The sequence below is a fragment of the Chelmon rostratus genome, chromosome 11 (genome assembly GCF_017976325.1).
Source record: "Chelmon rostratus isolate fCheRos1 chromosome 11, fCheRos1.pri, whole genome shotgun sequence".
NCBI classification, from domain to species: Eukaryota; Metazoa; Chordata; class Actinopteri; order Chaetodontiformes; family Chaetodontidae; genus Chelmon; species Chelmon rostratus.
In genome coordinates, this window is record NC_055668.1 from 22,791,748 (window position 1) to 22,863,836 (window position 72,089).

At 39.4% G+C, this 72,089-nt stretch overlaps 3 protein-coding genes across 5 annotated transcripts; 1 reads left to right on the forward strand and 2 right to left on the reverse strand.

The window, feature by feature from the left end:
- Nucleotides 1-5,315: 5,315 nt before the first annotated feature.
- Nucleotides 5,316-8,341, reverse strand: LOC121614301 (homeobox protein Hox-D11b-like). Its single transcript, XM_041948115.1, has 3 exons — nt 7,708-8,341; nt 6,590-6,731; nt 5,316-5,415 (listed from the first exon to the last, which is right to left on the reverse strand). The coding sequence occupies exons 1-3, from the start codon at nt 8,339-8,341 to the stop codon at nt 5,316-5,318; spliced, it is 876 nt and encodes a 291-aa protein (XP_041804049.1).
- A 6,467-nt stretch (nt 8,342-14,808) lies between these two features.
- On the forward strand, nt 14,809-28,794 carry lnpk (lunapark, ER junction formation factor). Of its 3 annotated transcripts, none has more exons than XM_041947653.1 (16): nt 14,809-14,936; nt 16,215-16,284; nt 17,068-17,109; nt 17,490-17,540; nt 17,632-17,768; nt 19,173-19,231; nt 19,682-19,722; nt 19,874-19,957; nt 20,089-20,140; nt 20,325-20,438; nt 21,586-21,696; nt 21,973-22,078; nt 22,702-22,772; nt 22,895-23,065; nt 24,175-24,264; nt 25,784-28,794. In XM_041947653.1, exons 2-16 carry the CDS (start codon nt 16,258-16,260, stop codon nt 25,969-25,971), a joined length of 1,344 nt encoding a protein of 447 aa, XP_041803587.1. In that variant the 5' UTR covers nt 14,809-14,936; nt 16,215-16,257; the 3' UTR covers nt 25,972-28,794. The 3 variants fall into 3 exon arrangements, with proteins under 3 accessions (XP_041803587.1, XP_041803588.1, XP_041803589.1); XM_041947654.1 differs by having other exon boundaries at nt 21,604-21,696; XM_041947655.1 differs by lacking the exon at nt 24,175-24,264.
- Nucleotides 28,795-31,072: 2,278 nt separating this feature from the next.
- LOC121613596 (acetylcholine receptor subunit alpha-like) lies at nt 31,073-43,518 on the reverse strand. Its single transcript, XM_041947074.1, has 10 exons — nt 43,384-43,518; nt 37,443-37,585; nt 34,887-34,931; nt 34,179-34,288; nt 33,881-34,076; nt 33,552-33,789; nt 32,794-33,017; nt 32,558-32,672; nt 32,135-32,349; nt 31,073-31,286 (listed from the first exon to the last, which is right to left on the reverse strand). The coding sequence occupies exons 1-10, from the start codon at nt 43,436-43,438 to the stop codon at nt 31,158-31,160; spliced, it is 1,470 nt and encodes a 489-aa protein (XP_041803008.1). The 5' UTR covers nt 43,439-43,518; the 3' UTR covers nt 31,073-31,157.
- Between the last annotated feature and the right edge of the window lie 28,571 nt (nt 43,519-72,089).

Genomic DNA, 72,089 nt, shown 5'->3' on the forward strand with positions numbered 1-72,089 from the left:
AAGTGTTACGAGATTAACAAGGAAAAAATTTGGTTTTCTTTGTCTGGACAAGTGATTTGCTTGATCTTGAGCTTTCAATGAAAATATTGTGCATTTCTTGGAAAACTGGGACGCAGCCTCGTTCTGTTGGCTTTTTCTTTCGTTCCTTTTGCGCACGCAGTAACCAGGCCACTACCCAAAATCACAGATGTTGTCTTAAATTAGATTTGTGTCAGCGGACTGGTTTGTTTGGTTTCAGCTGTTCTGTTTCAGTTATCTAATTTTTAAAGCAGTCTTTTGTTTTTATGTATCTATTGACGTGCTTAGTGACGTTTCCCCCTTATTAATTCATTGAATAGTACGTTAAATTCTGTTGCTTGCTTGCACTCTCAGCATGGATTTTATATTGTTAAAAAGTGTTTGTTTGTTTGTTTTGTTTTCTTGTCTTTGGATATTTTGTTGTTGACACCGTCTCTGTCCAATGAACACCACATATCTCCAATCGGATGAGTTTAATTCTCTCAGAAAAAAACGGAAGGATTATGTGTGCCTTAAACTAAATAAAACATTTAAGTCCTCACTGGTTTATGTGAAAATATGCATGATCACAAAGAAAGAAAACAGTGCTGTTTTCTGCATGAATAATTGGAGACACATCTGTCCATCTATCATTTCTCAACCAATGGTTAAGGCCTACTCGAGCTGTATGTACAATTTAACGAGATTATTCTAAGATGCTGAAAATTTTGTAATTTAGAAACCATGATTGTCCTCCTGGCAATTAACCTTAAGACTTTCTCCACTCTCTGTCATTGTCCCATGTTTGTGTGAGAAAGTGGAATGTCATTGGCTGGATAAGAGAGTGACGTAGACGATGGGGCGTAGCTTAAATGCAAACACGAACTGTGCAGCCTTTGGCAAGTTTTCTAACAACCCTCTAACATAGACCTTGATCGCTGTTTCTGGTGCACTCTTAGCGCCATCTGCTGGCTGGACGAGTTGAAACAGGAGAGAGTCCCACACGAGGAAACAAATGTGTCCACAGTGTGGCAGAGGCTGCATTCAATAAGATCTGTTCCTGCATAACATCATTCATTCATTAAATACAATTCCAGACACACTGTGACTGAGTTCATTTCAACAGAATAAAGGATAAAATCTGAGAAATAAGAAATGCAGATTTTCTTGCAGTGTACATGAAAACACGTGCACGTGGAACTCTCAGCCTGTGCTAAAGAATATCCAGCGATTGCACAAAAGAAGTTTAACAGCAATATTTAGGCCGCCGACCCAGATGATCTCTGGTCTGTTTCAACAAGCAGGGCACTTAAATGCATCTTCCTCATTTAGAACATCATCAAGTTAGTATGAACTGTCAACTGTTCTCAGCAATAAAAGGACGGAACAGTTTATAATTTAATTAAGCAGAACCCATGAGGACTCAGGCCGGATGGGTGTTATTGCAGTAACTTCCTATAGGTGGCATCATAAGTGCTGCGGTGGTGGAGGTGGAGGGTCGAGCTCAACCTGCTTGTCACACCGCGGTGAGGTCTGTCTTGTCATTGGGGTTTTGTCTTGTCTTTTCCTGTTTTATTTTGAAGGTCTAACTCTCCTCTCGTTTCAGAGCACCTGCCCTCCCTCGTGTGTCCTGTGCGTCCGCCCTGATTACCCATTGTTTCCACCTGTTCCTGATTACCCTCCATGTGTTAAATAGTCTGCGTCTCCCTTGTCTTGTGCCAGTGTGTCTTTGTCCGTCGGCGATTCACCCGAGCCTGTCTTCCCCGTCCGTCCTTGTCACAGCCATAGATCTCGTTTGTTAGTAACTCCTGTTTCCTCCTCGTGAGTGTCTTTTGTTTGTAAGTTTGATAACTTAGTTTTTGGTTTATTTTCACAGTTTATTCCGTAGCCGATTTGTTTTCCTCTAGCGTGAGTGATTTTCTGTTGTTTCCTTTTTAGCATAGATATACCTGTTATTTCGTATTTAGGATAGTACTTTTGATTTCATAGTTTTTCTTATTCGGCCTCGTTTTCCTAGCCATCATAGTCCATTGTGTTTTCCTCCCTTTGGAGCGTTTTCTGTTCATTGTCTTTTTAGTATTTAGTGATATCTAGATTATCCTCTCAGTGAGCGTTTTCTGTTTCTAGTGATTTTCATTTCTTAGTGTTCTTGTTTATCCTCTTAGTGAGCGTTTTCTGTTATTATTTTGATAGTCATAGTTATAGCCATAGGCCTAGGATAATTATATAGCCTATTCCTTTGACACTCGTTGAAGTGGACCTTGAGTGCTTATTCTCAATAAAGATCTGGATGTTCAATACTCTGCATCTGAGTCCTGATCTGAGTCCCGGCCTGACACTGCTGTTCTGAACTCTGGAGTGTTTGCTGTGCAGAGCTCATACAGACTGACACATGAATTTATACTGTAAGAAGTAATGGAAAGATTCTGACAGCGCTGCCCACAGTGCATGACTATAAGCTGATGTCATCTGTTTTAGAGATGATGTTCATATTTCTATTACTTTACTTTTACATTACTATGTCTGTGACTGTTACTGGCACAACTACATAGCTAATGCTGTTGCTGCAAATATTACTTTCACTGGTCACACCTTACTTTAAGTTCGCTGAGCATTTATAGGCATACAAACATAAAATAAATAGTGTATAACACACTATGATATAATTGTAACCATATATACTCGACTATATGATGCTATCATATAGATACAGTGTTATATAATCAACAATTATAACTTCTATTTATATTTTTTACATACCATCATTCATTTTTATACACGAGCGTCGCCTCATTAGTGGCTGCAACAGCAGTTATGGTTGTTGACATACAGTAATAAAAACTTGTATCTGCTTACAACCGAATGCTGAATGGGTGTTTATAATAATACTGGTTGCACTTTTACTGTTATAACTATTCCTATCACAGACACTGTAATTATTGCAACTACTAAGACAGCTGCTGTTACTGCTACTAATTGTTCCAACTACTTTCACTTCCGCTACAAATCTCAATGCAATTACTAACAGTGCTGCAATATAATACTGCTATTGTTACGTTTTCTCCAAGTAATAATACTGCTGCTGCTGCTTAATGTAACTCTTCTCTTGTAACTGCTGCTGCTACAGATACTGTTACTATTACTGCTGCTGATACCTGCCTCTATTATTTGCACAATAATAACTACACATATGCCACTGTTACTGCTTCTACTGCTAGTTTTATTACCAGGACCACTTTCTACACTTACTCTGACAATATCATCATTTTCTTTGACACTGTAAATAAAATAAAATAAATAAAATTAAAACAGCACACTGCTTAGTAAAAATTAAAAAATCTAATTAAATCAGTTGAAAACATGTCTGTGATGGTAAAAAAAAAAAAAAAAAAAGGCTCAGTAGTCTTGTGGTTTATTGTGGGTCATTAGGGTGAATGCCTTTAGTTCCAACCAGAAATACAATCTCTCCTTTCATCTCCTTCTTTTTGCATCCCACACAAATGCACACTCATGCACAGTCCCACTCACACAGAGACTGGGTGAGTGTGTGAGACAAAGACAGACAGAGACAGCAGACGGCCTGTATTGCCCCAATAAAAGTCACTGGGTGGAGGAAATGGCGGTTGTGATGGTGTGGTGTGTTTGCGGTTCAAGGTTCATTTGCAGCCTTGGACTCACTGTGTGTTTCAGCTGTCTGCTGCAGTGTTGTTCAAAGTCTGGGTCAGAACTCAGAGTGAAGACAGAATACTTGACAGAGAAGCTATTTACCACTTTAACTAATTGTCTTTTATAGTTTGACACTTCCACCCTTCACTTACTGATGTAACATTGTATATTTGTGTAATCTGGTTATGCAATTACCTGCTCAATATCCAATGTCCTGCTTTTGAGTAAGTATGGCAGTGATATGATTTAGGCATCGTCCAACTAAAGTGTGACTAATTTGTTCTGAGAATACTTCACACATGACATTTATTATATGAAAACATTCTGACAACAGCCTGTGAATGGCCCCAGACGACACTGTAACAAACTTGCTTTTAAAATTAAAAAGGCAATATTTGTGTCGTTGTTTCAGTGTTGTCTTATCGTAAAGAAATTTTATCAGACACATTTTAATTGTTTAAACTGGTTTGAGCAACCAGTAAGAGGCTGCAAACTTGTGTGTGTGTGTGTGTGTGCTTGTGTGTAAATTTTAGAGTGAAATAGAAAGGAATTTAAAAATACAAACTTGTGTCATAAAACCTCCAATTTCAAATCAAATGCATCAAATTAAGGATTACACACTCCTCCATCAAAGCCCCTTCAAAACACACAATAAACAGTTCCCCATCATATTGTATGAGGTTGTCAGGTATTCTAATACATCGCCTTCAAGTGTACATGTACTGACGCATAATAGATGACACACTTAGAAGATGAGACATGAAATAACTGACTCATTGATGATGGTATTCAATATTTAATCACATGTAATATGTCTTTCTTATGCAGCCAGTCTTATTGGCTAAAAACACAGAAGAAAAATGGTAACAACTCAATACTCAACATCACAAATATCTGAATAATACATGTAGATTGTCTTTGCTTGCTTTTCTCCATTTATGTGCTTAATAAATGGTTAAATTTGATGTTATGAGGTTTATATACACTATATTGTCACTACTTATTAAGCTAATGCACGAATGACAAGAATGAACAAAGTCACATGAACAGAGACCGATGGAAGTGTTCAGTTGTTCGCTGTAAAAGCTTTCGACCACACTCATTTACACACACACACAATTAGATTGCCAGCTGTTCAAGTCAACATCAAAACACTGGGGGAGGAAAAAAAAAAAGCCAAATTGAATATTCTCTGTGAAGTCCAAAACACAAGGCTGCACAGACAAGCATACAAAGAGCTGCATCTGTATTTGATGCTTCCCTATTTAGTTATTTGAGATGAAAAGCATAAAGAATGTATGTTCTCATTCCTTGTTGATAGGACATGAAGGCCTGAGGCGGAGAGACGGGTAATTTCCTCAGTAAGCCACATGACTTCAGAGAGAAGTTCAGATGAAGCAAGAGGAGCGTTTGAAAGTTTTCTTGATGAATTCAAGAGACAACTTGCTGGTTTTGACTGTACAGAGGGTGTTGTCGAGAAAAACATGGGGCCTAAACCTGAGCCTGGGGGTTCTCCTTTCACGGCAGGAATTTATTTATTTATTTTAGCCTTTTAGTTATGTCTGTATTACCTTGCCTTCATGGAGTGATACAGTGCTATGACAAGGTTTGCGGAGTTGTCACTGAAAGAAAGACTGTCTTGTCTTTCTCTTTCACATGTTGATGGGAACATGTGGAACGTAGTATTGCAGTCGCTCTCTGTTCAGTTTCTTCTCTTTCATTCTTCTGTTCTGGAACCAGATTTTGACCTGTCTGGATCAGCAAATAAGAGAATAGAAACATGCATTTAACATGTGATATGTCTGTGCTGTTCTCACTGAGATAGCGTCTACTTCACATTAAGGTTTCTTCAGACAAAATATTTGTGGAGAATATAATTGCACGATGGTAATCACCAACATTTTTAGCTTGGTTATGGTTGGTTATGCCAACAACACATGTACATGCTAGATAGATGTGCATTGTGGTGAACTAAACTAAAAAGACTTGGTTATAGAAACATCATCCGTTCTCCAAAACTATCCAGTTTATTTAGTTTCAAAGCCAGGAGTGTTTTATTCCCAGGGGGTGGAATAATGTCAAGTGGACTTTGTGTGATGCACCAGTCACCACCCTCTCACTGCACCATGTGAATTTCTCTTTAGTTACTGTTACTGAACATTAATTGTTATCATTAACCATGACTAACGATCATTGTCAATGAATCTGCCAATTATTTTTTGGGATTAATTTGTGACAAATGGCTGTCAAAATTTCCCAGAGGCAAAGGTGACATCTTGAAAAGTCTGATCAATTGTTCAAAATCTAAAGATCTTCATTCTATAATGATATGAAACAGAAGAAGCAGAAGAATAATCTTAAAATCCCCACAATGGAGAAGCTGGAACCACAGAATGACTAAACAATTGACCAGTTATTGAAATAGTTGCTGATCAATTTTCTGTAAATATATGATTAAACAATTAATTGTTAATAACATTTTTCAATGTTAACTATGAGATTATTTTAGCATACAAACAATGCTTTCTTCTTCCAGATTCAAAAACATGTAGGCTCACCTTTTATGGTCATAAGCTATCATTAAATATTCAAATCATATAGGTTCCACACAACCGGACACCAGTATGGAAACTGCATTGCAGGGATGGAGTATTTAATGACAGTGCTTTTCTAAAGCCTGAGGATCAGGCTTAATAACACCTGGTGAGTAGAGGACTAGCACTAATTTGCCCTGATGTAACCCCAACTGGAGCAAAGTTGTTCCTTTGTGACTGCTCCCAGGAAGCAGCAGTTTGTATCTTACAGCTCTTTCATGTGTGAACCAGAACCTGGGTCTAGTCCTGCCTGGCCTCATTATTTTACAATGCAATCTATAACTTTTACTCCATGTTCATTTCGTTAAAGAAGTGCTGGAACATGCACGCACCGTTCGGTCAGGCGCAGAAGGCGGGACAGCTGCATTCGTCTGTCCTTGTTGATGTAAATGTTGAATAGAAACTCTCTCTCCAGCTCTCTGATCTGCGGCTTGGAGTAAGGACAACGCTTCTTTCTGCGCACACAGGGCTCTGCTGGAGGGAGAGGGAAAAGATTCAACATGATGATACACAGTCACTGCGTTGATAGATCCACAGATAGATCGATAGATTGATAAGCCTAGAGAAAAGGGAAAACAGGTAGTCTGACAATCCTGAACTCCACCCCAGCAGAGCTGAGCAACAGTGTTTAAATTAACTTACAAAAACTAAAGCTCATGTGAATCAGCCTGTCTTATTTTAATGGAGATTAATTTTAATTTTTCACTTCAGGTGAATGTCAAGGTCTGAGTCAAAACAGTTGAAGACGTCGACATGACCTTCAAGCTGTGAGCCCAGAGTCTAATTCATGCTCTCATCGGGTTGCATCCGTAGATCTGGGATTTGCACACTGTTTCTTATTTAGGCCAACGTGTGTAGTTAACACCATGTGACTGCTAACCTCCATCACAGCGTGCAAGTGAAACAGCCAACAAACAGAAAACTGGAAAATTAACGAGATGTATCGTGTAAATTCACACTTACAGGCGCTGCTCACCAACGCTAGCTTTTAGTATAAATCCAGCTCAAGGCTTCACTGACATAAGTAACATTTTTAAACTTATAAACACGAGTCTGTCCGCTGTGTTCGATTAAAAGTAGGCTACAATGTTTCTGTTCATGGTGACGTTATATTCACTCATCCATTCGCTTTACTTTGAAAAGATACAATTATTACACGGAATAAACACGGAGAAACAGGCCACACAACACATAAACAAAAACATAAATGACAGAATGTATTTTTAACTAAGACAAAGGTTTATGACTATTCTTGGGCCCATTCTGGCTCCTCTGGCAGCATTTTACCAAAATGTTCAGTCAATTTATATTTCACACCATGGAAAGAGTCTCTGGAAGACATAGAAATGATGACATCTAATAGACTAATATTTCTATTGACACAGGATCAGTTATCAACATCTGCTGACTTCAACAATTTAGCTACATTGTCAAAATGAAATGAACTTACTTGGTGCATGGCGGTGGTCTCCTCCACAGCCGCTGGATGACGGCGCAGCGTCCTCGTCGTCTCTCCCAGCCTGCTGTGACGCAGACCCCGCCCTCACCTCGCTGCTCTCCCCGCTCTGACAGCTCGACCACTCGGCCTGATTCGTCTCTTTCTCCTGTTGGCTATAGTGTGTCGTCTTCGCTTTCGGATCCACCCCCTCTTCTGCACGGTGGTCGAAACCCGGCGGCAGGAGTCTGTTCCGGCCTACCGGGAAGAGGAGCGGTGAGTCCGGGCTGAACGCCGCGTATCTGCCGGAAAAACTCCGCGGGGCTCCGGCAAACGCATGTGCGTGAAAAGCACCAGAGGCGCCGTACAGAAAGCAGTCATTAGTGGTGCTGAATCCCGCCTCCGACTGGACCCCATGGTACTCGTGGTTAACAGCTTCACCCGGTAAGCTGAAGCAGGATGGCGGCGGGGAGGTGATGGGTCGCCTCGCCTGGTAGACGGTCCATCTCCAGGGCGGAGGACGCTGCTGTCGGGGCTCACAGCGGCTGTCCCGGAACTCCAGCAGAGCGGCGCCGCTCTCCGCGAAAAACGGCGAAGTGATGCGACCAAAGTCAGACTTTGTCGGATAGGTGCAGCTTGGAGAATACATGGATAGTTAAAATACTTTCAGTTTGAACAGAGTGTGGTTTGGCCGTTCATCTAACAAAACTTAGAAATTGTCATAAGCAGGGTAAGATGTCCATGTCAATGTAAACTTCATATAAATCTAGAAAACCTGCAGCGTGACCTAAGACCCCAAAGTTAAAGCAAGAAACGTAAGTATTTAAGTAATAAACCACATCTCTTCTTTACCCCAAAGACCCCAATGAAACCACTTCTCGTGTCCTGTGGAAATGGAGGAAAACAAACTGTAGTGTTTGACCTTGAGCCTGCCCAAACTCTGTCTGCTGAGTACAATTAACTTAACCTACAGTCCAGGCTGGGCTGCACATTTTTCAGTCAGGCCATGTCAGATCCGGGCTTGGCCAGCCCCAAACACACACACACCACACACACACAGCTACACATAAAATGGTCCTGTAATGAAGCCTTTCTGGCAGTCACTATGTAAAATAAATTGACAGGAGGTGAAATTGAAATTTACACCGGTCTTATGTTGTATGTAGCCCATAAAAAAATCCCATACAAAGAAAAACATTCCTTCTCCATTGATTATCTATGCATGTGTGCAGGTCATAAGACTTGTGGATATTCTTGCCTTGTGCTGCAAAACCACTCCAGATGTTTAATGCAAATTTCCTTGAATTTTCACGGAAAAGGAAGAAGCACAAGCAAGTTTTGCGGGATTCTGGACTTCAAAGCTCTTTGTGAGGGAGGTGTAGTTGGGCCTAAATGTGATTAAAGCACAGACAGAGCCTTTTCAGAGGTTGTTATCCTCTGCAAATATCCATTGTGTCCTCTGTGTCCAGACCAAGTCCAGTTTAAGGGAAACAGTTGAGATGAGCAAACGAAAGCTGCTTTGTGCCTGTTTCGCTTCTTTAAATCTTTTTTTTTTTACTAAAATATTGTGCTGATGATTAACTTGTTGGAACTTGAACCCCAATTTTATTTCAATAGTAGAGACACAATTCTATTTTAATAGTATTATTCTTCTAATATTGTACAAAACTTTGTTCAAAATGACATTAAGGTACAGTATATAGTCTCAAATTTGCATGAAATATGATGACTAAAATGTTTTTTTTTTTTTGTCTTTTTCACACCAAAACATTGAAAAGATTGCTTGGATTTCCTGCTGAATTTTATCCATAGCATCGTGCATTTTTTTTTACATTTCTGTAAAATATACATATATTTGTCTATATCTATTGTCAGCCACACTTTTATGCAATCAGCAGTGTCTATAGGCTGATCAACGGGCATGTCAGAGCTGAACACATTTTATGGTCAATATACAAGATTTACATCAAGAACATAACTTTGAGCATTAAGTGTCAATGACCTTTCCATCAGCACAACATCTAGATGTGTGATCTCATGTTGCATTCATGAGATGTCCTCATGATGACTGAATGCATGAAATAGAAAATGTCTCTTGATCTGACACATACAGTATATTTATTAAGCAATAAATGTGGAAATCTCCTTAGGTTATATTTTTATCGAGCTCCTACACACTGCACTTCATAAGGAAATGACCAATACTGTTCTGACTACTACTTATCTGCTACCAGGACTGGCTCTGCTAGTACTCGCACTTCTAGAGGAGCCAAGTACTAAGCCATTTATTTTATTTATCTGTGGAGAGTGATGGGCCACCAGCTGTAGGGAAACTTATCTGTTCTGCTATACTACTACTGTGTGACTATACTGTCTCTACTGCTACTACAATGAACTACAACTATTATGCCACTGTTTCTTTAGGTTGTATTACTAGTTGTAATACTGACAATCAGCAAACAGGATATACTGACTACATCTCCCTTGACTTATGTGGGCTGAAAAGTTTGTCCTCTATACAGGGGGCATTGTGTCTATTAAGAGGAAGCTTAAAAATAAACTAGTTAGTGATTATCATAACGCAAAAATACACCAACAAGGTATAAACTAATTAGATATAAGGAAAAAAAACAACTACTTTTAGGGTTAAAGAGATAAATTAGTTTGCAAAATACTGAGCTGATAATGGATTTTCGTAAAATATTGCAGCACAGAATGAGAACAGGGACAGTCGACAGAGGATGAGGGAATGGGACCAGACGGATGGCTTGTTGGCCGACGTCCATTCTGCTGGAGGCCTTAAGTATGAAGGAGATGTCAACCATGGCCTGGAATGGCTTTTTAATGTAATAGGACCACACAATTGCCACAAAATAAAATACAAATTATCCACATGTATGTCAGTTTTGTATGTTGTTGTACGGTATAAATATCTAATGGTAGGCCTTTTTCACTGAAGAAAACTACAGGTGTAGTAGCTGAATTTCCTTCAGCTGCCTCAGTGTCACAGTCCTGCTGTTGATGGCTCTCTGTCACACTGCTGGAACCCTTTAGAACCGGGCCATTATTAACACCTAAACACCTGTTTTTCCTCCCATGAAGAGTCTGCAGTCAAAAATACAAATAGTTCTTGTTTGCTAAGCAGTGTGTTGCATGTATGGCTGCTGTTTAATTTTCATACGACATACAGTGTGTTGGGTGCCTCAGCAGGTGCCTGGTGGGCTCACATATCCGACATTGTTAGAACTATGATTGGACTTTTTCTCTCTCTCTAACTGCACAGGTGTTAAAAGCTCCTTCTCAGACCAAACAATAGTGAATGCAATGACATCTTTTAGAGGTTCACATGCATACTCACAGATCAACAACGACTCCAGGTCTTCAGACTGAACACAGGGCTGTTGCAACCACAGTGAACTCAATGAACAAACCAGATGTAGACCTAAAATGTTCTATATTTAGGCCATCACAGATCATTGGCAGATGGAAGTCCTTAAAGGAGCTGAGGCAGGCAACAGCAAAAAAAAAAACCCTTAGGCCTTAGTGGTGTATTGGGATTTTTCTATTTATTGCATAATAAATATTTATGTCTAATTAAAAGACTTTAGGCTATTTAATGCTCTGCACCAGGACATCTGACTGAAACATATCAGGACATTGTCCTAATGGAAGGTCATCTACTTCAGCCTATTCTACAACTCCTTCTCACAGGTCTCATTTTATAACCATACATTCATTTATATGGTTAATTACTGGAGCACATCGCTATTGCTCTGATGTTTAACATCCCAGAACACACGTGATATTCTCCAGCAAACATGATGTTAGCTGTTTATGTCACGGATTGTGTCTCCATCTGTGGTGTGTGTGTTGCAGGTTATGTCAGGATATGTATGTTTGAATAAAGAGGCTGAAGCTCAAAGTCTGAAGTAAAATCACATATGTTTCCTGCATTGCTGTTGCATTTTTGTATTGGATCGAAATCCATAGTCGGCTTTGTGGAAGTGGTTTTACTTCAGGCTAGTACCATTAGAGACATCGAGCCAGTCGAGGGATGAGAGTCCTTTGTTTGAAAAATAAATGAAATGAAACACAAGACTCGGCAGCTCGGGGAAAATCACGAAACGTGAGTCGACCATAATAATAATAATAATAATAATAATAATAATAATAATAATAATAATAATAATAATAATAATAATAATAATGAATGTTATTGTTATTATTATTATTTTTAGTCGTAGTAGTAGATTTCAGATTTCTTAGGGACACCACCCTCTCTCTCATCTCACAGCAGCATTAACGCTACTTTAGTGTGAAGTTCCGATCCAAAAACCAAATTGTTTATTAACATCCATTAACGCCTGTCTGCGCGCTAATAAACACACAATGTGCAAATAGTTTGAATATATATCTCGAAAAATAAGGCCTAACATGCCATAAATTTAATGTATGGTTGTTTTCTGTTTTCTGCTTTTTTCGTATCATAGGTCCCTGCTGATGATAATAACTTCAGACGTTCGTAGTCCATAGTTTTGTTTTTGTTCATTTAAAGTAAACGAATCAACCTTTTCTATGTTTTAGCCTGAGGCCTTGTGTGCATTAAAACATCCCGTTCAGTGAGGTCAAAGCGCAGGCTATTATTTGAATCTATCATTAGAAGAAACTAATGAAAGGTTGATCTTTGATTAGAAGTTAATGAAAATTGTCGACCTGCGGCGCGTTTGGAGGGAACGTTTGACGCGCTGAAAAGGGAGCATAGCCGACACAAACTGTAGACCAAAGGAAGACAAGGATGTGTATAATAAAAGATCACACATTTTCGACTGAATGCGCATAACTGAATTGAGACAACCGAATTCAGCAGAACGGAGGCTTACCTGAGCTGGATGGAAGGCCGAGCACCAGCAAATCAGACCAGCTTCACCGGCTGTGCGTCGGCATCTGTCCGAGGGCAGGTGTCTCCTGTTTGGACAGACACACACTGACTGCCAAGTCCAATAAACGGTCTAACCCCCCAAATGAAAAAAAAGTGTCTTTGAACCATGTGCCGTCCACTTGAAATGTACCGTCAACAAAAGAGGCACAGACAGCAAATGTTGGCATGCAGGAGGCCCTTCATGCTGAAAGGCCTGTGTGGAAGACGGTATCATGGTTTTTAAAATCATTTCTGTAAAACATTTTACCACGGCTTTAATAACATGAATGCATGTTTTATATTCGTAATTAAGAAAAAATAAGGCAGCAAGGAAAATGACAAATAGCGGTTAGACCTCAACTAAGATATTATGCTATTTTTTTTGCAAATTGTATCCCGTTTTTCTTAGATTCTGTGAATGTTTTAATGGATAAACTCAAACTTTACTTTTGCTTTTGCCTCACTGTGGAACAAAACATACGAGAATTACAGTATGTACATGTATTTTATACATATGCTTAGTCTGAGTGCCATGCGAAATGCGAGTTATCAGGTCAAAGAAGTGAAAGATTCAAATACACAAACAAAGTCTGTCCGTCTTTTCGTTTCATTGACTAAAAGGTAAAATAATCCTTCTTTATGTGCACATTTTGTGTTGCTGTATTTTATTTTGTAAGGCACACCGTGCGCTCACATGATAGTGTGGACTGCAACATCCATTTGTCCCGCTACACACACACACACACAAACACACACACCGTGGGCCTGTGTGTGTACTTTGTGTAAGCGGTGTGCAGGAGGATTGTGAAAGAGGTCCCCGCTGTTCATTTTTATTCACTGTTTAATTTATTAAGGGTTAATGAAACGGAAATAACATCAGCATCAGGATTATTAATCAGCTGTAATATTCATCAACAACATATCGGGTGTGAGTGCACGCGCGTGGGTGTTTGTGCTTGTGTGTATGTATATGTGTGTGTGCGCGCGCGCGAGTGTGTAAGGGAGAAAGAGGGAGGGGAGGGAGAGAGAGAGAGAGTTTTATTAGGCCCATAACTCTTCAGACTCCAGAGGAAGCTGTAAGCATTAAAGCTGAAGGCCAAATCTCTGCACACTGCAGCCTAATCTGAAACAGCTCAGCTGGGAGTTGAGAAAATGCAGCTGAATATTAGAGAGATTCCGCGGCTTCACAACGTTTTCTACAGTGTCATAACAGCGGAAACAGTATGGGAACACATGTGTGTGTGTGTGTGTGAGTTGCTGAGCTGGACCCCAATTTGTTTTGGTGTGTGACATTCAAGGAAGTCTATGAAATTATTCACTTGCATTGTAAATGTGAGGTTCTGCTACCGAAAACATATTCAGGTACCACGTGGTCTGAAAAAGCTGCAAAGTGACTCACCAGCTGTTGTTACCTGCAGAGAGGAGGACAGGGCAGTACTACCAGAATACTTTGAGTACTATCTAAGGCTGCAGCTGGGAAGGAAATTAATACATTGCAGATATTCGTGTTGTTTGTATTAGAATAAAAGTACATGGTGACAAACATAATGGCAAGCTTATCATTTTTAATGAAATACATGATATCATCACAGCTTAGTTACAATCCAATAAAAATATAGAATTCTCTGTCCCACTCAGCTCACGAGAATGCTGCATTATTGAATGAATGAAATAATGAAGTTGCGACATCTAGTGGTGAAAAGTTGAGTTACATCTTAAAGTGACAGTTAAAAAAGAATGAAGCTATATTTGATTTATCTTTTCTTTTTTGATGACTGGCTTTACATTACTGTATCTCCCTATCTCCCTACCTATTACTGTATTTTTATATTGTGGCCTATTGTAAAAGCCCATCAAGTAAAATAAACGTATTACTGAGGTGCGTGTGGGTCCAGTTTTTGAGGTAAGTTTGGGGCTGTGACGTTTAGGGAAATATGAGTACTTGACATATAATGTTCCAAACAGTACCAGTCAATTAATAAACATATGCTTTTTGGACAAATAAGTAAGTTTATTTTATTGAGAAGATTTGTCAAGTTGTTTCTGAATGCAGTCCTTTGCCTAATCCTGATGCCTAAACACTTCCAACATGATGAAAATGTTAAAAATTTAAAAAGACTACAGCGCAAAGCACTCTGGGAAATAAATCAACCGTTGCTGACGGATAACGTCATCCGGGTACGTCTGTTACGTTTGCACGCCGCGCCAAGTGCTGCTTGGCAGTTGAGATGTCAGTTCAGGTAACAGCAGAAGTCTGATGTGTGCTCGCTTCTACGTTGAGCTCACCAAATGACGGGTTAATAGTTCTAATTCAACACCGCCTAACGTAAGTACTTATTAAACGGCCAATGAAGATGATTGACTGTAACGATTGCGTTGCTGTGTGTTTCTTGTAATGTCTCTTCTTGATGCAATAACGTTAGCTAACGTTAAGTTAGCTGGGTACAGCAGTGAACATACAGTTTAGGCATAATTTTGTTTAATTCACACTAAAGATGTAACGTTATAGTTAAAGCGTAGGCAACTAACGGCCACTCTGTCCGGTTATTGACGTCATTGTTGCTTGCTAGCAAATATCCAGCGTGTTGATGGAGCAGCTAACGTTAGCTATAACTCCGTTAGCTGGAACCGTGAAATTACAAGACTGTTTATTTGTGTCACCTGAAAAGGACATTGCAGAACAGAAAATTGACGTGATGGGAGGTCTGACAGAAAAGCCAGTTAACGTTGTTGTAACGTTACTAGCGTTTATGTCTGGTGACCACTTTAACTTCAGATCTTCTATAATCATAACCTACAAAGGTTACAAATGTAGAGGTCTGCACCTCTTTACTTCAAGTAATGTGTTGAAAACGTTGTGCCGAGAGTGCACCCGAGACAATCTTTATGGTAAGTTATAGACCATTTAATTATTAGTACATGCTGTCCAGGATGTATGCTGTTGTCTCTTTCTGCCTACTGGCAAACTCATATTATGAGAAACACTGCACATTTCATTTTACTTTCACATTGTCACATCCATAAAATGCACAGCTGGAATGACAGCTGTGATATCATAACAGCAGCCACATCTGGACTTACATCATGTGTAAAAAAATGTCTGAGTCATGCTCTCATATCTTTGTGAAAAGGTAAAGCACTTCATGGTGTCATCATAACTTCTGAGGACACGCTAACCTTTGTCCAGAGACATAAGACTGCTGTTCATAGTACGTTTAGTGACCATGTAGGCTGAACAGTTTTCAGTGTTGAATAAATGACATAATATGCTGTTCGACATGAACTATGGCACAGACATTTTCAGCAAAAGACTTACCTTGTAATGTGGTATTTGTCAGTACTGTGCAGCCCTGTGTTTGTTATATACTTTAAGTTATACAGGCATCCATAAGCAGAGATTTTCTTAGCAAAGGCACAATAACAATGGCAGCCATTGTGTCCATTTATTCTACAGGCAGCTTGTGAAATCCTATAATGCTGTAAGTGGTGAATGCCATAGCAGGGCTTAAATTTGGTTTAACATCAGCAGCATAAATTGTGTATCCAACAGCAAGGAGTATGTGCAATGTTAACCTGAAACATGTTGAGTTTTTTTGTTCCATAGTGAACCAAAGGAATCAAAGAGAAGACTGCTCTGATTTACAGATATGGGGGCCCTGATATCCCGATGGAAGGTGAGTGGAGAGAGAAATCCATTACTGAACCTTTACTCTGACCAGTCAAGTTTCAAAAACAGTAGTATTCATACAGTTTGGTTTTATTCAGTGTTTGGTCTCATCTAACTTCTCAAAGTCTTAAATTCTAATGCACCTCATTAAAGTTTTGTTGTTGTGTGTATATAATGTAAATAGCTGCATTTAAATACTATACCTGACTTTTAGATTTTAGGTGAGGTGACCTATTTCTATATATATTTCAAATAATTTTGACAACTCACAACTGACAACTGATGAAGCTTGCTCGAATGAGAGGCGAAATGTCTTCCAGGACAAACTGATCAAGTTGCGAAGGATTGAATGCCCTGAAGCTTACAATGACCTGGATGAATGAGAATATTCACAGACAGACAACTGAATTGTTTGACTTCACAAGCCTCTGAACACTGATTCATATTAGATTTTTTCTTGCATTCTACTTATGTGAGTATTTGAGGCCATTTGAGTGTGTTAACCATCGACACACTGAACCCTGCACCTGAGCTAGATGGAGTTCGTATTTTTAGACATACTATTTTTAGTATGGCACATCACATTTGCTTTTACTTACATATAGCGAAGATGTTTTGTTTTTTAACCCCGAACTAACCTCCTCAGGAAGTCACACGTAAGCATTAGTTTACAGGATTAGGGTTGATTGCTCACTGACAGACCAGTCAGTTCTGAATCTGTTGTCGATGAGTGACACTGAGAAGCAGAGTGTTAATTGTTCTGATAATCTGATCTTTATCCTCATTTTAGACAAAGCCAACCACAGTTGAGCAGCTGGAGAGCCTTGACAAGGTACTGACTAAATATAGTATCAGATTGCATGTACTCTTTCAATACTTGTAACACTGGGCTTTTATGTCTTTCTTTCTGAGTCACAGTTTGTATTTTAGTTTTTAGTTTTTCATAATGAAAATGTATAGTATATAGTATATTATTGGATAATGGGATGATCACATTAAACATGGGGCAGGATTTCCATTTTTAATGTCATTAACTCTGTCATCAGAAAGGTTACTATTTCATTTAAGATGAGATGTGGCGTTTACTCATATCAACCTGAGAGTAACTGGCTTTCCTGGAAACTTACAGTTGGTGAACTCTAGACTTAACGTGATCATTTGAGAGTCTTTGCATTGTTTAAATAACCTTTAACCTCAATTTTTCCCTTGTAGGAGATTAAAGAGCTGGAGGAGTTTAGAGCCAAAAACCAACGGCTGCAAAAGGTAAAACTCAGAATATAACTGAGGCGTGCAGCAATTTTTGAACTGTGGTTGCTTTTACCTCATCCATGTATTTGTGTATATCTGTCTGCAGCTGTGGGTCGGTCGGTTGCTTCTCTACTCGTCAGTCCTGTATCTGCTGACCTCTCTGATTGTGTACTGTCTCTACCTACCTGAACAATGGTTGCAGAGACTAGCCATGGCTCTACCTTTCTTCATATACCCTGTGCTGTGAGTGCTAACGTTGTTTGACAGTATTCTGTGATTTATTTTTTTTAAATCAGGTACACAACACCTTAGATATGTCATCTTAAGATATTTTGATACTTGTTCCTGTGCTTTGCATTTTATTACGATTGGAGGAGATGATGTGCTTGATCGTATGTGTCCGTGTGTGTGTGTCTGTATGTGCGTGCGTGTGTGTATCTGCAGTTAATCTTGCATATTATTGAGCCAACTTATGAAGGTATTCTCAAGGTCCTCTTGTGGTTGTGGTGAATCACAATTTTGGGAAAAACCTGTTGTGTTACTTGTTCTGTTTAGGGATGGTCATTCGATTCTCCTTATCTGTTTGATTCTTTCTAGATTCCTGTATTGATTCCTTTTGAATTTTCTGTTTGGGATAAGAAATGTTAAGCTTGAATGCGTGGTGCTAATGTTATCACAACATCGGATATTTACCCTTGGTAACGGACGTGCTGATTTGCTGAGTACTAGTAGCTCTCAGGGTGTCAAATACTTGGCATCCCTGGAGTTTAAGCACATGTTGCAATGAAAACGGTTTCAGCATGTTGCTGGTGTTTTCACCCCAACATGAAATTATCATTTTACAGACCTTACAACTACCACTATTGTCATCTTTCTTTCTGAAATGAAGCCACACTTTGGACTCTTTCTTCCTCTCATCATGACTCCTGCTTGTTGCTAGTTTCCAGCAACTTAGATGCATGAGTTTGACATCCTTGTTTTGCAATGTCCAACTGTAAAAAAAAACATGCCATCATCGATAAAAGGAACTGATAAGCTTGGAGGCATAAGGTTATGATGGATCAGACAATTAGGAAACAGTTCTCAACTGGAACCAGTTCTCAATTACCAATAATTATATAAACATCAACTGCTGACTCCTCACTCTTCTTAACCAGCCGGTGGGAGCCATAGATAATCAGCAATTATTCTGTGTGGAACCTTGTTTCCACTGGGGACAATGGAGCAAAAGTTTTATGCTTTAGGTGGATATATTGGCAGAAAATGCCAGAAGTGGAATATGATATTCACAAGTATGTTTTCATTAGTGAATAATCACCTGAAAATAAGAGTTATTGTGTTTTAAGATCTTTGTTTCTACAGAGAGAGTGGGTCCTCTTTCACAGAGTCCACCATGTAGCCCAGAACAAACAAACCAAACACTGGCTCCAGAGAGGGCCTGCAAGTTTGTCAGCCACTGTAGGTTCAGGGGTACTTGCAATCTGCAAGCTCACTGCTAGATGCCACTAAACCCTACATTCTAGACCTTATATCAGCACATTTTTGGTTTGTTATTTATTGTTGTTGTTTTTTTTTTCATCAAAGTGAAGTAAAAAAATGAGGAACATAAAAGAACAGCGGGCTTTTCTTTTTCTTTCCTGTCATCAGGGTGTGGTTCATCAGGAAGTTCTTGGTCTTCCTTTTTTCCAAGCGCACTGAGAGAAACAGTAAGTCTACTGGTCCCTCTCTACCTGTCTATCCCTCCAGCTTGCACGTATCTTTTTCAGGCTTTTGTTGATTCTAGGACAGTTATTGTTGTCATGCTTAACTATCACCCATATTAACAGTAGTAAACTATTCTGCCATCTCATATATGGAATATTAATATATGAAACTGAATTGATTATATAGCCTGTCCTATAGAGGCAAAAAGCGAAGACTTTTGTGTTCTAAAAATCAGAAATGTCTATATCATTATGTGGTATTTTAAACTGCACAACTAAATCAACAAATATAGCTTAATAATATTGTAATAATTGTGTTAATAATATAATAATAAAACATAAAACAAAGTAAACCACTTCCACCTTTGACATAGTATATTTTTTTGAATGGAAACAAAAATGATGAAAAATAAAGTGAAATAAATGAACTGTTATTTCTGCTTCTTTTTTTAGATGATAAACTAGAAGATTTAAAGGCTGCCAAAAAAAAGATTGTAAGTGTCCAATTCTTCACAGTTCACATTTCATTTATGCGCCTTCCACTGACTTGTTTTAAAGAGAGTTTGGATCTGATGGTATGAGAGAGTGGGGGCCACACTTCAGTCTGCATGTTCAAACAGAAGTTTCCCTGTTTTGTGTTTCCAGCTGGAGGAAGTGATGGAGACAGAAACATACAAAAATGCCAAACTCATCCTGGAACGCTTCGATCCTGAAGCTAAGAAGAAAGCTGTGAGTGCTGTTGTCTGTTTTTTTTTGTTTTGTTCTTTTTTCTTTATCTCTGTGTGTTTGTTTAATTTGAGCCATTATTGTATCTTTACTTTGTTTGACTTTTGTTGATTTTGTTTGCTGCAATGTTGTAGGAGCTGGAGTCAACTCCAGTGCGTCCTCAGATGACTCCTAGGCCAGGACAAGGTACGGTACATATCAATACACAACAGAACAATAAAGCGTCACATTTCGGTTAGGTTGTTGAACGGTTTTTAGATGGAGCTCAGGTCAGAGTTATGCAGAGACAAGAGCTACAAAACGGCATTCAGTCACCAAGATACTATGTTTAAAGGATAGACAAAGTGATGAATTTCTCTCCTGTCTACAGAGATTCGACAGAGAGGGGTGGCAATGAGACCCATGCCGATGGGAACCCCGACTGCAATGGCAATGACTCCAGTGGGAGCACGGCCCCCGTTGGGACCAGGGGGCACACCTGTGGGTAAGGGGGCCACACAGAGATACTTAACAGTAAAGTAACTACAAAGAACTTTCATTTTGTGTTAATTTTAGTGGCCCCTCTAAACAAAAGTGGTCGTGTTTCCTGGAATGAGGACTACATTTCCCATGAGCACCACTGCCTTGTGAGAGAAGATCTTGATCTGATAGATAAGACTTCATTAATCTCACAATGGAGAAATCTACTGTTACAGAAGCTCTATTGAACACACGGGTGGGGTGGGGTGGGGTGGGGTGGGGGGGGGGGATTGGAAGCATTGGAAGGTGGAAATAAGATCAGTGAGGTTGCAAATAGGCTACAATCAAAAGAATTTAAGACATTTAAAAAAAAAGGTATCCTATGTACAACGAATTCAGAGAAAAAAAGTGTTTTGCTGAGCAATAATAGAATAAAACTATGACAAAAAGTATATAAAAATACCTTCACGTGCAAGAGAAGTGCATTATAGATGTTTACAGTCACAGAGGAGAGATGTACATGTGGTTGATAAAGTGTCATTGATTCCAGGTATTAGCAGATACAGAGGTTATTGCACATTGCTGGAGAGCGTGTACATTTGTTTTGGAAGCAAGTAAAGGAAAGGTGAAACTTGTTTTTGGTACAGTTTTTCCTTTTGATGCATAGTGATGAGGTAATGTATATATTACAGTTCATACATGAAAAAGGCATGAAAAGACTACAATTGCCTTTTTGTGTCACATGTACATATCGTTTTATTGAAATAATGTTGAAATAATGAGGTATCATGTTGAATACAAAGAAGAGCAAAAGTTGAAGCTGATATGTATGTAAATATACTTTATGTGTGTGTGTGTGTGTGTGTTTGTGTGTGTTCATCAGTTCAAGCCAGAATATAATAAGTATAATAATAAGGGTATGTGTGTCAAACTTTGACAGTAGGTTTAATTACCTATCATGGTTTGTAAGTGCTTCAGCTTTGATGCTGTCAGCTCCGTGAGTTGACAGACCGAGCTTGTCTCTCGTCTCTCTGTGCAGACTCTCAGGCATCCAGGCCACGGACAAAGCACTAAGCCAAAGGCAACTAGAATAAACAGCAAGTCCAGTTGCCTTTGACTCAGTTCTTTTAGACGCCTGTCTGTGTCTTTATCCAATGTTGCTCTCCCTACAGAACCTGTTCCTCTCTCAGCTCCAGGAGGACCACCGGAGAGATCGGCTCTGTCTGCCTCTCTACTCCAAGGGGCAGTTCCCAGGACCCCCTGCTCCCCTATACCAGGTGTAGGTAGGTTGTAAAGCCTTTTGAGTGCATCTTGGCATAAATGCTTCTTTGTACGCATGATCAAAAGAAACATTTGCTGTGGCTGGTTTCTGCAACTTAATTAGGCAACACCTGTGTGTGCATATTGTATCGAGGCTGACAGAGCCCAGGTTTTAGTTCTACATTGTAAAACCCTAAATCTATAGAAAACACACCATATTATTATTGAATCTACAAATAGTAATGCATTCTGCTGCATATTTGTTTTTCAGTTTTAGTTTGTATGGACTTTATTTGCAGGAATGCACCCACCAGGTCCTCCATTGGCAAGACCCATTCTACCCAGAGACAGGGGAGCTGTGGACCGAGTCATTGAGTATTTGGTAGGGGATGGACCACAGAACAGGTGAAGACCCTTTTTTAAAAATCTCTTGTGGAAGTAGCCTGTAACTTAATTCCAAACTCACATTCTCACTGCACAGTGGTGTTCAGTCATTGTCACACCACCTATAATAGCACCAGCACTTTAACCCTGTAGATGAAGCCATGTTGATGTTGATATGTAATAGCTGAACAGAAACCGTCCAAACGACAAAACGCTGCTGTTGTAACACTCACTGCCAGCATGTAGCACAGGTGTTATAATGGCAGATGCATTTACTGTCCTTTTCTTTGAAGGAGCACATTAGCATATGTTCATGTGCAGATCTACAGCCTCTGCAACTCTTCCTGCTTACAAGACCCTTGATCATGAATGTGCCCCCAGTTTGTTCGTTAGCTGGACCTATTCAGCCATATGGTTACCCTTGATTGAAAAGTAAAGTGCGTGCACTAGAGCACATGTGTCCTGGTGTTATCACAAGTCCTCTTGAAAACAATCGATAACTGATGTAAAAGTAGACAAGGCAGGTTCATGGAAATGAGCTTTCAAAATAGCAGTTCATGGACTGTACAATAACTATAGCAAAATTATTAAATCAAACAGTATCTCTCCTTCTCCCCCCCTCTGTTTCTCCTTTCTTCCAATAGATATGCTTTGATCTGCCAACAGTGCTTTTCTCATAATGGCATGGCTCTGAAAGAAGAGTTTGAGTATCTCGGTAAGAACAGAAACCCACCGCTGCATTTAATGAGAAGGACCATCACAATGAAGAGAGAACATAACATAAATTGAGTCTTTTTCTTGTTTTCTTTCTCCCTCTTTTTGTCTCCAACCTCCCAGCGTTTCGTTGTGCATATTGCTACTTCCTGAATCCTGCCAGGAAGACACGCCCTCAGGCTCCCAGGCTTCCAGAGTTCAGCTATGAGAGGAGGCTGAGAGCAGAATCACGTTCGCCTGGACCAACACCTCGTTCTGGGACAGAGACAGAGGAGAGTGCGCCCCCTTCTGGAGGTATTGAAAAACACAGATGCCGAGACAAGCAGCAAGCAAGGCCAACCAAGACCAGGTCTTCTCAGGTCTGACATGAGAAAAACAGTGGATGGGCTTTGTGTTAAAGTGGAGAACAAACAAAGTCTTACTTAGAACCACTGCAAAACTGTGACACATCTGTCCTGATTCATACATACTGAAAGAACAGTCAGACACTGTTTGACTGAATGAATATCTGAGATTAGACAGAATCTGAAACAAGACGATAAAACATATGAAACTTCAGGCCAAGATACTAAACATGTGTGCTACGCCTCTGAGACACACACACACACACACACACACACACACACACACACACATTCACTCCCTCACACCGTTCTGTGCATCTCTGTGTTACTTACTCCATGTGCTAACCACCCATGTTAAATGCTTCTTAGTACAGTGCTCCGGTTGACCTCAATTGTTTGTGTTTGATTCTTTTCCCAACTTTAACAAAGTCAGCTTTTGTCCTGTTGTAGTTGTTAGCGGGCAGTGAGCCAGCAGAGGTGAGACACCACCACGTTCAAATATCATCATCAATATTCATCTTCTTTGCTACAGAAAGCACCAGAGTGTTTAAGAAATTCTAATTTTAAAACTGAGAAATACATCCAGCATCATTTTTACCAGGTGAAATAAGATGAAAAATGTAATCCTGACATTGGTTCTTTCTAGGTGCAGACAACCGTCTTTTACCTTCACAATCCAATTTATAACCAAACCAGTTGCAAGAAAAATTGTCATTTATTTGTAATTTGTGTACTCATTTGTTTCCTTTTTGAACTGATGCAGGTTGTATACCTGTTAAACAATGTATGTCTTAGCCAAAATGCTATTTAGTATTTCTAATATTTGAATTCGATTCTGAGCATGTGGCAGAAATCAGCAAGAACAGTACAACAGAAACAACGTTACAGATTGGTCAAAAAAACTTAGTTCAAAGTAGAAGCAGCAAAATAAACCTGTGTTTCAGTTTCCACAACAGCTTGCATCCATCAAATTCTACATTCCTCAGCACGTTTCCTTTGTCAGCCCTGTGAGCACACTGACCGTGACCAGTGGGTTTAACAGTGTGATCTTGCCTCTAGCCAAGGCTCCGGCTCCATGGAATTTGGTCCACAGTTTCCAGATCCAGCAGAGTCCAAAGAACCCTCAGAACCGACCTCTGCAGAGTCCAGGTTCCCCTCCTCTCCCTGCACTGTCTGATCTGGCTGAATTTGAACTGATTTGATTACCCCAGAATGGATCAATTTTCTTCGCTGTAGAATCCATAACATTGTAGAACGCAGACCAGTGCCTATCAGAAATCGCTCCCTCTAATCACACTAAAGCAACAATGGGTTTTAGCAGTTACTGGATGTCTACACCAGACCTGGGTTAAATCGTCTCACAGATACATTTGATCCTATTTAGAGAATTAAAATTTAAAGTTTATAAAATCACAGCCGCTCTTTTGGAAGTTGTGCGCTTTGATTAACAATTTGATCTAGTATTGTCTGGATTGGATTTAATCCTGATGGATTAACCCATAACATTTGGTACCCTATGAATTTAAACAAATGCTGAATAAAGGCATTAATAAAAAACACCCAGATCTGGTTTTCACTGAGTGTACAAAATATTTAGACGAGTATCCGAATTGATTGATTTGCTCTCCAGTCTACATAGTTAATGTCTAAATTGTCTCACAGAACCTAATATTTCTTTAACTTGTGTCATCCACACCTACATTAAGTCAAGACAGACCAGTTTGTGCCTGGTCAGAACACATTCTTCATCACAAAATGATGAGCGTCAGATATTTTGTACATAAAGTGTCATGTTGTGTCTGGTCATTTAACCCCCATTCGGACAAGATGGGTTGGGTGATTTTAATATCGCCTCCTTTTTATGTACATGTTGTTCATCTTGTAATTTTAACCCCTATCTGTACTGGCAAGTGTATATCTGAGCTTTTACACATTCAGACCTGCGTTCCCAGTTGTTTTCGGCTCAGCAGGTGATGGGCGTCATGTGAATATTCTCGTCTATTACAAACCACCTCCTGTAATTAGGCAGCGTGGTCCACAACAAGTTTAGCAACTGAAAAGCAGGTCAACTATTTTCTGACCTCCATCCTGTCCGAACGGGGCTTAAGGCTTCCTTTGTACAGTCTGAATATGATCATGTCTCATGTAATTAATTGAATTTGAAAGTGTTCAGATAATGGTGCCTTTAGATTGTGAATCCTATTTGATTTTTAGATCCACAGACTAACCATTACATTAAGAAGCAATGATTCCGACAATGTAATTATATTATGTTCTAAACAAATGTGGACCTGTAACACCAGAGTGTCTGGCATTGATTTTGAAGATGAAATGGGTTTTATTTGTGAAGAACAGAGACAGTTTTAATGATCCTCTTGAAGCTGTGCTGTTGGATGGTAGCAGGGAGATTTTAAGGGATGTTGGTAAAGCCTTGTATGTTCTCTGTTGCTCAGTCAACTCTTGTTTAACTGATATTAACCTTAACAAAGGGAATGCTGCTAATTTTCTTCAATTTACCACTGATTTTGACACCAACAACCAATCGTTTGTTGTATTGAAAACTATTCACATGATCTCAGATGCTCCCTCTTTCCCTCAGCCTTCCCTATTGTTCTGTCCCTTTGCTAACTGGCTACGTATGTGTCTTAATGACATGTCTTCTCTACAGATGAGAAAGAGTTGGAGGAAGATGAAGGACCCACTCAGGAAGTAGAGAGTGAGACCCAATCAGAGGAGCAGCCACAGCAGCAGCAGGAGGAGGAGGAGGAGGGAGGAGAAGTGGTTCAGGAGGAGGAAGAGGTGGAAACAGAGCAGAGTCACAGCACCCCCTGTGAGACAGAATCTCAACCGTCATAGTTACAGAGTCGAGATGAGGACCGGTGACGTCTGATCATTCTGTCCAAGCAAAAGGTGTTTGTATTAGCCATGATAGAAGGTGGCATTTTGTAGGTACACCAGGATTGTCAGCAACAGTAGTTTGATTATATCTTTCTTCCCTGCAACCAAAGACCTTATCAGTCTCACTTGTGTTGACGGTTGAAGCTTTTATCTTCCATCTTTATCCTTTTTTTTTTTTTTTTTTTTTGGCCTAAATTTTTTTTTACCGTCAAACGAGCATCATAATAAGACAAAGCACATAGAAGAGATTATGTAGATGATGTGCTTGAAATGATGTAGGCTGGCTTCTAAATTGTTATTTTCATCATTTTTAATCGTAAAGTTGTCCACTGACATTGCTTAAAACAGTGCCAACATATCATGGCCTTACCAATTTGATTGGTTGACTGGGAAGTTGTAGGAAGATTGATGATTGGAGTGTTTTTTTTAGTAGTTGGCTGCTGCTGATGCTTGGTACATGGTGACTGACGTAGATCTTGTTTCAGTATTCTATGATTTCAGGTTCTTTTAGGTTTGACATAGTTGATTGCTGTATGATTCTTAAAGGAAAGAGTCATGATTTTAGATAGAACTGCTGGTTCACAAATGGTTTGTCCTCCGATGCAGCAAAGACACTTTTAAATCTAAATTCCCTCAGTGACCGTGACCCAACTCAGAAAATGTTATTCTAATCATTGTTTTTTTCGATAGTGTACAAACTTTTCTCACCTAAGGACTGGGAGGAAACATTAAACTGAATGAAGTGCACCATAAGACAAACCTGTCGTGAACTGGGACATTTTCAGTTGTGTTTGCAATCTTTACAAGAATGGCATAAAGTTTCAGGGTGCTGCTGTGGCTTTCTTCATCTCCTGTTTTTAATCCCCCATATAAACTCTTAGCGTAAAAATGCATCTCGGATAAGTTTGTTATACTCACATTTAACACTGATGCATGTACATGTTTTATTCTGCTGAAAAAGACAAGCTGTATCTGGGACATGAGAGGTTACCCAGAAAACTGCAGCTCGTGCATATGAACAAAGCTAATGTTTTCCTCGTTAGCTGCACTCAGATCTGCAGACAGCAAAGGCTCTGGTGTTGGCCAAAATAAAGGAATGGAGCAAGTTGTACATCAATACTTAATAGTAAATGGATGACACTGACCAGAGAAAGCAGCTGCTGCAAGTCTATACACTGACTCATGCCTTGTTTCCTCTTTGTCAGTTAGAAAATTAAGATGCAGTCTGAGTTTTTGTAGGCCACCTTCTTTCTGCAGCAACTTGTTACTGCAGTTACCCAGAACACTGTGTATAGCACCCAGTAACTGAACTCAGATCAGCCATCAATGGTGCAGCAGAAAATATGTGTTTTGAGGAGCGTCTTGATTTGTAGAGATTTAAAATGTGCAACTCTTTCCACCATTCAGTATAACACTGCAGCTTTGTCTGTTCGCTCCCTGGATAGAAGCAACATGTGGCCTCACCCAGCCTTGAACAGTCAGACTTTGCAGAAATAATTATTTTTCAGAAGAAAGCTTTTTTGCACTATGGGAAAAATGAACCTCTACAATTAATTTTGAGTTGTCGGTCTTATAAAGATCTTCCTTTGAGATGGGGCCTGTCAAGCTAAGCCAACTTACTATCTTGAGGATAGCATTAGTGTTGATGAACAAAATAATGGATTTAAGATAAGACTGAAAATTTTTCTCCATCTGGTCATTGCCAATGTCAATTCTCAATAGGATTATCATTTGCCAAATGCACTGTTGTTTTTTTCTGTATTTCCTGACTCCATTTGCACTGAGTTTCTCTGTATTTATTTGGCCATAATGTTTTTAAATGTGTTGTTCAGGTATCGTTGTGCTGTTTGGTTTTAAAAACTTAGAGGCATAATCTGTACATGCCATTGTACTGTCACAGCTATTTAAAAGTACAGGCCTGAATTGGGCTCGAGTTGCTGCAGATGAGCATTTACTGAAATATTTTATGTGCTTGTTTGAATTAGTTTACAGTGTAATCTGCCTTATGTCTACCTAAAGTGGCAACATTAAAAATTAAGAGGGTTTGTAGTTAATTTTGCCAGCACTACCACCAAGTTCATTCTGTTATTAAATTGAACCAGAATAAATAATGAGTGTCTATGCAGATATGAACATGTTGCATCAACTGTGTTGTACTGGTCTGGTCCTAGAAAGCTAAGTGGGCAAAATATTCTTGATACACAGACTACACAGTACATATTATTTAATGTGTATTTTTTAATGTGTTTAGCCTGGATTTTCACCTTAAGTCTGTGTATGTTTCTGATTAGTTGCTGTCTTGTCAAAATCTCGCCAGAATCCAGAATCATTTGGCAAATGTTGTCCATAAAGTTTCAGGCTAACCTTCTGAATGTGCACATGGCAGCAAAAGTGCTTTTGGAAAATCTGTTGTTCATTGTTTAGGAGAGACCATGTAATGATTTTAAAGTTGCTTAACTCCTTGACCTGAGCTTTGTCCTGTTATTTTCCTCCACCAAAAGCTGAAAGTTGTTGCATCACTCAGCCTTTATCAGCTCACTGACTTCATGTTTGGCTGGATGGGACTAGTGTAAACAAGCTTTGTGTCGCCCAAGATCCTTGTGTGTCACTTTAATACTTAAAAACCTGTCAGATCCTCAGTTTACTCACACTGCCACATGTAACACCTATTTACTTTGTCTTCTAGTTTTGTTTTTCTCTGCTGGATTTATCGGTTACATTTTTGCCAATGCTGGTTGTCATTAAGTGTGTGCATGGCACGCCTAATAAACTTTTTCAACAACAAAGGAAGGCAGTAGTTGATCTGTTTTGGTTGTTACATGGTATCCATGCTTTCCTCACAGATTAGTTTAGTTTTGGTCCTAATTAAACTGTGTGTGAGGCCAGATGCCACTGGGGTAATTGAACAAGTCTGTGCTTACTGTGATTTGGGTGAATTTACTTGGTCTAAGCTTGTGCTCCTTGGTAGCCTCAACACCCACCTGCAACTCATGTGGCTCATCCCTTGCATCTTAATCAGAAGCTTCAGTGTTTTTTACTTGAAAAAAATTGATCAGGGAAATATGACCTACTAACTGCACAATCACAACTAGATTATAGGCTATGAAGACTGACCAATAAGGCAGTTAACATAAATGTAAAATTCAATGAAGCAATGAGAAATCAGTGAAGTCTGAGCTTTAGATAACAATATCACTATAATACAACAATATTAAGAAAGAAAATGGCATTAAGTAAATGATGAACTACTTTTATTTTTCACTCTACACATCTTCACATCTACAAACCTACGAATATAAAAAAAATAAATGATCAATGCAATATGATGGCAAAACTATTATTAAACCAATTTTTTGTCATAAGGAATCACAGCTGCAAAATAAATCAAGTTGCCCTCAGCTACTTGCTGTGAACACAGGCAGCAACATCGCACCTGTGATATTTCAAATTTAAATTTCATGGAATTTGAATCTGTTTCTTAACAATGTTCCTTTGTTATTTTGTTTATTTGTTATTGTCACTGTGTATAGCACAATCAAAGCAGCATAGAACAATTCTAAGTCATCTTTAACCCCATGTTCCCTGAACAAGAAACAATTGATTGAACTAATTTATTCAAATCACTGTACTGATGTCAGCTATGGTCAATCAAAACTGTTATAGGGGAGCAGCACACCAGCTTGATGCAGCTTTGAGGTGGCTGCCTGATAGTGGAGTCCAGTGAAAAAATTCTATGCAAACTTGTCAGGTCTATAGTCAACAGTAACTCTACCCTCCTACAACACATCTGTTTGTGGTTTTTACACATTTTCACTGAAAAATACACAATTTTTAAAGCAGCAGATCAGTCTAAATTGACTGAAAAATAATAAACTAATGAGCAATTGACAAACTAAAACGGAGTTCAGAGGAATTCAGATGTGTCAGTAACAAAGCAAACCTTGCCACTAACCCATGCATGTCTGCACAAATCACAATGTTGACTCATACTGTAACAGTTCAGAAGTCAAATGAGTGTCAGGCAAACAAAACAATAAAACTTCCAGACAGGAAAATATCTTGCCTGCACTCAAAGACCAACGCTGCCTTCCAGCACCCATACTAGTGCACTATTTAGGTTACCAGAAAAGTATTTAGAATGTCCCAATACATAGTTTGTTAAATGCAGTATGCCAAAAATAGCAGGATGTCCTCCAGCATGCTTTTCTGGCTGTTCTGACCCACAATCCTCTACGCACTGGAAAATACATCACATTGACTGAGCTGTGGAGAGCGGGATTCTTACAAAGTCTTTGCTCCATTTCCAAATTACATACAGGATCAAAGTTCAAGGCACAATGTTATGATGAAGCTGTATGTCCCAATTGTATGGATGTTGCATGTAACAAATCAGCTGCAGTACATACTAAAGTTAAATGCATGGGATTTGGAACACAGCCCCAAGAGTATTTTGTCAATGAGACTCCTTCGATGGAACCGATAATTAAACTGGATTGAGATCCAATTAAATGAGTAGGTCTGTTAACAAGCTGAACACATCTTCTTCCCTTACCTGGAACATTCAAGTCAGGTTTCTACATAGAGATTCACTCTAAGCTGAAGCCCTCGACTGACCTACAGGAATGGAATTTTCTGTTCGCTCAAAATGTTAATAAAAAGTACTCGTATTTCCTAATGATGTAGCATCCATTCTCCATTAGTCCTCAGTACAGTGGACATGAAATGTCTCTGACCTTAAATCAAGCTGCCAAAAAAGACAAAACAAATCAATTATTACTGTGCTGGTTTTTAAATAACCATAGTAAAATACACTCACAGAGCCCACCAGAGTGACCTGCAGCAATAAAACACTGTAGACAAACAACTAAAACAGTAGAAAAATTGTTTGTGACAACAATAGCTTCAAGTATGACCCATCTAGATCACGAAACTCATGCCTTTGAGATGCCTGGATTCACCTTTCGCTGCAGTCTCCTCAAATACACAAACTTTACAGCGTTCAACAATCAACTCAGACTGTATGTTTGTGGGTTAGAAGAAAGCAAACACAACCTGAACCAGTCCACTGACAAGCACTTCTCTGGTGGATCTCCAAGTGAGACGTCTATCCTGATAACACACAGTCTCCTTTATGGGTCAGGTCTCTACAGCATGTTGAGCTCGATGAGTCTTCCCGCAAATACAGCAACCGTCCCGATGATGCACACGGCCATGAACACACAGAGCAGGATGTGATCCAAAACCATAGCGACGAACTTCCACTCCTCTGCTGCCTGGAACGAGATGGGACGGGTAGCGAGAAAGTCATGTTTGAGGACCTCTGACTTTGGATTAACGTAATGTGATTATTTACGAATAAGTGAGTGACACTCTGGTGATGGGTCATTTTGCACTGACTCTGTTCACCCTGGTAAAGGCAGTATGGTTGATTTTCAATGAGATTTTGCTGCTTTATATTTCAAAATGTGCTTAACTGACTCTTAGCGATGTGGTAAATCACTAGTTAATTGAACTGCCGCTGCTAAAGATGTACTGTTTTTGGACCCATTTGTTTGTCTAATTAGCAGGATATTTAAACAGATTTGAATGAGGTTTAACGGAAAGTTCAAGGAATAGTTTGACATTTTGGGAAAGATGCTTATTGGCAGAGACATGAGAAGATTGATAGCACTCTCATGGTTACCTTAAATATGAGGCTAAGCCAGCAGGGGGTTGGCTTATGTTTAAAAAACATCTCCCTACCAGCATTTCTAAAACTAATCAACACGTTATATCTTGTTTGTGTAATCAATACAAAACCAAAAGTGCACTACACAAATGACAAATTTTACACAGGGTTACTATTTTTTGGGTGAGCAGACTGAAGTCTCCACTGGTTGACAGTTCACCTCATGACTTAACATCACAGGCAGAAACAGAAGATGCAGAACAAACATTTTAAACATGTTTTAGTTTTTAAATACAATATTTTCTATTATTGTGCAGCCTTGGTAGAGGCTTTTTAGTTACCTAATAAACATATGGATGGCTGACGAGCTGAATTTCCAGCTGTTTTATAAATTTCAGAAAATCTTACAGGTTCATACACTTGCATCCATTATTCACGCAGTTGTTGTCTTACATTGTTCGACTCCTCGTCTGATTTCATGGTCTCTGCGATGTACTTCACCCCTTCAATGGCGCTGCGAACATCAGGGTTTTTAGCAATGGGAGACTGGTAGGTGACACTGGTGGGGGTGGGGTTACCTGCAGAAGAGGGAGCAGGGACAGGTTGTAGTTGTAGGGATAGACAAAGAGCTACGCAGTCCTGGACAACATTAGGATGCACTGTTTTCCCTAATGATTCTGTTATTACTTACTTGTTTAGTGCATGATACCTTTTTAATGGTAAAGCATGTAAGAAAAGCTTGATGTTATAATTAGTGCTTCATCACAGCTGAGATCATTTGGCATTATCTCTGTGAGTGACATACTACTAACAATAAAATCTGCACGTTACACTAACATGGCCACAGTATTAAAAAAAATCTGTCTTTGTTCTTGCCTGAGATGTCAGAGATGTCCATGTCAGTTGGGAACAACCTCTTCTGCCGGATCTCCTGACTGGGACGCTTCATTGTTGAGAAGAACATCATGTTGGGAATGGTTTCGATGAAGACCTGCGAGACAGACAGATGCAGGTTTTGATTACGTTCCTTCCCGAAAATTTTTTTTATCAGTCACACACAACAATGATGCTGTTTGTTAAATTATCACAGGTAATAAAAACTCAATATAAACCTTGCGGATCCAGGGGGGCATGGTGTGCGTGCTGGGAGAGCGGTGATGTGTATTAATGACGATGACAGTGATGATGATGGAGGCGATGACAAACACCATTGTGAAGAGCATGTATTTCCCGATGAGAGGAACAGCGCTGGAGGTGGAGGGGATCAGCTCCACAATAACCAGCAGGAAGACAGTCAGAGACAGCAGGACGGAGATGGAGAGAGTCATCTTTTCACCTACAGAGATGGACACACAAAGACAGACTTGCAGACAAACTGACAAACTTGGAATATTGAGTTAATATTTTAGTGTTTTGTCTATGGTCTAGTGTTGTATAATCACACCAGGGACTTGGAATAAGTTAATATACTAGTACAATCAAATGACTGGAAAATTCCAGTCTTTGATTTAAAATGAAAATCACAGTGATGGCTATGGATTTAATGGATTTTCCACACATGAAAGTGGCCCTAAAGGACCATCTGAAAATATCTTGTGAAGCACTTTGTGTTGCATTTTAAACGGATGAAAAGTGCTATATAAATAAAGTTTGATTTGATTTGACTTTATCTGCTTTTTTTGTAGTTTCTACATTCATAATATATTTTTGATACGTTCCACTTGTGCGCAAATAAATTTGAAATCGGTTACTAATACAACTAGATGAAAATGGTGCATGGTCTTATCTACTTTATTTAATCGCCATCCAGGTTTTAGAATGTTTTTGGACACATTTTGACACACTGCAAAGCCCACCAGGATATACGTACCAGAGTCAGTAGGCAGATAGAAGACAAGTCCGGTGAGAAAAGAGAACAGCATGCAGGGAATGATGACGTTCACGATGAAGTAGAGAGGCAGCCGCAGCATCAGGAAATGGTAGGTTATGTCAAGGTATGGTGTGTCAGGACAGCAGGTGTAGTAAACCCAGTGTTTCCAGCTCCTGTAGTCCTTCAACACCCATTCACCTGACTCCATAAAGTTACTGAGGTCAGGCCGATCACTGTCCTAAAAAACAGAAGAGTGGGAAATCATGCACTACAATACAATGGGTATCACAAAGGGGTTAAAGGTAATGTATTGGATAAATTTCACTCACTGGGTTGATGACAACCAGTAGTCCATCATATGTCCACGTTCCCAGTTTCATGCTACAGTTCTGCAGGTCAAATGGGAAATGGAGGACAATAATCTCACAGTAACTCTTAAAGATGGCTGGAGGGTTCCATGTTATCATCCCATTGTGTTCCAACAGGACTTTAGTTTCATGAATGATGGCAAAGTCACCGTCAGCACTGCCGAGGAGGAGGACAGAGACAGAGGAAGAGTGTGACTAGAGCAGCAAAATGAGGTTTGAAGATGTTTAGCACACCATAGAGACAAAATTGTGTGTTTACTTGTTGTATAGCACCAGGTCAGGTTTCCAAATGTCGGTTGAAGGGACTCTGATCTTCCTGATGCCTCCGTATTCATCTGGATTCCACTTCAGGTTCACATCTAACCATTGCTGGGATGAAAATTGGTGAACACTGGATCATTTCGTCTACTAATGTAGTGATAGAGCTAAGTTCAGCAGCCACCATGTCACAAATCCTACCTTATTTATATATCAAGATCTTATTTCAGTTACCCTCTCCTTATAAGAAAATCATGCAGCAAGTTAAAACAGCAAAGATCGTTCATTTGTGATCTAATTTGTGTGCTATATTCAACAGGTAAATACACACAGTATTTAAGTGTATGATAAGAATAATGATCCAATTGCAGCTAGGTATATAAATTCCACACCGCATTAATTGTTAAAGTCTATAATAAGTAGTTTAAGTTAGCTCAGTAACTGTATTGTTGGTGTCACAGGTTTGTTATGGCAAAAACTTTAAAAGCATTAAAACCGTGTATGTTGATTGACACTTTTTGGCAAAGCTAAGCATTGCTTTAGATCCTAAAAAACAATAACCATGAATGACTAGAAGGGTCTTTCTTGAGAAATACGATTAATTTATCAATTTGCCATGTAGCATACCCACTGAAGTTATTGTTATTGGTATTTCTATATGAATGGTTAGCATATGTTTTGTTGGCATGAATTCAAGAACCACATTTACCTGTCTGAGACGGACATTACTGGTCACAATCTGGTTAACTTCATCCTGAAAGATGAAGAAGAAAAAGAAAACAATCAGATATGTCATAACACAATACAATTCAAATGCTTGCAACTACCTTTTAATGGTTTTAAGGACTCTCTGTAAGGTTTTAAATATTTCAGACCAAACAATAAAAAAGCACAACTTCCAAACTCAAAGCAAACCTTTCCCTCCATTTTTCTTAAAGGCAAGGGGGTGCGCATGCGCAACAGTCAAATTTGAATTGAACGCAGTCAACGGTGAAAACGCGACCGTGACTTTGGCCGAAAGTTGGCTTTTCTACACCAAATTTTTCGAGGAAAAATTAAATCTTTCAAGATGGACACCGTCCGCTTTATCATTAAAACATGCCAGTGAAGTTAAAGATTTGTTTTCAGGTACGCTAGCTAGCTACTAAATTAATGGACGGAAGAATGTTTGGTTTTGCTAGCAGCGGTCATTGAAGTTTTTTTTCGCTAAAACCAGCTTATTGTTGTCTGCTATCGACAGCTTGTGGGAAATACTGGATACTGCGACCCAAAGAAGGGAGGAAACCGTTTAAATTTATGAAATATAAGTGTCATGGAAGGACTTCGAAAGATCGACTGTCAGACATGGTCATCGTTACAGCCCGTTGAAGCTCCGGTACGACGCAGAAGGAGAGCTACGAACAGTAAGAGCAACTTTCTATTAGCGTTGTGCTTGTGTTTAGCTGCTTGTGTTGGGTTGCTTATGTTGTGCTGTATCTATGCTTGCTGTGGCCCGGGGTCTGTAGTACAAGTGGCGGACCTCCCAAAGACATAAGTGGCCGCCCTGCCGGTTCAATTAAGGCCGAGTATTTAGGTGACACCGTAACCTTGTTGCATTTACGTGCCGGTGAACGGGAGTGTGACTGGTTTCAAGTGAGTAATACACGTGCTGTTTACAGTGAGCATAATAAGCCTTAATTCCTGGCTGTTTTGCATTATGTTGGCATAATTTTGGCTGCCATGCTAGTACATGGTTTAAAGCTTGTGAGTCGCCTGTATGCGACAAATGGGAAGGGACCGTTTTAATTTCTAAAATAGTAATTGTTGTCGAAGGACTTCTCAAAGTCGACTGTCAGACATGGTCATCTTTACAGCCCGTTGAAGCTCAGGAACGACGCAGAAGGAGAGCTTCGAACAGTAAGAGCGACTTTTTTTTTATTAGCATTGTGGTTGTGTTGGACTGCTTGTCTCTGTGGCCGCCGTGCCGTCTCTGTGGCCGCCGTGCCGTCTCGTGCCGTCTCGTGCCGTCTCTGTGGCCGCCGTGCCGTCTCTATGGCCGCCGTGCCGTCTCTGCGCCTATATGCTGGTGTTTGTGGCCGCCGTGCCATATCTATGGTTGCTGTGGCCCGGGGTCCGTAGTGCAAGTGGCGGACCCCACACAGGCATACGTGACCGCCCAGTCTGTTCAATTAAGGCATAATCTTTGGGCGACACACAAACCTTGTTGCGTGTTTGTGCACGTTAACGGGAGTATGACTGGATTCGAGTGAGTAATATCCGTGGTGTTTACAGTGAGCCCAAATGGCTCCAATTCCTGGCTGTTTTGCATTGTGGTGGCATCATTTTGGCTGTGTGCCAATACATGGCATCAAAGCTTGTGAGTGGTCTGTATGTGACAGATGCACAGAAGTAAATCTTGTTTCTTGAGTAAATTGCAGAGGTGTTGCAGAATATTTTGTTATTTCACATTGCTTGGCCAGTGCATAACATTTCATTCTTTCTGTATTGACTGCAGGTTTTTACATTTGCTGTGTCTATTTCAGTAACAAAGCACAGTGACATATAAGTAGCTCCAAATATTTGTGATCCACAGGTTGCTGAGACTTTTTCTGTTATGCATGGGGCTGTTTGCTTGTGTTTTGATCATGTCATGTGCTATTAATTAATTTGACAAACCCCTTTGTTTAACGCCAGCCATGTTGGCAGCATGGTTTCACTTCATGACTGTTTTTAACCCAATGAGGCTGTGTGAGTGGTCGAAAAAATCCCTGCCACAGCATGGTATGGAGAGCCATTTTCACAGTCAGTCAGTTTGCTTGTCTGCTGCTGCATCAACTTGATGCCCTGTTTTGGACCTTGTAATGCAATTAGAATGTTACATTACGTGAGAAAATTAATAAGAAATGTCCTCTTTCTAAATAAGCAGTGCTTTAAATTTGTGCACATGTCCCAGGGTTTAAAAATATGGCTTGTCTTTCGTGAAACAGCAGTTTTTGTTTGAGAGTACAATACTTACAAGTCTGCCCATGTGAAACTATAACTGCAGATATCAGTGTATTCTTACAAAAGTACAAGGGCAATAAAAGAGCTGCTAAGTTATTGTAAAAATAGTCTTTAATTTATTTCTTTATTTAAAATGCAGAAATTAAATCACACATGGTCTTCACACTCACAAGTATTTGAAGGAATCCTGAAAGCCTCAAGTGAAAATGTTGTAAGCTTGATATGCCACTTTTCTAAGTTTGATTCTGTCTTTGCCAGTACAAACTCCTTCTCTCTCTCTTACCACACTGATTAGCTGTATTAGCTGCAGTCCCACGGTGACCACTACGGCCTCACTGAAGTGGTTAACAGGACGAACCACCTTGTTGTAACCAGTAAACAGGTCTTTAACCAGACGAGTCTCATCCACTGAGCAGAATACAGGACCTATGATACACAGACATACACAAAAATTCAATCAGGCAGTCAAGCTTTATTTTGATGTACACTCTTTACTCCATGAGTCTCATCTTCTGAATGTATTGCACAGGAAGGTCAGAGGTCAGTCAGATTGAGTGATCAATAAGGAGAGTAAACCACAGACTTGGGCTGTGTAGGTGTTAGTGTTGAGGAAAGAAATGTAAAACAATTTTTTTCTGAACTAATGGATGTAATGTACATCTTATACTGTATACATTCAGAACAAATTTTATTTTGGGCTCACTTTGGCTGAGGTCTGACATGTTGCCATACCCAGCTGACGCCCATGTCCCCACAAATGTTTTCACACCGGAACTGAAATCACAGCTGAAGCAAGAGGCAACTGTGATTCACACACCAAACATTTCCCTGTCTTACAACCAGCAACCCGAAACCCTTCAATGTGACTGGGAGAGTCTGTCAGACAGTTTCTAGGAAGAGAGAAAGACGGGAAGAGAGAGGAATTATCAGATGAGAGAGAAGCAGGGACAGACGGCTACAGACAGCAGTCAAGTGACTGGCATTCCATATTGGTGAAAAGCCTCCACGCTGAATGCCCCCTGAGTTGTCTAAGCGCTGCGATCAAGTCTGTGTCTCTATTGTAGGCTTTGGAGCGAACCTAATCTGAGTGCTAAGAGGGTGTTTGGGAAAGCCACCTCCAGGCCAATCCACTTGACATTAGGTCTGGATCAGTTAAAGTTCATAACAGTTAACCTGCATTTAACACCTCCTTATACAAGAGATGTCTCCAGTTAGCAGACATACAGTTTTTTTAAGCCATGCCTTTATGGGCCCATAAATTATGCCATAGGCAACCATAAAAATGCTTGGATGGTTACTGAAACAGGCCAGTGAATTGATGCCGATCACAATTAAGTTGACTGGGATTTGACCTTTTGTCTCTGGAAATATACCATCAGGTCATTATATCTTTAATCATATTAATCATAATCTAAAAAGTAGTAGTACTTGGCAGTAATTGAAACCTCAGACTAAATTACAACAATAAAATGAGTTTTTTTAAATTCTTTTATTTATTTATTTTACTCCATTTTATTTAATTTTATTCCATTATCTTTATTCTATTTTATTATCTTTCTTATCTATCTTATTATCTTTGTTTCTAACGCAGGGGTTGCAATGCAAATTTGTTGACATGTCCATGCTCAATGACAATAAAGGCAATCTTGAATCTTTCGGACCCAGTGAGGTTTTGAATTCCCATGACCTTAATGTTTCTGTTGTTGTGGCAAGATAAATTAAACTTATGAACATGAAATAAATATACTGTATTAATAGTTCAAACCTTAATCTTAATAGATATTGTTAGATGTTTGAGACTCCCCAATACAAATTCTTTATCTATTGCATGAAGCTGTTTGGCATACTTCACTCAAATTTCGTGCAGATGATCAGTCAGTATCAGCTGTTATTGTTGACCAATCAACAGTTCCCATAGCTTTTCTGAAATGACTGCACATGCCCACATGTCGGGCTATGACGGTATGGATTTTTTCTTACCGTGGTGATAAAGCAACATACCCCTGTGGTCTGGCTGTCACATGTGGTGTAGGCCCAAAGGAGGGGGCTTGGTTAAGTCAGCCTACTCTAAATGCTGACATACGTGCAGTTGTCATCTGTCTATTATGTCTGTGTATAATATATTAAATTGAATTGCTATCGAAAGTATGCAAGCCTTAAAATAAGTCATAATAATCGGACACATTCAAAAGAAATCTCCTATATGTTTAATGAACTGTCCCTCCTTCTTCCAATGGACCTGAAGTATTGTGTTTATTATATTTCCTATCACAAACCATATGGACGCCTGTCACTTTCACCAGCAAAAGAAATGACAGAAAATTTGTGGCGATGACGGTAATGAGCTCAACTGTGATGGGCATCACATGATTGTGCAGTTCTTGTCACATCCCTACCCACATGTAGGCATTATTACTGTAATACGCTTTACTTCGTACTGCAAGTGGACGATTGCATCACCTTTGGTCATGTAATCACAGTTAACACACATAACTTTGTTATAAAATTACCAAATAGATAAGATATTCTGCTTGCCAGGTTGTTACCCGAAGTTGCGTCCTTTGCATGTTATTTCTGGAATCTGCTGGCAATCCACACTCAGCCTGAACTGAGCATGCTAGTGTCTCATTTCATTTAGCCAGGAAGAGCAGAGCAGAGCAGAGCAGAGCAGAGCACACACACACACACACACACACACACACACACACACACACAAACCAGCCACATAGTTTGTGTTTGGTTCCCGTTCAGGACTTCTCTTGGCATCTTTCTCAAATATATGTTGGAATAGGAGTGTGATGTTGTTGTTTATGGTGCAGTTTTACATTTCCTTGGCTGTGAGCCATTGTCTCTGTCTGTCTCCGGCTTCCTGCTCCCTCTCTGTTGTCGTGCTAGCACACTTTGATCTGGGCACATACAAAAATAGAAGGGAGGCGGGACAGAGCAGCCACTTGGAGCTGTCAGTCATTGCCTACTGAACTCTAATTTCCACATGAACCAGCACTGTAAAGTAGTAAACTAAGGCTCTTTCTACTGCGACATTAAAGGCAACAAAAGTGTGGGTGTGGAGTTTATTTAGAGTTGCATTTTAGTCTATGACAATGTGGACCAGCTATTGACCAAATGTCACTGGTTTGACTCACATGACAGGCTGTGAAAATTCTGCTGAGGAAAGGGAATCGGTCCTACTGACTAGGCATTTGAGCAAGGCTTAAAAAGAAAAAGGACGAGGTAGCCACTAACACTCAAATATCCTCATCTGTCTGCTTTCCCAGTAACTTCCTGTAACCTTCAGAGAATGGGCATGAATTTTTGCATTCAGTCAAACATGGTTGAATTAGGGTTGGGTGGCATGACAGCACATACCTGCAACAATAGAAATGCGTCCACCAGTGGAGATTTGGCCTTAAGATGTATTTACAAACTGTCATTCACTGTGTAAACACTATGCTGCCTTTTATCGATATTGTTGATACGTCCAAATACATGTAGTATTGATAGCAATGCATGAACAGTCTTCATTATGGATGAGTTGTCCTCCTCCTCCTGAAAAGGCTACTCTGGACAATGTCCACACCTGATTTTGCAGACACTGTTCACAGTTCATGTTTGAAAACTGCTTTAGTGTCTCTGCTATATATTTGGGGCAGGCTGTGCGATGCTGCAATCAAGCTGCCTCGCAAGGTCATGTGATTTAGGCAGCAGGACTGTATCCCATGTTCTCACGTGACCTGAGAACAACAGTTGGTATTGATATGCACCTTTATTGCATCTCTGTTGTTTGTATATACTGTATTCTGGTTGACACCGAAGGTGAATTTTGTTGTTAATCTTGTACATAGAAGAAACATTTCTGTTGTGTGTTTTCCTTGCTGTGATCTCTTAATGAGACAGATTACTTGTCTTCTTGATGTCTTCTGAGTTTGATCAGCCAGTCATGGTGATGACGCTTAGGTAGCTCTCACTGGATACATACAACCTGGAGTTCAGTGAAATTAATACTGCAAAATCTTTTTATATGCTTTGAGTTGTTTCATTGTGGCCCTTCCAGAGACCACAGGTGATTGGATCTTTATTTTTAAGGTTCAAAATTTGTTACAATTAAGGATTCATCACATATAGCACCTAGCACCTAGCAGCTATTTGTTCCTTCTTTGTGAATCACTTTAAATGGCTTTAGTTATATGACAGGTTGATTCTATACAACCCCAATACAAAAAATGTTTGGATGTTGTGTAAAATGTGAATAATCCTATTGGAATTAATGTACTGGTAATCTCTCTTCTGCAGACACAAAATGCATGATATAGAAAGACCTTAAAGATAAACAGTGAACATTGATCGCAATGAATGCAAGCAAATGAAAGCAATTATGAAGTGTAAAACACTTAAACTGCTGGTCATTTTTGATTAAACCTCATAATACTGTATGTCAGAGAGAATTCATTCAGCTGTTATTAATATTATGTATGTGTGTAGTATCTTTGAAGTGAATATTCTTAGGTTTTACTTAAGTATACTCAAGTGTAATGTATTGGCCTTGTAATCAACACAGAGGACACGACGATATTTCCCTGCTTTTTTTTTCTTCAGCCTGATTTGATTTACAGTTAATCTTAAATCATGTGTTCTCTTTGAGGTACTGCCAAAACCCAAATGCTTCATGAGTAGATCATTTAATTTCATGTTATGTAGACGTTTCCAGTAATTGAAGTCATCGTCTCAGTTTGTTTTTGCTTCTTACCAGATAAACCAATCATGTTAAGTTATAATTACAGTCTTCCTTTCAAAGCAGAGTCTGTAAAATACATCTGCATGAGCCTTTAACTAATGTCTAGTGTGTTAATTTGCAGTAATAAGTGGATAAGGATAAGCAGACAATGCATTTCATGGGCAAATCTTATAGAAAATCATTAAAGAGAAGATTAAGCATAGAACTATAGGTGATTTAAAAGTCTGTAAAGTACTTCTTGTTTTGGGGAGGCAGGGTGGGCCTGGTTGTTAGACTGTCCAGTGCTTGAAAGGTCACATGTTTCATCCCCCCAAAGAGACAGGGTCTGCATCAGCAAGCATGCGTCCTGTCAAAGTGTCCTTGAACAAAGACACTAAACCCATACTTACTCACTGATAAATATAAATCACTCTTGAAGAGGACATCAGCTACAGTAAATGACTCAAATATGAGTCCAGCCAAGAATGCTAACAATGCTGAGCTGCCTTTTTTAGGCTACCTGAAGGACAAATGCTAACACACTCACATTTTTAGAAGCGCTTTGCACAGAAAGTAACAGGCACAATTTCATGTATTGTATGAATTCAGAATCGCAGAATTATGATTATTGATTAAGTTTTTTTCCCCGCCTCCTAATATTTTTTATACCATGTAAGGTATCCCTCGTATCTCTGCTTTTGTTAGGCTGGTATGGGAATGTTGTTAACCAATATGCAGGTCTGTTTTAAGGCTGTATTGAATTATTATGACTTTTACATAAATGTTACAAAGCACTTTGATGTGTCAGGAATTGAATTCACTGGATTATTCAAAACACGATTCCTGTCTGGCTATTTTATCCATAAACCCATTTTACAGGGTTTTTTTTATTCATTTTTTTTTTTAAAGAAAATGTCCTGTATCATGGTATTTTTTAATATCATGAAATAAAATTACATATCCCCTGTCAGGATTTTATCCATATTGCTTATACCGAGTGTACATTGTAGCTTTTTTTTTTTTTTTTACTTCCCGGCCATGTGTCTGGAAGCTGTCTCCTGTTTCTGACTGTGGGCTCTTGGCACGCTTGTACAGTCACTGGAGAGGTCAGTACCTTATCCACAGAGAACATCAATGTAGCAACATGCAGAGTACTTTTACATAACCTTTTTGGAAATTACAGCTTGACTAGATGAGAAGTCCACTTGTATGTACATTATAGTTCAATGTTTAACTAGTTCTATGTTCATCTTTTCTGTCCTTTTAGCTGTATGTTTGCTAAGTTGTTCTCTGAGCTCTGTTTAAGTACATTAGGAATAAATAATAAGATGATAAATAAAGCTGACTATAGCTGAAGGTCATGAGATTTAATTTAGATTTGTAGCAACAACAGGTCAGTCCCTCTTGGAGACTTTTCATGACCTGTGCTTCTACAGCAAGCCCAAAAACAAAACCAAGAAGGTTCAAATATCAATCAAGACCTCCACATGCACACACATTCAGGAAGACTTACCAGCAAATACACCGAGAATCCATGCCAGCAAGATCTGGACCATAGAAAGGTTCATATCTCCACCAGACGGCAAAGAGCCCTGTAATCTACAGCATCCGTTTAATGTGCTGTTAACCAGTTAGCAGGTCGCAAGCTAACTTATGAACTGACTTTACACAGAAGCAGACATATGCATGAAAGCTGTAGCAGTCACTTCGGAGTTAAAGTGAGTAGTGAGTAGTGGGAAGCTGGACTGGCCAGTAAGTGAGCTCTGGTTTCTCCATTCTACCTCCCCCCACCCACCAACATCACAACCTCTCAGCACACTTCAAGGCACAGGAGACAGCTGGGAGTGTCTGTCTGTCTGTGGTTGTGCGTAAGTTAGGTATACACAAATCTACACTTTCATCATTTGTCATACATGTGAAAGTTGTTCTTGACTCCAGTATGGCATCTTAGATCGGTGAGATAGAGAGGCCGAGAACAGTGAGTGGCATAGAGAAAAACAGCAGAGGGGAAAGGAGGAAAGACAAGCATGGGCAGTGCCGGGGACAAGACAGAGAGGGAGACAGGGAGGCAGACAGGAGGACAGCTGAGAGCTGTCACTGATGGAATGAAAAGCATGTTTGCACGCACACCCACACCCACATCCACACACACACACACACACACACACACACACACACACACACACAATCTGTACACATCACCCTGCACACACCACCCTGCCAGCACGCATGCCATGATATGAACCCCACCACTGTGTATGTCAGAGCGAACAACTGACCAGTTATTCATCTTACAAAGACAACAAAGGTTTAAGGTTTCACTGTTTTGAGGCGCCAAAAACATGACTTGTGAATTGGAAAAATGCATGATTTAATTTGTTTCTTAGCTGCGTAGTCAGGCCAACAGCCAAAAAAATCTTCTTTTTTTTCTCAGTTACATGATGACAAATTGAACACTTTTTGGCTGTTGGCCTGACTACGCAGCTAAGAAACAACTTAAATCATGCATTTTCCAATTCACAAGTCATGTTTTTTGCATTACTTTTGCTCTCATAGTTTGCGATGCACATTTGTCATCACTGTTGTTAAATGTTTATGTTGATTGATTGTTTGATCAGTCCAGCGATCAATAACAAATTTGTAGTTTTGTCCAGTCAGCAATAAAACTCAGCAAGCTAAGTAAGGTTAATTTTGTTAAAAATCAGTGGTAATTCTGTAAATAACAACAAGAACAGGGAAACTTTGAACAGGACCTGGCACATGTTGGTAACCAGGCTGAGGTTGTTGTGTTGCTTTTCATCCACTTGATGGCAGGAAGCAGTTGAGAAAGCTCAGCCTAGAGCAGAAGCTTAGAGCATCAAAACAGCAACAAATATTATGACAAAATGGGCCTGTGGGTCAATTTTGTTGTCAGATTAATAGAGTGAAACCCATTGGATCCAGCACTTATGAAACTAAGAAACCACACAGCAAGCAGCTCAAGCATTTCATCCATTGGAGGAGTACTGTAGTCTTATATTCATACTGCGTTCAAAGTGAACTAGAAGTCTTTGTGTATTTCTGCAGATGGACAATGTTTTATGTTGATATTCTTCAAATTTCTGTGAAAACAATCCCAGATTTCAGATGTTTCCCAAATTCATAGTGATGTGCCAAATGTCCGCAGTTTTCACTGTGTTGCTAGCCTCAAGCTGTACTACTAAATGCAATTATATAACCTCTCATTCTTAATGCTTTAGTTTATATGGAGAAGTGTTTTCATGAGTAATGAACTTGGTGTGAGTGAACTTCTTCTGCTTCTCTCCCAGATCCATTGAACTTTTTCTACTTTTTTTTTTGTTCTTGATGCTAAACCGAAAATAGTCTTGACTTCGACCTCTGGTCTTTCTGCTGGTCATACCAGTAATACATTTCCACCATGGGGTGATGTCAGTGTCTTACTGGAAATGTTATTTTTTCCTTGTTTGATGTATTATGTGTAGAGACTTTTGCAGCTCTTAAATGTGTCACTTCTTCTTTACTAGTGTTCGCCTTGTTGCACAAGAGTGTCGATTACTGGACACAGAAATTTTCTGATATGTTTACTTTGTAGGATGTCACTCCTTTAAAACAATTATTTGAATAAAATGGATACAAACTCGAATGACTCACCTGCTGTCCCCACTAGATGGCAGTACAAGACTGAGGAACCACAACACAAGCCACAGGGTTTGAAATCTCATTTTAGAAGGAAACTCAAATTAGTTGTTGAAACTGATACCAAACCAATAACAACCAAATTGCCATTCACTTCATTCAAATTGTGTTTTTGATTTACTGGAGAGACTAGAGTTCAGAGGATACACTTACGGTTTTCTCTCTATTTTCAAAACTGCTAATCCTACTTGTAAATGAACAGACATAACTTAATATGTGAATTGAGGCTTACTGAAATGTACAGAATTAGAGAATCAGACATTGACGTGCTCTAGGAAATGCAAAAACAGGTTTTAGTGTATCACAAGGGATTAATTTTCTCTGATTTTGAGAGGAATGGTCAGATCACAGATATTTTATGATGGCATGCACACTAAAAGCAAGTGAGGGAAAATCTACTAAATGTATTATTTAGATGTATGCCACATGTATACGTACAAGAGTACGTACAAGTATCTTTATTGTTAATGAGATGAACTGATGCTTTGACGAAGGAGATAAAGGCCAAGGAATAAGGAGATTTATTGCTTTTTGATTGTTTGCTTGTTACTTTGTGCTTTACCGAAATCTTCCTGCACGTACACACATATTGCTTCTTAAAAATATCAGGGCCACAAAGGATTTGAAACATACAATTTTCTTGTTCAAGTTATTGTTTTAATGCAACCACAGGGAGGATTAAGGATGGTCTTTGTAGAACAGAATATGGCAATATAAGGCTGCTGTACTCTGAACCGACATTTATCCTTTATAAATACAGCTAACTGTCAAAGAAGAGAAACAGCCAAAGTAAATGAAGGATTTTATTTCAGCTGCACTCAATTTTTGTTTAAATGTAATACACATGTGTCAGACTGTTCCACGGTAACAAAAAATGTAATGTCTGTAATCTAATTATTGCCATCAGATGCCCCCTTTAAGTTTGCAACAAGGGAAAAGAGAGTTAAACTGGAATTTTCCAAACATTTCTTAGTTATTATCTTGGTTGTGGTTGTTTTTGTGTTTTGCCAATGGTTGTGTTTTTTGGGTAACAGTTCTTAGGTACAGTATTTACAGTTGAATCTATAATTCATTCCAATTTAAGGACTGAAAAGATTCCAAGCACTAACTTAAAACTGAATTTTTAATTGGTGTGTTGTTTTGGGGGAATATAATGCAGAGTTATATTTTAGTGTTTATTTAGAGGTGTTGATGATCCCATAGTTGTTGAAAAGACCCAGACTGGAACACTGGAGAGGAGGAGACTGTCATATTTCACCAATGCAGAATGCTTAGAGACCAACTCTATATCACCAGCTGGCTGAAAGATGTCTGGTGACGAGCTCACATTCCAGTGGTTCAATTCAGAAAAAAACAGAAATATGTTCAACATGTGTTGAATGAAAATGTTCACAGTGTGAGTTGCTTGATGAAAATTTAACGTGATGTATATTGACCGTATTGGTCCATGTGAAGGAATTGATTATCACATGGATATGGAAAGTTAATAACACAGAGAGTAGAGAGAGAGGAAGTAAAGGACAAACACATTGTGTCTCTTAAACCAGAACAAGCCTTCAGGGCAAATGGAGCTAAGTTTTTCCAAAAAATGATTTTTCAAGGGGTTTTCCAAAAGGCCTTTGTAGTGAGACACCATCAGGAGAAGTGAGAACTGAAAGTGTCCTTACAAGGAACAAACAAAATCTATTTCATCCCGTTATGGTAGGGTATTTGTAAATTCATCTTTTTGTGACAAGTGGTATTGTGCAATGCTGATGCTGCGCAAAGAGGATAGTTATTTGTAAAAGATAAGAAAGTATGTGGATGTCTTCATGTATTGAATGGAGTTGCATTGAATATTATATAATAGAGCTGCAACATTTTATCAATTATTTCCCAACTACTGAATTCATTTGCAACTATGTACATCATCGATTGATTGGTTTGAGTGTTTTTTTTTAAAAGACAGTCAATTCTCTGATTGCACCTTCTGAAATGCAAATATTTTCTTGTTCTTTACTCCTCTGTGACTAAAAGTGGAATATTTTTAAGTTATGGACAATGCCAGACATTTGAGGATGATAAAATAGAATGGAAGCCAAGAGAAATCGAAGGCAAACAACGTCTTGCTGAAGGACACTTCAGCAGTGTGGATTCATGCTGACAGGAGGAAACTGTGGGCAACAGGGAAGAAAATGAGCTGAGAAAGGCTATTGATGAAATGGAGACCATTCATTGAAATCAGCCATCCTTCTGAAGTGTCTTTGAGCAACACTTTGGATCTCTGTCTGCCTTAAACATTTTGTTGCTGTTTTGGACCTCTGACTTCTATAAAAATCTATAAAAAAGAACATCCAGCCTGGTATGAAAGTACATTTACTTTCATTATTGGCTTTAATGCTTCCAAATGTGTCAAAACTGTTTCCACAAGTTTCCTGCTTGGTTTGTTGAATAAGTTCCTAGCTTTGATTTTTCTGGTTTACTTATGTCATCAGGTCTATCACAAACGCGCAATTTTAAATGCAACGCTGATTCTAAGAAAATTGGGACACTACATTCAATTGAAAACAGTACAAGGACAATATATTTAATGTTTTACCTCATTCTTATTGATTTTTGTAAATATCTGCTCATTCAGTTTTTTGGAACATTAAACAGGTAAACAGGTAAATTGGTAAAAGTTCATGACTGGGTATGAAAAGGGCATCCTCAAAAGGTTCGCTCCTTCATGAGCAAGGATTGACCAAGGTTCACCACTTTGTGAAAAGCTGCATGAACATATAGCCCAACAGTTGAAGAACAATATTTGTTTTTTGCTTTAAGAATTTAGGAATTTCACCATTTATAACCCATGATATCATCAAAAGATTTGGAGAACAAGGAGAAATCTCTGCACATAAGGGGCAAGGCCGAAAAACACATTGGATACCCATGTCCTTCAATCCCTCAAGTGGCACTGCATTGAAACTTGAACACTTCACTTCGGTAAACATAGCTGTTTCTACAAATGCAAGATTAAGAGTCTACCATACAAAACGAAAACCATACAGGATACCTCCAAATTTCAGAAATGCCACTGACTTCTCTGGGCCTAAGATCATCTGACACAAAGTGGAAAAGTGTGCTGTGGTCTGATGAGTCCAGTTGTTTTTGGAAATCATGGACCTTGTTTCCACTGGGCAGGAAAATTACTACCCAGGAAGAATGGAAAATAATTTCCAGTCATCATACATGTTGTGGAACAGCCACTGAAGAGCAAAAATGGCCAAAAATAATCTGTCATAACTGGGTGCATATACCGTACATATCTTGATTTCAACATTGCTGAGATCCATCCAAATGCATTGTTGTTAAAGGTTGGCTCCATTAGGGACGTGAGAATGTGTTTGTTATGTGTCTGTATTCCATGAGACAGTGAACAAAATGGACTTTGTTAGACACGTGTTCAGTAATTTAAGTCTGGTTCCACAGCATGGAGTATTGACTGCGGCACAGTTTGAAAGTGAGCGGATGCAGAAGACAGACAGGAAGAGAAATTTAATTTGTTGCTGTTTCAGGGCATCTCCCCTGTTCTTCCTCTCTTCCCCTTTGTGAGTTCTATGGTGATGATTCTATGAAGTAGGAAAACGTCTGACCTGCTCTTCTGTTTAAGAAAAAAGGGAAGGGAATTCAAAAGACAAATGTCCCCTTGAACATGCCCCAGGTGAGAGATGATTACTAAGTTTAAGTCCCCAAATGATAAGAGTCCTAGTACATTTTAATTAGCCTGGATTCTTGGTTGAGATACTATATTTACTTGCAATAGGTCCTCGTAACATGAGCACACTGATGTGTTTTTAATTTACCTACATTTACGTTTGGTCCCCGATGGACAAAAAGTAATATGACTGGGTCCCAGAAAGCACAGCACACATTTATCTGGTTTGGTGATAGCAAGGTGAAGTTTTTATTTTTTTATTTTTATAAGATTCACACTGTCTGATTAGAAAGGAAGCAGGGCTTGTAAACAAAAGCCACATGAACTGACGAGTGTTATTAGGATGGATTTGTTTCTGCCCAGTGGGGAGGTCAGAAATGAATCACAGTTTACTCTTTGAGACATAAACTAAGTTGAATTGACTTGCATTCTGTACTATAGTTTATTTTGTCTGGTGTTCTTACCAGTTCACATGAGGGCTGCCAACAAATATTATAAGTTTGAATATATCATCGAATTGTAAAAAAAATCCAGACATTTGATTGTGAAAGTATTGTGGAAAAAGAAGCGGCATGGCAACTTTGTCTTTTTTTTTTTTTAACTGGGAAAATCTGTTTAATTCCAACATATTTAAATCTCTCCAGTCATAATGGGCAATGAAAATAGTTCCTGAAGACTCTGGTTTCCCCTGCTCCTTCTCTTAAGTTCGTCCTCTCTCTCACTCTACTCCCGATTCAGTGAATCAAGAGTTTGTTTCGACTAAACCAGAGTTGGTGAGAGCTTTTGTTTTGTTTTTGTTGAGTTGGAATCAAGTGTGTTTTATGATGATAAATTTACTGTTTCTTGAAATGTTGTCTGGTGGCTTTGACAAGAGCAATATAGCACCTTTTTCTGGTTAAACAAAGAGGATCTTCTGCTTCAACAAAAGGGTCTATGTCTGAAGGGATCCTTTCCACGCGTCAGTCGGGCTGAAACAACTAATGGATGAAATCAATTAAAGTCGATTTTGAAAACAGTCACGAGTCAATGAATTTCATCATTGATTCATTGGGTCTATATTGTGTACAGCACATGCAGTGGCAACTTCTCCTGGGGGCAATAAGCCAGCCAATGCTGCACCATATGTAGCTTATGTGATGAATTACAGGAAACAATGCTATCTGCTTTGTCTCTGGGTTAAGCATTTGAAAAATGGCGTTGGCAGAGACTAATTATAGACCAGAGAAAGGCACAATTACAATTACTAATTACTAATTTTAAAACAAACAAAGCTCACATAAATGCCTTGCATCTCTTCTCTGTTTTTCTCTGTCTGTTTTGGACCCATGATAAAGCAGTGTCAAAGGTAACGCTAAACTAATAAATAATAAAGATAGAAGAGACAGATAAAGCTAATAGCCCTGATATAGCTGTTTTAAAGCCAATGCTTGACAAAACAAGCACCCCTGATATAGCTCAATCCATCACAAAATGGAGATAAAACAGATGTAAGCTGTTGCTGTCTGTGACGTTTTCTTTTAAATTAACCTGTGTCGTGTGTTTTTCCATCAAGACTGACAGAGTAGTGAATGGGTTGATACAACAAATGCATCCCAGAATCTCTTTCATGCATATAAATGCGGTGCATTTTCTGGTGTGACTCCACATTAAGACAGTTAAATTTAGAAAGGAGAGGAAAATTAAGACCTTAGAAATTCACTTTTATTTACTTTCTATTTTTATTTTAACGACAATCACACATAGAATTGTCATCCAGCTTTTTGGTTTTGGTTTTGATTTGGTTCAGTCTCAGCGTTCTCATCAACCTGATTTCGAGCAGCAGAGAAGTGCTTTCAGCGACAGGCTCTGATAAATAATAAATAACTCACTACCTTTCCAGTTCAAAATGGTAAAGTTGACAAAGCGGCTAGTTGATGAAGAAGGTCAGTTTCTGTCAGTGGAGGCCAAAATAAAAGCATAGTGAAGATCAGACTTAGATTTATCAGATAGATAGAAACCCAAGTCCATAGGGATGATCATGTTGTGTCTGCTGGCTGTGTAACTGAGAACATGTAAGCCAAAATAATATATCAGAAGTATGTAATTTTGTGCTTGTTGTGGAGTTCTTCAGCCTTAAGAGCTCTTTTTTACTATATCCTGCATCTGTTTTGGATTAAAGACCACATTTCAGTTCACCTGAGAGAAGATGCCTTTTCTGCTGATATATATCAGGTGTAAAACTGTGCCTGAGGACAATGGTGTAGAAATAAATACTCAGTTTGATTCCCCCCAATGACAAGTGCATTAAGAGTTTTAACGTGTCTGGGACCAAGACAAAGAGACTACATTTATTCAATTTGGAAGCAGAATATACCCAGAAAGTGTTTGTCAGCCACTGTTGTTCCCATTTGCTCTTTTACCTTTTATCTGTGTGTTTCATTTTAATTTCAAAGACACAAAAATGTTACATTTACTGGTGCACTTCAAGTTGACTTATGAATGACATGTAATTAATTGTGACTGATGGTCAACCTTATTTGCTACCATCTTTCTTTGCCTCATTTAAACTCACACACACATACAGGCACGCACATACAATATATATAATCCATAAAATACCCAATCAGACCACACCAGGACTTTCACTCCCATAAACTTTCACACTGGGGCTCAGTGAGTGACCTGTATATAATAGGGTTGTGATCCCTCCAGCCGCTGTGGAGAACTCATCAGTGGGCTCTAAGCTAAATATACCTGACACTGCTGGCATTCTCTCTCTCTCTCTCTCACACACACACTATGCCATTTGCAATATTCACACACACACACATCCCTACACACAAATTCACACATGACAGATGATAAAACAATGACACATGATCACTCACAAGTACACACAGTCACAGAGGGTATGGTCCCTATACCAGCAGTCCTCTGGAAATAGGTATCTTGTGTGTGCGTGATTGTGATTATCAGTGTTGCCTGACTTGTAAGATGTGATAGAGAAGGGCAAATCAATCTTAACCCTTCTTTAAGAGAAGCTCACACTCCTACAACTAACCAAGGTTTTACAGCAGACATCTTACAGTATGCTAATGGAAGGACCGTTCAGAAGTGTTGATTTTACTCTGGAATTCATATTAAGGATATAGATACTGATTGATAGGTGTTTGTCATTAATCTTGTGACTGCCTTGTCCAGTTATTACACATTAACATCAACTTTTGGTCTTTGTAATAGTGAGTGAGGCTGTCATATTTTTAAAAGCTCATTCTGAAATGATTGTATTTGTCTCTTTACCCCCCTCTACCTCCCTCTCGCTTTCTCTTTTTTTTTTAATTGCCTTGGCATGACCTCTGTTTTGGTCGAGGCATGAACAAGCCATCGAAGGAGAGGTGGAAGGCATAGGAGACAAGATGAAAGATGTGTTGAACTGTGCTCATGACATGTGTGAGTCATTGTATTCTGCAATTAAACAGCAGCAGCACTTATTCTTCACTTTTTAAAAAGCACTTCACTGCCAGGACTGAGGAATGACTAAGGTCCCCTCTTCTATCTGGACGCAGGACTCAGTTCAGTGAAGTGCAACCAAATAGGTGAATTCATTTCGACAAATTTAAATTGTCCATAAGAATTCTTACATACTGAAATTAGAAGAGTGTGAAAACATAAATGAAACAGCTAGTAGTGAAGTTATAGAGAAGAGGGAAATATGTGTTTGTTGAGCAGATGTTTCTTTTGCTGAAGTGACTTCCATGAATCAATCAGTTGATCTAGTGAGATGTCTGAGGGCTTTGCCTTGTCACAACATTGTTTAACTTTTACTTGCCAATTTTTACATCAGAAATTTTGTCCTGACCTTCTGAAATTTCTACACAGTAACAACACTTCTACTTCAGAATATATAGAAAAGCACTTATCTGTCTCCTTCCACCCCAGATAAAAAGAGAAAGATATGACAGGAAAACAAAAGGTTGCAGTCAAGGAGTGGTTGCAGAAAGATTTGCAGTGACGAAGAGAGACAGATAAAAACGACAGAGAAGACGGAACAGAGTTGCTGTAGAAATCTTCTTGATGTTTGATATGGATGTGTTGTGATGTTCCACATTGTAAAACCTCGCCTAGACACAACATCTCTCTGAGGCTTCACATGTCTGCTCTCCTCTGTCGGTCTGCTGATCTATTTTTGTTCATCCGCCTGCCATCTTCTCTGTCTGTTGTGTCTGGAAGGTGAGATTTACAAAGTCAGAAATCTCAGCATGTGGCTAAAGCACTACCCGATTGATGACCATTGATCAATAACCTCATCAAACCACTATCATTTCTAGTGCAGGAAAAATCTAATACAGGTTAAGCTTGGTTGACATGTAATTGATTTACTAACTTGTATACTTTATATGAAGATAGTGTACGATCAATATTTTATTGTATTGTATTGGGGTACCATGGCCAGAACCAATGGCAACAGCAATAAGTGATAATTGCATAATATGAAGACGAAATGATATCCAGTCAACAATCAGGAGTCAGTGTATTAGAAAACAGTATGGTGTTTATTAAAACTGTATCCTGAAGGTTTGATTTTTCCACATAATGCTGTCTGATTCTTTTTAAATGTGAACAACTCATATTAATTGTTATTGTTGTATTCCAGTGATAAAATAAAGTTGAGAAATGGGCTAGGGGTTATCAATATTAATCTATTATTATTACAAATTATTATAACTTTCATTGTTAATCTTTAAGGTGTGGGAAAAATCTTATATCACTAATGTCAAGTGTGATGACAGAGACATATGTAACGTGAGTTTGTTTATTTGTTGTGTCGCATTTAGTTTTAAATGAGGAAATCCACAACTTCCTTTTCAGGTCACAATGGCCAGTTCAAGACAAAGCACACCAAACTGGCTGTGTGGTAGAAGGTCATTACGGCGACACCCCAGACCATCCACGACACTGGCCGTTTGGCTGGGGTATAATTCCTGCACTAATAAATGTAAATTGCCTTGAAATTTACTCTGTGCTGTGATAGCCCTAAACCAGAGACGTGTCAAGTATGCATTATTCGAATGTGCTTTAGATCTTTTCAGTGTTCAAATCCAAACCCATGTAGATGTCTGTGGCAGTGTTGTTTGGTTAACTGGGTGTCTGCCAACATCATCTTCTATCTTTCCTGAGAGCACTGGAGACCAATGTAGGCCAACAACAGTGATGTTTGCCCTCAGTCAGTCTCATGGCCAGTATAGGCGTAGGACATGTGCATGTCAGTTTGGCTAAACATGCCTCATCTTCTGTAAACAGCTGGAAGCTGTAGGGCTAAATACTGCATAACCTTGAGGAGTTTGATGCCAGTGTTATGTATGTCTTCACCCCCGCAGTGAGCATAATTTAACTGATTCCCCCGGAGCACATTAGCAATGCGCGGTGGGTCAGTTCGTTTGACCCAAGCCGTCAGACTAGCAGCATGTGGCAAAGAATCAGAGGAAAAACTCTTAGAGCGAAGACAACAAACGGCAGACAAGAGTGATCTTTTCATCTTAGCAAAGAAAAACCGAAAGAGTGAGGGAGAGGACAAAGATAGCAAAAAACAGACCAAGAACATGGGAAGGAAAAAGACAAGGAGAAAGACAACTGTATGATGAGCATGGGGATGAAGAGCAGATCCTCCTCATCTGTGTCGAAAAAGAAAAAAGATGAAGTTACAAAGGAGTGAAGAGAGAAAGAAGAGGAAAAGGAGAGACAGATGAGTACTGACAAAACAGTGAGGAATAGAAAAACAACAACATTCGGGCTGGGGCAGAAACCACAGCAATGAAGACAGCAAACAGACAAGCTTCAAAGGAGGAGACAAGAGGAAAAAAAGAGGAAAATGGGAGCAACAAAAACAAGTAGCTATAAGAAGCAGAAACAGTAAAACAACAAACTTGTGTCATCTGTGATTCACTCCTCTGTATTCTGCAAAGGAGGTGCCAATAGGACAGACAGCAGACAAATCAGAAAAATAAGGAAAGAGAAAAATTGAGAAAAGAAGGAAAGAGAGAGCATTGTGAGCATACCAAGGATAATTCAGGTAAATGTCTTACACTGATTTTATGAAGGATGTTACATCGGCAAAACAAATCCAGCTTAGCCAGAAGATGATGGTCAGTCGGAGCCTAATCATATTTATTCCTAAATTCCTGAAAACCAACCTTTTGTGGAGGATTTCATCTTAAAGCTGCCATTTGTGATTTTGTTGTAAGATGTATGGTTCCTTCAAGCTGTCATTTCCTTTGCTGTGGGGAAGAAAGCAATCAAGCCCCAATCACGGTTACAACAGACTTACCCAAGTCAACCCTTGTAGTGTGACTTACTGTAATGCTTGTTCCATCTGTTGCTGTTGAATGATGTCCCAGCAGTAATAGTGTTCACCCTCTAAAGCTCACCAAAGCAATCCCCAGAAAATCCCTATTTTTGTCATGGACTGTTCAGAAAATACCTCCCAGTTGCCATGAGGGGACACCCTGTTGTATCATGATAACTGAAATCAAAACCGGTCATCTTCAAAGGCCACTTGATATGACTGAAACACAACCATATTATTATTGAGATATTAGTTTGCAGTAATTAAAAAGGCGAGGAGGAACTGTGGAGCATGTTTCTTTGTCATCCTCTGTGGTTTTTTTAAACTGTCTGCGATCTGGTTGGGTTTTAGAGTGTGAGGGACCAAGCAGGCAAGCATGAGGAGACATAGGTGGATTTCCAAGAAAAAATTATCTATTTACAAGAAAATTAAGTCAATATATAATGTTCTGGGCCCATAAAAGAGGCCAACTGAACAGAACTTAACTGAATAGAACTGAACAGACCAAACTAACATAATAAAGACAAAAAAGACCTAACTGACCTAACCAACACAAGAACAGACCTGACACACATAATAGACCTCACCAACTGCACACAAAGGGGAACATATATAGTGGCTGATCAGACCATTGTGAAACGAAGGGGATAACAAGAAACAAACATTACCAACTTGACTACAAATAAAACACAACAGGACAACTTGTCTGTCAGTCAGGCTATTCTGATTATTAATCTAAACAAAAACACCAAAGGCTCTACTATAATTTGAAGAAACAAAGAAAATCCTAAACTAATGCTGCAGGCACTTGGTGTAGCCCAATTGGCCACTTCCTGCATTTAACAGGTCTGCTCCCACAGTCGTGCCTTTTGCTCAGGTCTGGCCCGATGTCCCTCCAGCAGCAGCAGGACCCTCAACACTGGTAACTCAAAGAAATAAACCATTAGAACTTAAGACAAACTAAATAGACAAAGTACAATGTGACTGTACAGAAGCTAACTAAATGTGTGCGCTACAAATAGAAACCAGTGTACTGTCAACTTATGCTAAATAAATATGTATGTGTTGTATGAAACCAAAAGGTATGTGTGGTCCTTAATGTATTTGCTGTCTGTATGTGCAATGTGGATGTCATGAGTTCAAAAAGGTAAACTAAATGAATAATTAAATGTAAAGAAAACTAAGGTGAGTGTAGGAGGGTTACCGACATTTATATCAGCTGTGTGGCAGCAGTTGCAGCCATCACATAGAGGATCAGCAAAAAACAGGAAGAGTGCTCTTCTAGCACAACATGAGTTGGACAGATTGAAAATCACTTTTAACATGATCATCAAAAGACGGTGTAGAAAACTGTAATTCTCTGCCACTTAATCTGACAGTAACATCGGTTGAGTCTTCCTCAAACTTGCCTTTTTAGCCTTACTTTTACCTAGAATATGTTATTGATACTCCACTGAGTCTGTAAAATTCAACAGAATTCTTGGCAGTATATTTTTATGGCAATTTTTCTTTCAGTTCTTTGCAGCAATATGTATTTTTTAATATGCATATTTTTTACATACTTTTTTTCTGAATCCCTTTGCAAAATTGAACTTATTTATAGTCCGCTTTTTGTATTTTGTATCTTGTATTTCTCCATTTCTATTGCTGTTTTTTTTATTCCAACTGCCATTACCTGTTGCTTGAAACACCTGAATTTTCCCAGCTGGGGATTAAGAAAATGTATCTTATCTTATCTTAATTGTCCAAATTCTGCCACAACCTCGAAAACTACCTTTGTGTATGCAGGGAGACAGAAAGTACCTATAATCTTCCTACTTGTCTTTCAAGTTGTTGTTCTTCAAGCATGGCTGTGCTTTTAAACTTTTTGAATTTGTCTTCTGGGTATGTAAGTTAAACAATATAGTCTGAACTGCCTGAAGACATATGAACAATGTGTTGAATCTTTGAAGTCAGGGTTGTTCCCCTTGGATGACCTTTCCATGCAAAGGGTTGGATGTTGTCAAGTGATGTAAGAACTTTAATAGCGTTCACCTTCTAAGGCTGAGCAAAACTCTCTAAATGGGATCTAGCTTCTCAGACTGTCAGCTCAGAGGTTAATAAGGAATAAACATTTTTTGCTTAAAGCCTCTTACAAAGGTGAAATGACTGTGTGTTCCAAAGAAGTGTCTCATTAGAGTGGAGAAAATATGAGCCACAGTGAAACTTCTTTTACAGGTAGGATAAGTAGGTGTCAGCAGTAAGGCTCGTTTAAAGCATCAACAATTAAGGTTGTCTCAAGGTGAAAGTCTCTGTCCATATAGAGTTGTTTTTTTTCAGTGGTGGGTAAACACATGAAGTGATTCTGGGCATTCACTTCTTGTATAAAAATGTTTTATAACTCATTATAAGACTCTCAGCCATCAAATCCGTCATGGTCACTTTTTCAAACAGTCCTCTGCTTCACCTCTTAATCTGCAATATTCTGCATCCCTTTATCTGAAACCTTTCAGTGTTACTTTCTTGCATTTTGTCAGGCCTAATGTTGAGGTAGCAACACGCTAAAACATTTTTTTTAACACGTCCTCTCTTGTGAAGGGTAGCACTGCAGCAGACGAAAACGTCTCTGTTCAGCTATCTCTCTTTTACTATTTTTTCCCCATCTCATCCCATTGCAACTCATCTGATCTCATCTCATCTGATCTCATCTTTTGCTCCCTTCTTGATTTTTTGCTGTGTTACTGTCCTGTCTTTTCCTCTTTCATTATCGGTTTGCATACCCTTCTGTCTCTCTTTCTCTCTCTCTCTGTCCCATCCTCCCTCTGTCTGTGCTCTAATCTAGCTGTCAATCATCTTGTCATGGTGGTTCCAAAGTCTCATTTCCTGGGCAGGAATACATTAGCAGAGTGCTGCTCTGCTATTACCTGCTGAATTACCAGGCTGTCCCTGACAATTAGTTGGGAGACAGGGGACAAGGGGCTGCAGTGGACACAGCCATCCTGACAACTGGCACCCAACCAGACACTCACACAGAGGGCCTAGAAATACAGGGGTTTTCCACAAATGTGCTATTATTAGGGGTGCACGATGACTATCAGGCCGATAAGCGGAAATTATGACGCCATTCAGATAAGTCTGATATCATGACGAATAGCCCCGATAACATACATATTTTTGTCAGCACGGCAGTGCCTCGCTCCCACTGTGAGACCTGAATGGCCTGCAGTAAATGCTGCGTTCAAGTGACGTCGGCATAATCAGAAAAACACTTTCTCACTGGGAAAAATCAAGAATACCCCCTTACTGAAATTGATATTCAGTGTTTTTCCACATGTTACACATAAAAAAATAGAAACATATCCTTAAAAAGGCAGAAAGAACGACTAGCAAACGAGGGAACAGGGGAATTTATGTTACACCGTGAAGGCAGCATGCGGCGCAATGTGCTTACGAAAACAGAGTTCAGACTTCTTCAGTTTCCGAAGGAGACAGTCCGCTGGTTATTTGTACAAATGTTTCAAGCAAATTCCACGAGGAGAGAGATATAGCTCATGTCAGTACATTGTTTTTTGTTATTGAGTTTGTTTACATAGAAATGTTGTGTCAGTGCATTAAATTTTTGCACTTTTTCAGTTTGTAATCCTGATGCATGCATTTGCATCAGTTCAAGGGGCCTTTATTTTTATGAGTAAGTAATGCACCTTATTTAAAATGATGTGAGATATCAAATAGGTTTGTTTGATAGCTTTCAGAAAGTGTTTGAGAGGCTTGCCAATAGTTTTTCATTGGAAAAAAAAAATCTCTTAATTTAAAGAGTCAAAACTGTTCTTGGTTTTGTTCATAGTATTGATGTCATGATGTTAGGTGCGTTTGTGTTATCGGTATCGGTTTTAAAAAACGGTTATCGTGCATCCCTCGCTATTATGTTTCCTCTTTCCTGGGGAAGTTTCATGTCTTGATTGTGACCTGTTACCCTTGTTAAAAGCATGATTGCCACATAGCATATCTGTTCTTTTCAGGGAAAATGTTTTATTTCAAGCTATGTCTGGAGAGTTCCCTCTCAGCCCTGCTGTCAGTTAGGCCCACGGATAACAATGTCAGCTGATTGTCAATCAGTTCATATTTCTGACACTTTGCTTTACACTTGCTGATCAGATGAAGTGAAATTTAGCATGGAAGTTCACAGTCCTCCGTTGATAATTCCTACTGATATGGATGATGAAGATTTCATCCACACAAAGTTATCTTGAAAACCCATGGCAATATTTCCTAAAAGTGGTATTGACAATTGATCATTTATAACATTGAAATGCACACAATGTAAACCTGGAGCCAGGAGTGCGGACTTGTGACTTCAGGGCTGGTTCAGTTCTCTGAAACAGAAGAAACGACAAGAAAATATGGATGGTGAAATTAAATGAATGCTGTGGTCTCCCTTTAAGTGAAATTGGTTTTCTGCAGATCATAGAGCCTCACATTGTAAAGCATAGTAAATAATTACACAGTGGTCAGAATACATTATGCATATCAGGGACCTGAAGTTTTTCTTGCATTTTGCTTTTGTATCTGCATAACACATCATATCAGCACAACACTCTACATGGTGGTCCTTAATTAATATTTTAGAAATAACTGAACAACCCTGACTTTGTCTTCTAGGCTTTACCAACATCACTAAAATCAAACTTTCCAAAGGAGGGTTTTGTTTGAAATCACATTGTTGTTATCCCATTACATGACCTTTCAAACTTTTGATTTCCATTCAATCCCGGTCTTGTTCTGCCAGCATTGCCTGTAATTTTTGATATCAAGACTCTCAGAGCCATGTGCTGATTGCTTCTTTTCCTCTAGTGTGAGGTGAGATGTTTCAGGTTTTCTTTTGTTACTTGCATAAAATGTTTCTCATGTTCTTTCTTCTCCCTCATTTTGTTTAGCCATTTTGTGTTTCATCATTTTTCAACATTATTTTGCGTTGATGTAAATTGGCAGCTGAACTGTTTTAAGGTTGTTCTTTGAGATCCATTATAATGTTTCTCTAAATTTCTTGTAGTACTCCAACCAATCCTTAGAAAACAGGTTTCTGTAAAGTCTGAGAAAATGACCCAAATGTCATCATCAGGGTTAACTCAGCCTGGGCTTGGAGACTGCAAATGTTTAACAAAAAGCCTGTTTTACAAACTGCGGCATATAGTTTGAAAGGTGTGTTCATTTACCTGGTTTTAACAAACGATTCTCTTGCATGATTGAAATGTTGGATCCAGTGTTTTTGGAGCTTCACCCATACTCGCCACAATAGTGTAAATCACCATTTCTTAGCGTCTTCAGCATTACTTTAACCGTTTTGTTTCTAATGTGTCTCCTCCAAGTTTCCCAACCTGGATGTAAGTGCAACACTACATCCAGTACCCAGTACCATGCAGTGGAAATGCATTTTTGCAAGCCTCCAGTTACCTTGTAATTTTTTGTCTTGGCCCAGCTTGTGTCTGTCACATCAGCTTGTCATGCGACATGATAAATGTATACTTGGGGAAATGCATCTGCTCATGTGTGCATATTAACCTCAGTGGTTATTAACACAATGATTCCTGACCTTGATTGTCAGTTTCGGACTCGGGCAAAAATCTCTAACCATCTATTCTCTGACCAGCACCATGTTGTACGTATTTTGTCCCGAAGGCATGGCTGTGCATCATCAATGCATCCACCAGCAGTCACTGTTGGCTCAAGCCTTTCCAGCCTCTTCATCTGTCTTTTCTGTTGGAACAGCAGCAGTAGCAGCTTCCTCTGGGCTCCCTCAGTCCAAAAATGAGTGAATGAGGTGTGGCTGTGTTGATATAAATTATTTCATTTTCAGCAGTAGCATTCCTCTTAACCTGCATTCTTTACTTGAAAGAACAGGGAGGCAAGTATATGACATCCCATCCACATACAGTCGTGCAAAAATCTCCAAGGTCGATTTCTACAGCCCACAGCCCATGTTTGCTTTATTGAAGAAGATGTTGTTTTTCAGCGTTCTCGTCCTCTAATATCTGATTAACATTCTAACCCAGCCGTGTTCTGTCAACATGTGACTGTTTGAAGCTGGATCAGACAAAGAGAGCAGGCTGGACATCAGACCTTTGATCTGACTGTCCTGTGTGTGTGTGTGTGTGTGTGTGTGTGTGTGTGTGTGTGTGTGTGTGTGTGTGTGTGTGTGTGTGTGTGTGTGTGTGTGTGTGTGTGTGTGTGTGTGTGTGTGTGTGTGTGTGTGTGTGTGTGTGTGTGTGTGTGTGTGGCTGTTGCACACTAAATAGACACACTTGAGAGAGAAAAATGACAGGTAGAAACAGGCTTTTTGATCCTAACCTTGGATGAAGAAAGAGAAAGAGACTGTGTGTGTTGGCTTGCGTGTGAAGTGGTCATTGAAACTGGAGCCTCAGGTCTGTTCAAGTGGCAGAGGTGCAAATGAGGAAAAACAAACAAAAAAAACAAAACAAACCCACCATACTAACATTGTGTCACAATCCAGAGAAAGTGAATTTTAGGAATCTGGAGCCTGGGAGTGGACAGGTAATCTGAGAAAAATGGGCATAAATCCCACCAATAGAAAAATACAATATTTTGTACATAATTATGTAATTTTGTGTCTCAGGCTTGTCAGCGTATGAACTGTACAAACTACAGAACATGCACAAAAAAGGACATGCCAAACCTGCCTTGTAAATTGCCGTTTTGAATAAATTCAAAGTGTCACTGAATGGAATACAGGTTGGAAATTGACCTGCTCCACTGAAGCAGTTCAGGGCCTTGCTTAAAGGCACTTCAGGGACAACAGTCGGTCTACATTCTTTCAAACCAGCAACCGTGTATCACAGGCTGTCTTTAGTGAGAATTTCAGATCAGAAAGGGAAGGGGAAGTCTTTTTTTGTGATTTGGAGGCACTGCATAGAGCCAGCCAATGGCCAAAAATATAAGACTGCTCAGAGAGAGCTACAGCAGAGGTCATTTTCACCCAGCCATATCCAATTGGCACTCTCAGTCAGTTGGAATCCATTCCCTTAACATCAGCTTTGAAATACATCATAGTGCAGTGTGTACACACATACTGACTGGAAACATTGTTGGGGTGTGTGTGTGTGTGTGTTTGAATGAGTGTGTGTGGGGGACACCATTTGTACTGGTTTTGTTGTCAGCAAGGGAAATAAGCATTTTCATCATGTTGTTGTCCCATTCCGTTTTAAAATGATATCAGGACGTCATTAAGAGCCTACCCATTCTATTCTGTTCTATTGCATTCAATCCCTAGACATCAGAGAGATTGATGGTACAAACGTTCTCTGCCGTCTCTCCCGAATCCAAATTACACTTCAGGTAAAGCAAAGGCAATGGGGTCAGCTTGTAATCTGCTAAAGCATAATCACTCTCATGCATAATAGAACGGTCTTGCGGTGCAATAATAACGCAGACATGGAGATAGCTAGTTGCTTGGGCAATCAGTTATTTTCTGCAGACATTTCCATTTGACGTTTTAGGCATTTAACCGATGCTTTTATCCGGAACTACTTACAGTAAGGGCGCAGGCCAAAAGCAAATTCCAAAGCTGTACTTTTAAGGCTTACTCAGCACCTACCAACCTGATCAGAAAGAAATATAAAAATTCATTTTTGCATGCAGCTGTCTAGCGAAACAGTTGTTGCAAATGAGCCTGTCAGTGAACTGTAGTTGTTGATTTGTTTTTAAGAAGTGACACCTCAGGATGAGTGGTGGCTTTGGATGGCTATTATAGTCCTTAGCAATATAAAAAAGAAAGCTTTCACAGCTTCTGAAAGGAGGACCATTATTTTCCAAGAGCAAAACCAGAAAGAAGTAGGGTTTCCCCGTTGTACATTACTGAAAGTCTTTCTGAGTATTTTCCGAGTTGACCACTTCCACCCTGTTTTTGATTGATGGCTGGCCCCACAGGGAGTTACTGCACAGTAAGAAGAAACAAGCTACACTCTGCTTTGGTTAAAAAAAAAAATTAAGCTCACAGGTCAGCCTTTCTGTTTTTGTTTCTGGTCTCTGATGATTGGAAAGCCCATACTTGTGGTTAAAATGTGATGAACAGCAGCGCTTCATTTAACAGGCCAGACATACAGTAGAAGAGCTTCTTGAATTTGAGTCTACGCATCTCTCTATGTAGCAAGCTATCATTTTTGATGTGCGAGTGAGTTCGTCTGCGTAGAAATGTTTTGCCTTTGCGCTTCTCTTAGATGTTAGTGGTGTCTGTGTGTGTTTGTATATGAAGTCAGTATAGAGTGTTGGCTGACACTTTCCTGTGTGTTGGTCAGCTACTTTGCTTGTGTTCACAGGACTTTTCTTCCCTCTATGTGTGCAAATATTTGTGAATGTGTTGTTCAGATGACAACTTTGTGTATGTGAGCATCTGCCTGTGTGTGTGTGTGTGCCTGTGTGTGCCTGTGTGTGCCTGTGTGTGCCTCTGTGTGCCTGTGTGTGCCTGTGTGTGCCTGTGCGTGCGTGCGTGCGCCTGCGCCTGTGCGTACACAACTTCACTTGTGCGCTTTCCCTCAGTGCCATTTCAGCCTGATAATTGCAACCCTCAGACTCAGACTGATTTCCACTTGTCTGCCCTGAATTTCAATATAGCTGCTCTTTAACGTCAAGGTCCTCCATGTGACTAAGTGAAAGAGATGGAGTGAAGGGCAAAAAGAGAGATGAGCTAAAACTTAAGAAACTATTATCTTGATTGCGTGTCTGTCCTGTCTGTCTGTCATGTCACAATAGACAAGTTAAGTTTAGTTGTTGGACCTGATGAGTTAATTTTTCAAAGCTGGGTAATTTGAAGGAGAATGTTCATTTCCAAAGCTTAGTTCTCATGAGGCACATCTCATAACGATGCATAATCAAGTATGTCTAACAAACACATTGTGTAGTTACATTCCACAGATTGCGGAGAGAAACCAATTTAATGACCAACGTCAAACCAATGTACAAGTTTTTGCTTCCAAATTCTAAAATAATTTAGAATTATTTTAGATTATTAACAAATGTACTGAAGAGAGAGAAAAACACCCATAACAAACAGAACAGTTTCTGACAGTTACTGTCTGTGTTTATACATAGTCTGATAACTTGTGCAAATGAACCATGGCATGCCAATGTTGTCCAGAACTATTTAAGTGTTAAGGAGTCGTATATGTCTTCATAACAATGAACATGACAAGTGTTGTTTATCAGTAGTTTTTTGAACAGTGCCACAATATTTTTTGTTTTCTGGAGAGTAGTTTGAGTTTATGTCACTAGGCATAAACCCAACAAAATGACAAACGCTAAACATTGAAATGTGTCCCCACATTTCAGTGTTTAGAGGTTTTTGTTTTCCTGGAACCTATATCCAGTGGATATAGGGGGCCTCTCAGTTTATCAGGATTCCACCTGCACAGAGGTCTAGAGGTCATCCAGTTAGCTTCCCTTGCAGGCACAGAGTCAGTTGGTCAGCTTTTCTTGTCAGTGGTCACTGTGCTCTGTAATTAGCAAATTGTCATTGTCAGTTTCTCTGCCAGGCTCTTTTCTTGAGTCTGCCAGAGATGGCTTCTAATTTCTGATTCTGTGGCAGCTTCGGTTGGTTCATATGCTGGTGCGTACTGTGCAGCATTAGAAATGTATCCACTGGTAGAGATTAGGCCATACTATTTCCACCGCAAGAGCGACCCCTTAAGCCGCATTTACACACTGTTGTTCACAGTGGTATGCACTGCTACCCGGCTAAACAGCGAGCAATTGGGCGTGTTGATGACATTGCAGAGTGTAACTGCTGTGTCTTTTTTTTTTTTTTTTGCTTATCTGTATATTGCTTTCCACCCCTCAGTTGATATTGTTCAAATGTCCAAATACATCTAGTTTTGGTATCAACGCAATAACAGTCATCTTCCTGCACACTCTTTTCAGGTGCCACCCCTCACCAAAACCAAATGGAGTACTTCCAGTTAGTGAGAATGCATCTGATATAGACAGATGGGCACATGTGTGAAAGGGCAACTCTGGAAATGTTTTGTGTCTCTTATTTTATTATTATTATTATTATTATTTATTATTTTATTCTAACAATGCATGTTGCTATAAAATGCAGCTTTCTCATAATATTGTATTGCAAGCTTAAAATAAATGTCAAATTCCATCCAAAATAATAGTTAATTCAGTCACTTCCAACATGGATAGTGAACAGAGGTCTGCACTTGGTTTATCCATTTTTTTTTCATATTTGTCTGAAAAAGAGACAACAACGGCACAAAAAATAAAGCAAACAAAATTATTACTGTCGTGTTTTCTCCTTTTTGTGAGCGACATACTGAAGATCTAATGTAAATTCTGTTGCAGGGGATGACTAAAATCCATGCAGCATTAGTACCAGTACCAGTGTATGCCCTTGCCAAGAAAAAATGTCCACTAACATCTTTAAGATACTTGAAAGATGCCATCTTATTAGAATAAAATTTACCTCTTGGAATAGCAGAGACGGTAATCACAGCAGAGAATGAAGTGCAGTGTTTCTGAAGGACAAAGGCAAAAGATCATGAACAACCATTAACAACTGCTGCCGAATCAGATAGGCCAAACTTGCATTGGGTTTTGATTAAATGTTGATCATGTTCAAAGACAGCATAGATTTCCTGTGAAAGAATAGTCTCTGAACTGGGTTTTGTTTCTTGTTTTTCTCAGCTGTTTCTTTTCATGCGGATGGGAGAGTGAATCAAAGCTGAGTGCTCTGCTCCCAACATAGTGATCAGTGTTTTCATGGAGACCCTCTTTGATGCTGTAATGAGCCCGGTGTGGTAGGTTATTATTATCCAGAGAGACAGCAAGTGGAGAAAAGATAGATGGAGAGACATAGAGGGAGAGAGGGGGAGGAAGTGAAAGCTAGTCAGTGGGTGGCATGTTTGGAACAGTTTATCTGAACTCTGGCGCAGTTAGTTTGACTCATTTGAGCAGATGAGCAACATGCAATTTGAACGTGTAATCAGTGCTCAGAGACTGCATGAATGTTGGCCCTGTTTCAACCAAGTTGCGGAATGTGTGGTCTTTTATCTGATCTGATAACAAAATAAATAATAACTTATACTTATACTTATACTAACGTTTCGATCATGCCTAAAAAGAAGCTTGGTGATGCTGCCAAATGCAACAGATTGGAGCATGTTAGCAAATCTCTAGAGAAGTTGGGTAAGAATTCTGAAGTACACCGCAGATTCAGTGTTTGGTGTTAGCATGCTAATGAAGTACCTAGCTAGCTGATTTGGCATTTGTGTTTCATATGTCTGGTGACCAAGTTGGTCTACATGGTGAACTTGCCGCATCCAGTCTCTGTGTATTAATGTCAAATATAGAGATTAATATGTACGTTTTTGTTTTCAACATACAGTGATTCTGTTTCATTAGCAACTACCTCATAGTTTGTGCATGGTGTTGACTATATGTTACAATTCATCTGCATGTTACAGCCTTGAGATTTTACAAAACTATCATCTGTGTATTAAAATCGTTAATGCAAGGTGACCACCACCACCACTGGTTGTCTCATTTTACGGGACTATCTGACCAGGTCCTGGTCAGCCTGGCAACCAAGAGCTGGCCTGGGTATCAGGTAAATGCTTTTCCTATTATCTCTTCCCACCTGCACCTGTATTTTTTTACTGTTTGTTTTCATGCTTGACCTTTCTTTGAAACAGTTTCTGTTTGGAAGGATTCAGCAATTACTACATCCGACGATCATTTGTTTCAAATGGAATAACAAATTATCAAATTCTGCTTTATTTATGTTTTACACAGTGTCCCAACATTTGTGGAATCTCAAGAAGAGAAATAGTGGACACAAAGAGCGTTTACACTTGGGAGTGATCGCAAGTGTGAGAGAGAGACAGAAATAGGGATTTAGAGAGAAACAGAGAGAGCGAACGATGAAGATTGCAACAACTGCGTCTCCATATCAGCCCCCGGCAGCTCTGTAATAAATAACTCAGCACTCAGAACTGAGCATAGTTTCTTCACTGCTCATGCTGCGGTGAAGGGCAACCATTGGAGGACCACCACTGCTATCATTAATGCTGAAGTACTCTCAATTTAGCTTCAACTGACACGAAAAAAGATATCAAGGCCGGTTTTTTTGACATGAATTATGGCTTCACAAAAGTCCTACAGTTCTTCACAAAAATGCGTACTGCCATTCTGGGAGACCAGAGTGCAAAGTGTATCTATGATAACCTGCAGTCAGACACAAAACCTTGCAGCAGTGTTTTTGTCAAGTCATCTCCTTTTTGTAGAATATTCAAACATCTATCATGGAAGTGGAAACAAAGCCTGTATTTTGAAATATCTCTCTGTAAGAGATAAATAACAAAATCCTATGGGTCCTTGCTGGTATAGGGTTGCTGTGTCACATTCTGGCCTGCAGAGAACTCAATGATTCAGTGAATATGTAAGCTTTAGGGGGAAAAAACTTTTCACAATTTGACACCTCGTATCTCATTTCTGTTGGAGGTTTTTGTACTTGTTGAGGTGCGCCTGCAAAATCCTGAATATTACACATTAAGAAATTAAAGGAACAACAGTGTAACCTTTTTATAGACTGACAAATCGATGTATTCATGCATAAGACTGTTGTAAGTCAAGAGCTACTCAGTCTAGTAGTCAAAGTAAGTAGTTTGCCCTTTTTCTTGCACTGCAAGGTTGCAGTAATTAGGGGTGGTTTTCACCAAAAAAAAGCAGGCAGTGTTATTATTCCAATTGGAGTGCTGAAAATCACCCAGTAGCACTTTACAACGTATTGCAGATGGGAAAAGGACAGGGAGTGAGAGAGAGGCTTATCTGAATGAAAAGCTCTTATTATTTTGTTTCCGCCTCTCTAAGCCATCACCATATCCCCAAGGTCAACAGCTAAATAAATGTCTTTATGGGGGATGTTTACCAGTTTTATGCAGAAATCTTGTCCACTTGTGCATTTTTAAACTCTGTCAAGTGATATGCCACCCTTATCCCCACCTGCTACATGCACGCACGCACGCACGCACGCACGCACACACACACCTGTATTTGTGTCTTTTTTACTCCAACACCTTGGCAAAATTATTTCTCATACAGGTCATGTTTTCAGTGCATTTCCCATTTTTACAAATACTTTTAAAGACAGACACGAGAATACAGTGCTAGTTGTTTGTCAGTACTGCATAGCAAGAGGGTCAGCAGTTACATTATCATTTCTTTATTGTTTGATTGTAACTCTTTGGTAATATTTCAGCAGTGATAACTTTTTGTCTTAAGTGTTGAGATATGGGATTCTCGAGACTCCTGTCAACACAGCTTTGTTGTGGAGTCCATGGGGCTTCATTTAACCACTTCCTTGACAGGGAAATAAATTGAATACCCCATTCTAACTATTGATTGCATGCATTACAAATGATAGGTCAATGTTGAATCACATTGGACAGTTTTGATAATGATTTGAAGTTCATCTTAGTTCGCACGTCAAAAAGGTCGTGAAAATGAGTGGGTTCGATTGTATTTTTATTTTCAAAGTGTTTGATTAACAAATAGGAATGCTAATCAGAAATATGAAAGAATATGATAGCTATGTCTTTACTTTTCTGGGATTTAGGAAATGCACTTACTGTATTTATACATAGAAGATCAGTTATGGAAAAACATAGAAAAATGAGCACTTGGCTCACGCCATCAATTGATGGCACTGACAGTCCCAGATGACAAAAGAAGAGACATTCATTCATGTGAACTTTTTATGACAACACAGTACCAATCCCTGTCTTTCACTTCCTCTGTCTCCCCAGGATTTGTACTCTTTATTGTCCTCATCAATCTGTCCCTCACTCTTCTCTCATGCTACAGATGTCTTCACAAGAGTACACACACGCATACACATACACATACAAACACAAAAAGAACTACTTGCACACACATAAAAGCCACATAGCTTTCGAGGCTTAGCTAAATCCTGCCTCCATTCCCTCAACATAAACACACATGAACACACTTATGTACACACAGCCGTGCCTGTATATAAACACACACACACACACACACACAATATACACAACCTCTCCTCCTCCTGGTAATCTCTCCTTTTAGCGTCTCCTCTGTCCTATTATGTGGGGATTTTCCTTCTGATGGGAATTCCACCAGCAGCCACACTCAGAGTCCATTTAATTAACCATAGATGGATGACTTCCAATACAAGTAAATGGGCAAAGATCTGCCAGTGGACAAATCATTTTAACCCTTACAAGAAAGGAGACATTTAGGAGTGCTAATCACAGTGTCAGGCAACCACTCACGATAAGAGAGAAAACACATCTGCTTTGAGGCTGCATTTGCATTTGGGTGGGGGAAAAATAGTTTTTTTTCCTCTCTTTGTGGCAGAAATCTGGTCTTTTCATGGCTGTCCAAACAGGTTAGGTGGGCCAGGGAAGATCTGTGGCGATGTGTTTTTTTTTTTCTTCTTTTTTGTTTGCCACCACAGTTCATCGGGAGCAACTTCAGAATTTAGAAATGTAACATGACTTTTGGGGCAGTGTAACACAGCTGAGAGACAGGGGTCCTCTCTCTTAAGTAAACAGCTCGTGGGAAAAGCTGATTGTGAGCTGAACACAGTGGAGCTTTAAAAACTAGTGCTTTCTCTGTCGTCACCAGTGCAGCCACACATGTGTTGAGCCATTTTTCTGTAGTGTGTAACTGCTGCTATGCAGCACTGTCTCCCGAGAAATTCTGTTTATATACAATTAATTTGCAACAGCAAGTACGTTGTGATGGAAACGTAATGCCAAATTGCAATTTATATTCATGAACCAAGGAAATGGTGTTCCTGGCCAGTCACAAAAATGTTGATGCTGAATGTATCTGTAAAATGTTTACAGACATGTTTAATGTATTTTCTGCCAAAATTATCTTGCAATACACAATCCACTGATAGCGATTATAGCATTTTTCTATTTTTTGTTTAGGCACAGACAGCACTTTTTAATACAAAAATATTTAGCAATTTTGACTTGGGACCCAATTTTTTAAATTAGCATTTAACTGAAAGTACAATCTTTGCCTGACCTTAACCAAAGTGCTTTTGTTGCTTAACCACAGACAGGAGAAGGAACATGGACCCTGTCTCGTGTCATGTTCTGCACTTCGTATGTCCACAGTCCACCCAAATCACCCCCTTGTGACTCCTGCCCAGGACATAAATGTAGTGTTTCATTTCATCAAAGAAATGTTGTCTCTCATCATAATCCGGGAAGTGATTACACTGTCACCACATTGTAATTATAAAAACAATCTTGGATTATACAAATGTAATTTCTAGAAGGTAGGGTTGCGATGTATGAGCTCAACAACCAAAACGGAAGCAGCACTGCATGCCGTGCATCCCTGCCAAAAGAGAGCCACAGACGTACTGAGTGAGCTTGTACAAAAGGACGTAACTCAACATTGTAACAGCATTTTGGATTTTGTGCATTAATGACTTTGATGTGTAAAATGCGGTAAATCTAGAAGTGTTCAGTGCTCATTTCCAGTAAAAATTGAATTTGGCAAATCTTGCTACACCCCCTGGATAGTCATTTTGGCTCAGTACCACTTCATCAACCAAAAAAATGAAATATTCCAATATTGCAGCTTCTCGAAACACTTTTCACATATTTTTATCTTGTTTTGAACAGACAGTACCCAATGCCTTGGCAGTCATTCTGAATGGGACCTAAGGAATGTACCGGCATGACTTTTGTTAGCTTTCAAATAAACAGTAAACTAAGATAATGGGTTCTCACAGGAAATCAGCATTGCAGCATCGTCACTCATGCTTTCTTAGGTGCTAAAAATCCTTATAGAAAAGTTGAATTTAAGCAGAATTAACAAACTGTGATCCATCAGAGTGATCCCCAAAGAGAACCAAAAGCTGTTAGTGGTCTTTTGGCCCCCTATCCACTTCTGTAAAGCACTGCTTAATACCCCCTCTCTCAACCTTTATCCATCCATCTTTATTCCCCTTTCGCTCTACCCCCCCCCCCCCCCCCCCCACACACACACACACACACCCCGATCTTCCTTTATGATTCCCTCTTTCCCTCTACTCATCCATTACTTTATCCTGCATTCATCTGTGCTTTGACCTCTGTCCATACTCCTGACCATGCATCCATGATGGAGTGGACAAAGCCTTGAATCTTAGGGATTACCTCCACAGATTTGCTTTCCCCTCCCTTCCTCTATTTTCCTCCCTTCATGCCTTCTTTTCTCTCTATAGCTGTTTTTTAAACCTTTCAACCATTTGCACTCTGTCTCTCCTTTTACCGACATCTCATTTTCTCTCTCTCCATCTCTGTCTGCCCTGTTGTCTATATTTCAGTGAAGGATCCCTCAGTCCTAGGTAGGATTGGTGGGCTGATAGAGAAGACACAGAGCTTTTTGTTAAGTCACAGTGACGTAATCCATGCTGTGATTTGGAGCGTTTTTCTGTTGCTAAAAAGACTGGACAGAAGGCTTACCAAGGCCAAAAATTGCTCATGGAGGA

Excerpts from the sequence above, each read along its gene's own strand:
- LOC121614301 (XM_041948115.1), bottom strand. The coding sequence starts at position 8,341 with ATGTATTCTCCAAGCTGCACCTATCCGACAAAGTCTGACTTTGGTCGC. Across the intron at positions 6,732-7,707 it reads AGACCACCGCCATGCACCAA|CAGAGCCCTGTGTGCGCAGA; the intron begins GTAAGTTCATTT and ends CTCTCCCTCCAG. Across the intron at positions 5,416-6,589 it reads CTTCTGCGCCTGACCGAACG|ACAGGTCAAAATCTGGTTCC; the intron begins GTGCGTGCATGT and ends TTGCTGATCCAG.
- lnpk (XM_041947653.1), top strand. The coding sequence starts at position 16,258 with ATGGGGGCCCTGATATCCCGATGGAAG. Across the intron at positions 17,769-19,172 it reads TTCTTCATATACCCTGTGCT|GGTGTGGTTCATCAGGAAGT; the intron begins GTGAGTGCTAAC and ends TCCTGTCATCAG. Across the intron at positions 22,079-22,701 it reads GGGGATGGACCACAGAACAG|ATATGCTTTGATCTGCCAAC; the intron begins GTGAAGACCCTT and ends TTCTTCCAATAG.
- LOC121613596 (XM_041947074.1), bottom strand. The coding sequence starts at position 43,438 with ATGAACCTTTCTATGGTCCAGATCTTGCTGGCATGGATTCTCGGTGTA. Across the intron at positions 37,586-43,383 it reads GATTCTCGGTGTATTTGCTG|GTCCTGTATTCTGCTCAGTG; the intron begins GTAAGTCTTCCT and ends TGTGTATCATAG. Across the intron at positions 31,287-32,134 it reads CAGACGAGGAGTCGAACAAT|GCAGCAGAGGAGTGGAAGTT; the intron begins GTAAGACAACAA and ends ATCTCGTTCCAG.